This window comes from Lampris incognitus, chromosome 3, assembly GCF_029633865.1.
Source record: "Lampris incognitus isolate fLamInc1 chromosome 3, fLamInc1.hap2, whole genome shotgun sequence".
NCBI classification, from domain to species: Eukaryota; Metazoa; Chordata; class Actinopteri; order Lampriformes; family Lampridae; genus Lampris; species Lampris incognitus.
The window spans coordinates 66,334,773-66,406,861 of record NC_079213.1 but is presented as its reverse complement, the minus strand read 5'-3'; the positions used below and the strand labels follow the sequence as shown (position 1 = coordinate 66,406,861).

Below are 72,089 nucleotides of genomic sequence, written 5' to 3'. Positions count from 1 at the left end.
TTTTTTAGGGACTTGTTCCTTATCTGATGCAAGGGTCTAAAGACAGGATGTTGTGTTGCTGTAAAACCCCTTGAGGCAAATTGTAATTTGTGATACTAGGCTATACAAATAAAATTGACTTGACTTGGTGTGTTTGTGTGTGCGTGTGTGCGTGTATGCGTGCATGTGTGTGTGCACTTCTGTCTGCATATGTGAGTGGGTTGGTTGATCGTTACATGTCTGTGTGTGAGCATGCATATGTTTGTGTGTTTATCTTCTGTATGTGTGCGTGTGTTACGTTTGCTTTTGCTGTGTAAATGGAATGTGGTAATTAATGAACAAGACGGTTCAGAGTTGTTTTTTTTGTGTGTGAGCTCACACATCTGGCTGAACTTGTTTGTGTACTTGAATATTCGGTAAGCGTCTCGTGTGTGTGTGTGTGTGTGTGTGTGTGTGTGTGTGTGTGTGTGTGTGTGTGTGATTGGTTTATGCATGTGTGCGTTGTTTATCCCTGTCATAGCTAACAGAAACAGATCTGATACGACGTTGCGGAGCAGCAATTGATCCACTCTAATAGCAGGGTACAGCTTAAATGTCAGCCGCAAGTCCCCCACCCCCACCCCAGCCCCTCCATCCCATCCATCTTTCCTATACTTTCTTCCTTTCCGCTAATTTCCTTGTTCCTGTCATCCCTCTCCCCCCTTCCCCTTTAACTCTTTTTGCCTTTTACTCACATTACAGCTCCCACTGTACTGTACCACATTCCCTTATTCTTTCTTTCACTTTTGTCTCTCTGCTACCTCTCCCAGTCACTTCCCTCCAGCTCCCCAAATACATCCAGTTACCTTTTCTTATTTCTTTCTTTTTATTTTCAAACTATTTCAGTGTTTTTGAATTTGGACATCGTGCAAACAAATGATCTGCAAGCCTGCATGCAGGTAGGCAGTAGCAACAGCTCAGGGATTCTCTTTACCTTGCACTGGGAGAGACGCTGGACCATTAGCTAACGTAGCTCTATGCTAGCCATGGCTAGTCTGCTGTGGGCATGAATGAATAATAGATGGGGTGTCTCTCCTATATTGATAATGAAAGCAGGCTGCTTCTCGTGCTGAAATGCCACTCGGACACGAGGAGAGCTACGTGAAAGGCAGAGAGCACTGTGTCCTAGTGGTTAGCATTGTTGTCTCACAGCCAGGAGGGTTTGAACCCCAGGCCGTCCCAGGTCCTTTCTGTGTGGAGTTTGCATGTTCTCCCCATGTCTGCGTGGGTTTCCTCCGGATGCTGCGGTCTCCTCCCGCCATCAAAAAGACATGCATGTTAGGGTTAATACTCCTGTCTGTGCCTCGGACCAAGGCAATGGAAAGAAGAACTGGAGTTGGTCCCCGGGTGCTGCACGGCAGCTGCCCACTGCTTCCAGTGTGTGTGTTGGGATGGGTGAAATGCAGAGGATGAATTTCCCCATGGGGACAAATAGATGTTTGAGGGACCGGGAAATATGGAAGCAAACGTAGGGCAGGTGGTGCACAAGGGTTATCTCTTCTATGGAGACTGATAAGGTAGGAGCAGGGTGACGATGGTAAAAGATGATAATCCACTCCTGGCGATTTGAATGAATCTGTTCATCTGTTTAGTTTTCATTTTACTGTCCCTCACATCTGTATAGGCCGAGATGGAGATTAGTGGCTCTTCTCTTCATGACACTTTCTGTCCCCTTCGTCTCGTTCCTCTCCCTTCTTATTGAGCCGTCTTGGTTAATCTTGAACTCCGAAGGCTCCTTTTCCAAAGGTTGCTAGGTAATTTGAGTGTATAGATTTTCAGCTCGTTCCCAGTGGGGGAAGAAATCCCTGACCTTCCAGGGTCAGCAGCACGCTCCGATTCAGTAATCCCCCTCCTAAACCTCCTCCCCCTCCAACATCTCCTGATCAACAGTTCAAGGGATCTGGTGGCTCAGGATGGAGGCTTCCTGATTGGTTGTTGCAGGGCGGTAAAGTGAAAACACCCAATCTCTTGGCTTTTCAATGACAGTAAGTGCGTTTGAAGTAGAGGAACGAATCTTTCACTGATCATCTACACTATGATTTATTATTTCGAGCTGTAGCGCTAGTGGAGGGAAAAATCCTAAGAAGTTTTTTTTTTCTCCTTGTAATAGCATGATGCAAAACAATCCCACATCAGTGCCCGGTCTTCCCTGTTTCAGTAGACTGAAAGCCACGGAGCAAATATAAGACAAGCGTTTCTGCACTGCGAAATATGTTGGGAGTCTGAGAATCAAGTCTGCTCAGGAAGTCGTGATTTATAACCCACCATATGCAGCCAGCCCCCTTCTTCTTCACTTGAGAACCCAAGAGAGGTATTGGTACGCTGTATGGTATTCTTACACAAATAATCATGAGCTAAAAAAAAAAAATACTGTTTCAGAACAATGCCATGGGAGCTGACAGCTGGACAATAGAAGGACGTCAACAGTTGATTTCTGTGCTTTTTTGGGCAATTAGGTTTGTGTGTTTCTTCTGCTGTCCCTGGGCTCCAAAAGACCAGCAAATCAAAAATACAGTGAGACAGAGAACATAATGATGTAGGTTAAAATTACGTATTCACACAGGATTTTCTCACGCACAGACAGAGCCTCTCCCCCTCTCCCCTGTGTTTTTTTCCCCTTCTCTCCACTTCTGTAAAGGGGTGATAACTCCAAACTACTGTGGTTAACCAAGTGCTTAGCGTTCCCATTGTTAAACCTATCTCGTGGATTGGGGGGGGGGGGGGGGGGGGAGAAAGAAAAATCTTCTGCAGATCTGTTTACATGACAGCCAGGCCACATTTAGAGTCACATTCAACTCAACAATGCTCTCAGCTGCAGCCGCGGGTTCTCCATTGGTGCCAAAGGGCTCCGTTAAAACCCATATCTAAACCCCAAATTGTTAGCAGAGAATAAAACGGAGTGAATGAACTCGCAGCGTTATGTCAACGGTACTCTATGTACCCTCTGGAATAATCTTGCAACGGTCTTGTGAAACCCATACAACGAAGTTCCTAAACTAATTTTCTCTCGGGGGTTCGGAGCCAGATGTTGTATGAAACGGTGGGAATAATCCGGTCCCTCATGAATGCATGCACAAACACACCATCACACTGGTTTTAACTGGGGTAGACCAGATTTAATTAGATTCGACTGGGCTGGGTTACTATGTCTCTAGACTGGACTGGATGGGACCAGAGCAGATTATACTAGACGGGACTGGATTTGGAATAATCCAGAATAAGATCAAATTCCCCAAAGAAGGTGTATGTCATACTCTAGTGACACTGAGGCATTGACAGAATGAAGAGAACAATATGGCCCTGGTCACATGCACAGACATGAATACTTTAAGACTAGATGGGGCCAGAGTGTGATAAAACAGATGTTGTATGACATCTGGGGATAATTTGTCCGAAAACACTGACAAACTGTGATGAACACTGAAATGTTTGATAAATGCATGCCTATTTTTTTTTTTGGGGGGGGGGGGACTACTTTGCTGTCCTTAGTGACAATGCTGTTTTATAATCACTGAGACCCTCCTTGAGGAGGTCCAGCAACTATAAACTTCCCAGTCTTGTATACACCGTCCATAATTTTCTCACTCCACCAGTCTGTAACATCTGCACATTGCTGGTCCTGCAGCGTGTCACTGAAGAAAGAGTCGCTCCTGCATCTTATCAGGTTGAAGTTAATCCTCCATCAAAAGCATCCCTTGCTCATTTGCATGACAGAAAAGGTCTAATTGATATTGTTTAATTAGACTAAAAATTCTCTGCAATGACCAGCAGATGGACTGAAAAATGTTGACGGTACACTGCAAAAAATGAAATCTTAACAAGTGAAAATGTCTTGTATTTGGTACAATAAGTCCAATGTTGAGTAGAATTATCTTAAATTATCTTATTCCACTGGCAGATAATTTTGCTTATTTCAAGATTTTTTCCCTGATTTTGGCCAATTTAATCTTGTTTTAAGAAAGCAAGATGAAAATTTATTTAAAACAAGATTAAATTGACCAAAATCAAGAAAAAAAAACTTGAAATAAGCAGTTATCTGCCAGTGGAACAAGATAATTCAAGATCATTCTACTCAATATTGGACTTATTGTACCAAATACAAGATATTCTCACTTGATAAGATTTCATTTTTTGCAGTGTAGTGTACCAGACATCTAGCTAGACCTTCTCAGAATGTAATATCTTTCAAGGTTTTAATTGACTGGGCTCCTTTAAGGCTCCGTTTAAGTCCACAACTAAAATCCAAAAACCAGGGGATTTCAGTTTGTATAGCATATAGGATTGTGTGGTGTGACTATATATTAGTGTGTGTTTGTGTGTGTGTGTGTATGTGTGTGTGTGTGCGCCTGTGTGCTGAGACTTGAGCATTATAATGAACAGTCGGGTCCACGTCCCCGGGCGAGCACAGGGGTAAACATAGCATAGCTGCTTCCTTCTAAGGTATGCTGATAAGAATGTGGGACCGGTGATGTTATTGCCGTTTCTGACTGTTTTTGTATTTTCTGCTGCGGCGAGCAATTTCCACCGCTACTTTCCCACCACTAATGAACCCTTATAGTATGAGGGGCAGCTGCAGACAGTGCATGTAAGTTTATGTGCAGTTTCTGTTAGAGTGAGAAAGTGGGGGTGAGGGGGAGCGATCCCAGTGCATTCATGCACGATGGCTGGGAATGTTTTTTGTTTTTAGCTAGAGCGAGAGTAAGTGTGTAAGAAATCTAACAGTAATGTCAGTCTGGACGTAGGCGATATGAGCGTGTACAGCTGCCACTCCCATTACTGCCTCTCCCCCTCTCTCTGTCTCTCGCCCACCTCCTGTCTCTTGGTCCCCCTCTCCAATCACATTTCCTGTTGCCCTGCCTTCTGTCTCGGCCTGCTGCGTGTCAGTGTGTTACACTAATTCAATCTCCAGTATACAGGCGCTGCACTATAATGACCCATGACATTCAATTAATGCGTTCCCCTCCCGTGGTTGGTTAGGGCAGCAGGCATTTTATGAGGCTCATTTCTAAGCAGGATATTATTATGATACACTTAACAGACCACCAGTAATACATTTACCATGACATCTGATACAGAATGAGAGCCATGAAGAGAAGAGCAGAGCAGGTTTGGCCACAGAATTACTGATATGTTGCCTTCTAGTCCAAGTGTAAATTAATGTTGCATACGTGTGTGTGTGAGATTTTGAAATCCCTTAAAAAGCTGGCTGTCATATACAATTAGATATCATGTGATGTATAAACCCCAGAAATCGAGGGGCGACCAGGTGGCGTAGCGGTCTATTCCGTTGCCTACCAACACGGGGATCGCCGGTTCGAATCCCTGTGTTAACCTCTGGCTTGGTTGGGCGTCCCCACAGACACAATTAGCCGTTTCTGCGTGTGAGAAGCCAGATGTGGGTATGTGTCTTGGTCGCTGCACTAACGCCTCCTCTGGTCAGTCGGGGTTGCTAATCAGGGGGGAATAGCGTGATCCTCCCATGCGCTACGTCCCCCTGGTGAAACTCCTCACTGTCAGCTGAAAAGAAGCGGCTGGCGACCCCGTATGTATTGGAGGAGACATGTGGTAGTCTGCAGCCCTCCCCAGATTAGCAGAAGGGGTACAGCAGTGACCGGGACGGCTCAGAAGAGTGGGGTAATTGGCCGGATACAACTGGGAGAAAAAGGGGAGAAAATAGCATAAAATAAAATAAAAAACTCTCAGAAATCTGAAAAGTGTAATTTTTCAAGGTTTTCATATCAGTCAATCAACCAACCAATCAATCAATCAATCAATCAATCAATCAATCAGACTATCTATAAAGCACATGCTGCGTGGGTCCTTGGGAGTGACTAGAAAAGACCGGAAGAGAAACGAAGAAGTGAGAGCTACGTTCAAGATCAGAGGAATGGGTGAGAAGTTGAGAGAGAGACGATTGAGATGGTTTGGACACGTACAGAGGACGCATGGGTTAGTCTCATATTACGTCACATATCACGTGACGGCAACACATCCGCCATGTTGGAGGACAACGGCTCCAGTCCATAGGCTGCTGTGTTGCTCTCACAGCGCGATGCTAAACGTTTTCTAAACTGCCAGAGTGGACAGAATGTGTTTCCAAGTTTGATTCATGCAGAATAGCTGTCGTGGTTCGATATTTTAGGAAAGAAGGTATTAGACCTGGAAATACCTACCAAAGAAAAAGAGGAAGACAAAAGATGGAGAGACCCCAGAGCGTGATTTTTTTCGTACCCGTTTTCCGGGAACTCTGCCTCTGATTGGCTAGTACTCGTTGCCTCCGTTGATTAGGTTGGTTAAGGTTAGGGTTAGGGTGGGTTTAGGGATGGGGTTAGCCAATCAGAGATAGAGTAGGGGCGGGTCTTCCCGGAATCCAGGTGAACGCTCTCTCAACGAGTACTAGCCAATCAGAGGCAGAGTTTCCGGAAAACGGGTACGAAAAAAATCACGCGAGACCAGATGGAGGGTTAGACTGCGGGAGAGGACTGCGTCAGACAGAAAGCTTATGGAGGGCAAAAATCCACTGTGGCGACCCCTGAAAAACGGGGAACAAGAAAAAGACTATCTATAAAAAAGGGGGGTCCGGGTAGCGTGGCGGTCTATTACGTTGCCTACCAACACGGGGATCGGCGGTTCGAATCCACGTGTTACGTCCGGTTGGTCGGGCGTCCCTACAGACACAGTTGGCCGTGTCTGCGTGTCCTGGTCGCTAACGTGTGGTAGTCTGCAGCCCTCCCCGGACCAGCAGAGGGTGTGGGGCAGCGAAGAAGAGTGGGCCGGATTCAGCTGGGGGAGACAAAGGCGAGAAAAAAAAAGAAAAAGGATCTATAAAGCACATTGTGTACATTAAAATGCAATGCAGGTGACTTTAATTCATGTGATAGTGCACAGATAAAAAGAAGGTGACGATAAAAGAACAAATCAAAGGGAGAACATCTGGCCAAGCAGATGTTCTCAGTAGACAGAAGTCTCTACCATCCGGGCTTAGTGATTCTGCAACCTCTGGGACACGAACCCACTTCATTTGCAGGGAAAACTGAAATGCTGATTCGGGGACTCTTCAAGCAGTTCTGTTTAGGCGGGATTCGAACCCCCCCCCCCCAACATCGGCCATGGTGGGCCAATGAACCTACTCAGTCTCTTGAGATATGTATCACCTCTTAGAAAACACATTTTAGAAAGGATCGATAAAAGAGAAAACGACTAAATGGACGAATAAATGCATAAAAACCAAAAATAAAACAGAGTGGAGAAAATGTAAAAGAATAGAATACAATGACATGGATAGAAATGAAATTGATTATAATAAAACAGACAGAGCCCATCACGATAATGCAGTGAAAGCAAATAGAAAGATGTGTTTTGAGCATGTATTTCAAATGCTGTAGCAGTGGCTTTGCTGCTGTGTGATAATTTGGAGATTGTCTGTGGCTATGAGGGCTCCGCCAGGAACACATCTACGCAGCATCTGCAGACAGGGGCACGTCCATGAATAGATTTATAGCCAAGTAAAAGAATCCTGAAAACCATTCTAGCACTAATTGTGTGATGGAGAAGACGTTTCATAAAATATAAGCGATGTGACATTTATTTTATTTTATTTTTTCTCCAGTAAGTACGTGACTGGTCTTGGGAGTTTTGTTTCGAGCAAGCCTAACAGAAACGTATTGCAATAATCAAGTGTACTAGTAACAAATCCCCAGTATCAGGTGGAGAGAGGAAGTTCTTAAATTCTGAGATATTTTTTTGGTTGATAAAATGTTGTAACGCTCTTTACATGTAGTCTGAAGCTTGGTCCTTAAGATTTACAATTTGACATTTTACTATATGTGTTTACCTTGATCTGCAGGTTTCAACTGCAGTTTAAAGATATTGGGGGGGGGGGTGCCTTAGTAAGCATAAGGGTTTCTACAGGACACTGCAGAAATAGGAAAAAAAGCCAGGCTGTCAATACGAGCTTATTTACTCCTAGTGTCTCATGATGCATGTCAGCAACTGCCCAGCAGCTGTCCCACTTATTGGATTGGTGTTAAGAGATCAAGACATGCCCTTTATGGGGTTATGTGAGTGTGTGAGACGGGGATGGGAAAAGTCACTAACGCAATGCTGACAAGTACACCACACACACACACACACACACACACACACACACACACACACACACACACACACACACACACACACACACACACAGACTGCCTTTCAGCTCAGCAGAATTTACACCCAGTACTACCAATTTTAATTAGGAGAAACTTGATTAGCCCCCATTTCATAGTCACTAAGAATATTCAGTCCTTGTTGAGATTAGGTCCATATATAGTTCACCCGAAACGATACTACAAATTGCTGTATCGAGAGAGAAATGTCTAATTATTTGTAAACGCACATACAATGAGCCACAAATATTCCACGATATGTGACTTGTAAATTGGCATTTAAAGAAATGTGCTATGATTTGTACTATTTGCGAATATATCGTTTGTAATTTGTTAAAAAAAATACTTTGTGGACGCATTTCTCATGAAATGTCATTTGGAAACCTGCAATTCAGCGTGTGAAGTGCTGAATCTGAATTTGTGGCTCGACCAGTACACGCGTTCATCCCCTCTTCCAGTGACGTCATTTTGAGATTCTTTTCGCTCTTTAGCGATCCACATACAAATAATAGGTTGGACGGTTTGGAGACAAAGCAAGAGAGGCGAGATTGAGATGGGTTGGACATGTGTGGAGGAGAGATGCTGGGTATATTGGGAGAAGGATGCTGGATATGGAGCTACCAGGGAAGAGGAAAAGAGGAAGGCCCGAGAGGAGGGTTATGGATGTTGTGAGGGAGGACATGCAGGTGGCTGGTGGGACAGAGGAAGATGCAGAGGACAGGAAGAGATGGAAACGGATGATCCGCTGTGGCGACCCCTAACGGGAGCAGCCGAAAGTAGTAGGAGATACAAATAAAAACAGCTGTTGATCCACACTCAGATGTACGCCCCCTCCCCCCCTTTGACAATGATATCCGCTAGGCGGCAGTGTTATTCTCTGCATTGATGGCTGTAGGGCGCGTAGAATTAAAAACAGACGTCGTATTAGCCACCTAGGCCCATTGCTGTAACGCGTCAACGTCACCGCCATATTGGACCGGGCATGACTAAACAAAGGGGGGGGGGGGCTGCGGTTTTTTTCAGGATAAAAAGCACTATAATGTTTGAATTTCTCAACCGATTTCATTGAGTCGTTTTTATATTCAAGTGTTTATGATCTACGTGGATTACAAAAACGGATTTGTCTCCAGTTACATAGAATCTCAGTAGCTAGGCTATTATCGCTGCTAGACGCCCGAGAGGCGTGTCGATCAAAATTAGGCGATCTTGCCTGGTCCAATATGGTGGCGAAGTTGACAGACGACCCAGCGGCCAATTTGGCGTCTATTCATATCATTATCATTGTTATTATTGTTATTATTATTATTATTATTATTATTATTATTGAATAACTGCATATACAAACAGCTTGACTTTGACATCTTCACAGTACACAAAAGGGAACAGGTGCATAAAAAGGTGCGTCTATTCATATCGATGGTAGCGCATCCGTGCCGCCTGCCCGGGGCCGTGCCTATAGTCCCCGGGTCCTATATTCCCCGGGTCCTATGTTCCCCGATCGGGGAACATAGGACCCTTTCGAAAAAAAAGGGTCCCATATTCCCCGTTTTCCCCTAAAAAGGTCCTATAATCCCCGTTGCAATAGACACCGGGGAACATAGAACCCTCTTTTGGAAAAAGGGTCCTATATTCCCCGCTGTTTCCAGGGGAACATAGGACCTTTTTCCAAATAAAGGGTCCTATATTCCCCGCTATTGCCAATCGAGGAACAAACCGGGGAACTTAGAACCCTTTTTGCAAATTATTTCCTTAACGGGTCCAAAATAATAAAAACTGGGGTCATGGCTGAGATGTAGGCTACGACAATCTATTCCTCCGCTGATTAAATTAGGCCGTATTACCATTGTTGGCTGTTGTATATCGCAGGCCACCTTGAGTGCGTATCCAAATTCGGCCTATAGAGGAGGCTGTAATTTGCTTTATTGTTATTTCTTACCGATATTTACTGCAGTAGGCCTAGTTAGTTGGCTCTCCGGCTCAGCATGGACAGTCGGCAATCAACGCAAGTTTGTCTTGCAGTAGGCCCGCCTACCAGTATAACCTAGCCATTTTCACCTTCGCTCAAAGTTCAATTTGCACAGCACTGGACACTTCAGCCACTTTCTTGTTACTTTGCAGTTCGTTTTCCATATTAAATCACTTGGCAGACTTTCTTTCAAAAAGACTTTAATGATGAAGTTTTTAGGCAGAGAACTTAGACCAGGACTTGGGAATTTAGGACCAGCACAAAGTATCCATCAACGGGGGCCGCCTACCTTACACAATAGGCTAATTGCCTAATAACAATAATATGTACTTCTCAAAAAAATAAAGGCTTGTGGAGGTGCTAAACCAAAAACATGAATCAAGGACGAACATCAAAGGATGTAAGGTAACACTCACCAAATGGTAAAAAAATAACAGAGGCAGCCCTCTATTTCACCATTTTATTGTTTGGCATCAGTCATTAAGGTTTCTGAAGAAGACCACCCGGCCAAGTTATTGACTGATGCCAAACAATGAAATGGTAAAATAGAGAATTGTGTCTTTTTTTTTCATTTGATGAGTGCTACCTTACATCCTTTGATGTTCTTCTTTAATAATAATAATGATAATAATAATAATAGCCTAATTATAAAAGAGGCCTAGTAACAAATAACAATTACAGGCATAATACTATCAATAGTAACACTGATAATAGGCTATTAATAACAAAATGCTTCTAGTAAAAGCTTGGCTGAAAAAGGGTTGGTCTATGGCAGAAGCCCCCCAGAAAAAGGCATGGTCTAAAACAAAAAATCTCCAAGGCCTAACTAGCCTAATGTTAAGGCTTTTTTCTTCTTCAAAAAAGCAAAATGAGTAGTCCTAGCCCATTAGGCTACTCAACAAAGAGGGGCTAAAACCTCTACTCAGCCTATCTGAAAATGTGATGGCTTACAGCCCTCCAATATGATTCCAAATCTCTGTGACCAGCATCCAGTTGACCCTTGAGCCGCAGGAGACGGGCCTCCAACCTCCTCCACTTGGGCTTCCGCCTTGGGGGAGCATCTCCTCGCTCCGCCATCTCCAGCCTTTCCTCTGCCAGGGTTTGCTGGTCCTTAATGTGGCGCAGAAACATCCAAAGGGATGGGTGGCGCACTTGGACCGCATCATTTAGAGTGCGATGATAAGCTACAAAAACAAAAACAAGAGGTTAATCATGTAAACTGTTAAAGAAATGTGAATATGCTGAACATGTTGACAGTGGCTTGATAAACATGAATGCATAATACAGCTTTAGGAGTGTAGGCCTTTGTGTGATGTAGACCTCCAAAAATTATGCTGGATTGTGTTAAACTGATTTTTAAAATGAAAGTTAAATACATAGCCTATGGTGAATTCCACAGCTAATTGATGGAAACAATGTAGATTCATCAAGCTTTAAGAGTATCCAAAGCAATGGTTGACTGTGAGTCCTACACCGATGCTATATTATTTTTTTAAATAATGATACAAATAATCGACTAAAAACAGTATAGCCTAATTTACACAACCATAATCATACAATTGGCCTACGTTATCATAGCCTGCACGCTTCTGTGGTGTCGCATGAAAATGTTAAGCGTGTTATGGGCCACACATCAAAAATAAAGTCTGTTCGCTGATTATTCAATAAATCAGAAAATAAGTCTTAGTCACTTACACTCAACGTGGTTGTTGGTCCTTTGCTCCATGTTGCGTGCATAGACGTTCCACATTGGATGTGGGAAGAGGGCTCCATCGTGGACGTATGTGTTCCTGACATACTGCAGGAAGTCATGCAGCTCTGGATGGTCCCGCTGGACGCGCCTCGTGTCTGGGTGGTGAACGAGCAGGGCGAAGTTGCCTTGAACTGTGTCCAGTGGTAGGTGGCCGAGTGCAATCACCTTGCGGATGACTGCTGCCAACTGAAGGTCATCCCGGAATGCAGTAGTCAGTCCAAGTCTTTGCACCCTCTTCCACAGGGCTTGACTGAAATGGAAGTAGCATCCACTCACTTGTGCCCTTGGAAGTTCTGTTTCCAGCGCATTGATAAGCGCCTGTTCAAAGTCGCATATGACCTTTTGAGGTGCCCAATGGTGCTGCGTAATCCTCCTGGTTTCCCGTTTAATGCAATCGAGCACCTGCCGGTAGTGCCCAATTGTGCGCTGGCCCATCAGCGCATGCACAAGAGGGATAACGAAGCCATGCATGTTTCCAAGTACTGTAAAAACTTGGCTGAAGGGGCGGGGGCACGTTCTGAACGTTGCATCCATATATATGGTTCCACAGCCTCGCAGCTTCCTGATGTTTCCCTCTGTGGCAAACACAGCGATAGCCCACTCGTTGTCTTGGTGCAGGAGGAACTGTTCCCTGTCCCATGTTTCAGCCCATGCACCTTCAATGACGACATCCTCAAGTGTAGCTGGAATCGGGGGCGTGACTGCTGCGCGTGCTCTGGCCATAACAGTCCTTACAGACTGGAATCCTTGTGGTGGTGGTCTGTCGCCGCCACCTTGGATTTGACGTTGCCGATGCTGCAGGACCCTTTGCGCATTATAGATCCTTCTGATTGGGACTGTTGGCTCCCTCGCAACTTCTGCAATCACCCCCTGTCGGAATTCTGCACGGTGCACCATTTCTCCGTCAGGGGGATGCACGTGTTCCCCAACAGCGTGCACAATAATGTTAGCATCCACATCCTCCACTTCAAATCTATTTGTGATCAGTGGCACTCTACAGTTCCACCTCCAGCACCTCCATCTAATGGTGTCTTGATTGGTGCGGTGCTTCTGCTATCTGAAGTTCTCATGTACCAACACTTTGCCCCCTCGATCACCATCCATAACTATCGCCATTGTTTGTCTTCTTGTAGGCTAGTAAGCACATGACAGTGAGTCCACGAGTTATCACCGATAACAACCGATTGTTGCAAATTGTTGCAAGTTGGCGGGCGGTTTAGACATTGGTGAATTTTGATCATGTGGTTTAGAATGCCAGGAAACTTGCGTGCAGATGACCACACATCCACGACAAGTTTTAAATATTTCCAAACTCGAAATCATGTGTGCATTTGGCTATTTATAAATTATTTTTCGAGCAATATGTGTTTTGTGATTCAGCTTTAGCGTTGTTGATTACCCTTTCATTCATATTTTGTCAAAAAGGCGTATTCATTAGCCTAGGCCTATGTCCCGTTATTTCTGTAGCATACAGCATCTTAGAATCTTAAGAGACCGGGCAGATATTGTTATTATTTTGTTATTACCATGCTATATTAGCCTACTTTATAATTATAAATATTTCAATTATCCAATTTTTAGCATTTCTAATATAAGGCTATATTGTTATCATCATCATCATCATCATCATCATCATCATCATCATTATTATTATTATTAGGCTATTATTATTATTATTATTGTCATTATTATTATGTTATTATTATGTTATTATTATTATTATTATCATTACAATTATGATGCTTAAAGGGCCTTACTGAGCAGATGGTTTCTATGTAATATCTGTCAGATGCTTTTCCCAATAAGCTGGTGTGGTTATGATGGGAACGACGGCTTTCTAGCGAACATAGAAGAAGTGGGTTGGAATTGGCCTGTTGTCGATATCAGCTAGCTTTCGCAGGAGTCTATCCCTGGTACAATGCACTAGACCTCTGGGAGGTGGACTGCTGAGGACGGAACACAACACCTATCCTCAGCTACCAGCACTTCTCGCACAATGTGCTACTCATACGCTGAGTTGGCGGCACCCGGGATCGAACTCACAACCTTGCGATCCATAGGCGAGAGCTCTACCGACTGAGCTACGCCCAGGTACAATTGCCCATGGAGCATAGGCTTACTATATTACATTCAGTCACAGACGAGCCAGCTCACCTACTCGGCGAGGCGCATTTTCCTCGATAAGTGACACATTTCACGCATAAATATCAGAGAACTACCGGGGTGGGTTATGCGCCCAAATATAGGCTATAGCCTAATAAGTTGAAATTGGTTTAGTGTCGAAAGTTTCCACATACTTTAGCCAACCTGGACTTTGTGAATTCGTTTTTGTGATATAAAAATAGAAATCGTATGATTCATTGTCTTCTTAATAATCTGCTCTAAATAATGCATTATTGAAAATGCACTTTTTGCGCCAAACAGCGTCAAACCTGCTGACCGGGGAACATAGGACCTTTCTTTATAAAAAGGGTCCTATGTTCCCCGGGTGCCCTAGGGGAACATAGGACCCTTTTTATAAAGAAAGGTCCTATGTTCCCCTGCACATACAAAACGGGGAACATAGGACCCTTTTGGGGAAAAGTGGGGAATATAGGGCCCTCTGTATACAAAAAGGTCCGATATTCCCCGGTCTCATACAAAGCGGGGAACATAGGACCCGGGGACTATAGGACCCGGGGACTATAGGGAGGACCCCGCCTGCCCCATCCGTTCTGCACATGCGTAAGTGGGTCAGCCATTTTGAGGACTAGGTATGGCAACTCCACTTGGACAAACAATTTCTATATGAAACTTGCCCTGACATAACTTCTGTTATGATTTGGCGCTGTATGAATATACAATTGACTTGAATGTATGCAAAATCTTACACAGTGCAATGTACTTGAATGTGTTTGTCTGAGCTGTCTTTTGTTTCTTCCATCGTTGGCATTAATTTGATTTAAAAAAAAACAACAACTGGTAATTCGTTTTTTAAATTAGAGTATAGTTGTTTTTGGCTTTTTTTTACAAGTTACAGTGATATATTTACAAATGGACATCTATTTGTACAAATCGTAGCACACTTATTTAAATCCCAACTTTTACAAGTCACGAGTAAGGAATTTTGTGTTTGTGGATAGCAAAACACATTAAATCATGGAACATTTGTGGATCATGGTATGTGCATTTACAAATAATTTTGAGGCACTTCTTTCTCGATAGTTCTGCACACACTTACACACACACACCATGCCCTGTCACATGTTTTATGTTACCTGATCAAATTGTAATTGTGCATACATACTTGCATGCACAATAATCTACTAAAGTGTTACTGAATAGTTAGTGGACTGAAATTATGGGCCCATGTGTGTTTTATATTGTTTTTTCATTCATATTGCTTAGCTTGAATTAACACACAGCAACGTGCTTTTCTTGTCACACTGACACGTCTAGTAGCAGCACCATCTTTCAGAATGACTACATTTAAAAGAAGAGGCAAAAATTCCTGACAATTACTAGGCTGCACCAAGATCAGCTAGAACCCAATTTGAGGAGACTCATCGGGTTCTGCCGAGTCTCAGAATGTCACCTGTTCTGTCGTCTCTCCCTCCCTCCCTCTTTCTCTTTTTTCCTACTCCTGCTTCCTAGTTGCACTCATACTTTTCACACTCCTCAGTGTATCTTCCCCACTCTCTCTCTCTGTCTCTCTCGCTCTCTCTCCCCCTCTCGCTCTCTCTGGCTCGCTCCTTCACTTTCTCTCTGTTTGGTGAGGAACTAATTAAGGAGGTTTTGTTGCTTGCCCACTGTGTATAATTGCCATCGGGGTCTGCCTGTACTTTACTCGGCAATTACAGGCAGCATTCTTCCCTTCACAAATCGGCTAATTAAGCCTTAAGGACAGTGAGCCGACTATAGTTGCGTTAAGCATTAGCAGGAGTCAGGGATGCCCCTGCTCCCCATACTCCTGGGAAAGGCAAAGGAGGTGGATTCAAGAGTGGTTGCCGTGGTAGCGGTCACATGGTGTCAGATTCTGTATTTTGGTTATCTGTCAGTGTGCATGTGTGTGTGTGTGTGTGTGTGTGCGCGCGTGCATGCATGCATGCTTCATGTGTGTGTGCATGCGTGCATGCTTCATGTGTGTGTGCATGCGTGCTGTGTGTGTGTGTGTTTATCCACTCATCTGACAAATATAGAGCACCTGAATAGATGCTAGTAGATAGGCAGTATTCATTTGCACTCTAAATTCCCTTCACCCTTAAAGCTTATTCTGGGATTGATTGATTGATTGATTGATTGATTGATTGATTGATTGATTGATTGATTGGTTGACTGATTGACTGGTTTATTTTATTGTCCACCTCAGTGGAAATTCCTTTCGCTTCTCCCAAAGTACAGCAAAAATACCTACACCACACAACACACAATTAAAAAAATACAACATGCAATAGCGCAAACGGCCAGGTAGCAGCAAATATGTTGGATAACTAATACCAGAGAGCAAATCTTATAAGCTAACAAGTGTTCCCTGATGCAGTCATTCTGTGTTCAATGCCTGTATGGCATAGGGAATAAAAGAGTGCTTGTATTTGTTCCGGCTGGCCTTTGGGATCCTGAATCGACAGCTCGTTGTGTAGTGGGTGTGAGGTATCTGCATTTATATGTTTAGCCTTCTTGTGTACAGCGTTGTCAAATGCATGGCGAAGTTGTTTTTGTGACTTGCCAATCACTTTCCCTGCAGTGTTAACAATTTTGGAGAGCTTGTTTTTGATCGTAGGGTTAAGGATGGGGTTGCGTCTGTTCCCTGTGACACAGTCCCTGTGTGGACTGTCTTGTCATTTTGATTGATAGTGTTGTGTGTTGCCAGCCGATGTACTGCTTGTCTTGCAGTATGGCCGTGCTCAGTGCCGCACAACAAATTGCTTTAGAGCGAACGAATGTTCATATTGCAAACTAAATATTTTACTGTAGCTACGCAAAGACTGCATTACAGTTCATTAATATAAATGGGCGATAATAAATGTTTTAATGCAGCGTCTCTTGTATTCTTACTCACCAGCTCTGTAAGCGTTGATGGCTATTGGCTATATGATTAACTATTCATGCATTTTTAAACATGACTTTAAAATCGAATATGTATGCTCTAAATTGGCGAAGCCATCATACCATACAGTGTGAGCAGTATGTAGTTTTGGATAAAGTAGAAAATTATTTTCGAGCGTCACAAACCATTTGGTGCAACGTAGACCAGTGAACCCAGTCTTTATGCAGGCATCAAATGTAATGTCAAAACTGACTCTTGGGTTTCAGTATTGCTTTCAAGCCTCTAACAGGGTTTTCTTTTGTGCAGGGAAGGCGTGATGTAGGCATCAGAATATGGTATGACATGCGTCCGGGTGGCGTAGCGGTCTATTCCGTTGCCTACCAACACAGGGATCGCCGGATTGAATCCCTGTGTTAGCTCCGGCTTGGTTGGGCGTCCTTACAGACACAGTTAGCCGTGTCTGCGGGTGGGGAATCGGATGTGGGTACGTGTCCTGGTCACTTCGCTAGCACCTCCTCTGGTAAGTCGGGGTGCCTGTTTCAGGGGGTAGGGGGAACCGGGGGGGAATAGCGGGATCCTCTCATTCGCTACATCCCCCTGGTGAAACTCCTCACTGCCAGGTGAAAAGAAGCGGCTGGCAAGTCCACATGTATCGGAGGAGGCATGTGGTAGTCTGCAGCCCTCCCTGGATTGGCAGAGGCGGTGGAGCAGCAACCAGGATGGCTCGGAAGAGTGGGTTAATTGGCCAAGTAGAATTGTGGGGGGGGGGGGAGAATATGGTATGAAATGAGTGATTAAAGAGGGAACGCTTTAAACGGGAAAGGATTGGCAGGGTATCATCGCAGTAATTATGCTAAAACGGCATAAGTGAAGACATTTGCGGTTTGATTTTAATATGTTGGCTTCGGAAACCACAGTAGTGTTCAAACTCTTCCGTCCACTGTAAAACTGTTTCTTGTAGTCTGTTTACTGCACCAACTCTTTAATAAATAATGAAAAGGTAAATAAGGCTTCCTGAAATTGATGCCCCTCTTAATGTTCGAAATGCAACTTTCATTAAACAGGAACCTCAGGCATTCCCCATCTGCACACGTCCACACAGAATTTATTTTCCCCCACGGTACAAATTTGCATGGAAATTGAATAATTTGTGCTTATTTCCTAAATAGCTTTAGCCTCAGTATTTCACCATAAAGACCTAAATAGTCATTTAGGATGGATTTGAGCTGTGTTTCAGACTCAGCGCTGTGGGGCATGACCAGGTTTATTGTTAATTAGAATTGGATATTTCATTAGTAAACTTTACATAAGCTGTCAAAAGTTTTGACTCTCTTTGCTGAGTTGGTTTCCATCTCAGTTGCCTTCACGCTGCAAGCCTCTTCTTGCAAAAACAAGGTATGCAGCTCTAGTTTCTTGGTCTTTCCAGGCTGGTGCCATTCAGTGACAACTTTCCTGGAAAAAGATGCAACAGTTTTCCTCTCAGCTCAATAGAGTGGTTCCTCTGTTCAGCGTCTTGATAATTTTAAATGGCCTGTAAGGGTGTTGCTTAGCAAAACTACAGTGTAGGATTTAATGTGATGTAAGATTGACATTAAAACCAACTTCAGGTACTTTGATGCAGCAAAGAAGGAAGCCTGTGGATTGAAGATAAAACCCTCCACTAAGTAGCCCACTACAGACTGAAGAGGCCTATCGCGGCCAAAAGGAGCTCTCTGAGAGACTAAAAATGAAATGTTATAACTTCTGTTCCCTGAAGGAGAGGAATTAGGTACCATGGGATATCATGACCTGTGTGGCCAGACTTAGGACATCTCTAAATGGTAAACGGACTGCATTTATATAGCGCTTTTCTAGTCTATCAACCACTCAAAGTGCTTTACAACGTGTGCCGCACATTCACCCATTCACACACATTCATACACTGATGGCGGAGGCTGCCATGCAAGGCGCCAACCTGCTCATTGGGAGCAGTTAGGGGTTCAGTGTCCTGCTCAAGGACACTTCAACGCGCTCTCTGCAGCAGCCAGGAATCGAACCAGCGACCTTTCAGTTACTAGATGACCTGCTCTACCTCCTGAGGCTTGCCGCCCCTTTACGGCAGATGATCTGTGGTGATGTATGTGAGGCCCTGCCTGCACATATAGTATGCATACATCCGTCACCATGGCCATCCCTCAGTTTGATAGCCGCTCTTCACTGAGCCCAGTTGAGCAGTGGGGCAACACTGTAAATTCTAAAAGTTAAGTTTACTTAAAAAAATTAGGAAACCAATTACCTTGGCAAAAGTAAATGAACTTGTGTCAAGTTATGTGAAATGATTTTATGTGAAATGATTTCACATAATTTGACACAATTAAGTTCACTTCCTTACTTTTCCCAAGGTAATCAGTTTCCTAATTTTTTTAAGTAAACTTAACTTTTAGAATCTTTTAGAATTTGCAGTCCCTTTCCTTCAGGGGACAGATTTTATATTCGTAACATTTTGTTCCCTTGCAGTTGATTCAATCAGTATAACTCGTATAATATGGGACATTTATACACACCCTGCAAAGCAGCGACCAAACCGGAGTCAAACCTCCAGCACTCTAGCTTATCATAGACCCAGGAGAATGGACAGAATGAGCCACCAAAGGGGGTGTCACATCCAAATGGTAAAACCAAAAAAAAGTGTTCAGGTGATGACCTGCCTGTCTGCAGCAAAGACGTCATTCACAGATACCCCTTTAAACAAAGCTCGCGATGTTGCCATGCCCCTGGTCAAATGTGCCATCTCCCCGTGAGGCAACGGAAGACCTCTGCTGCTGCAAGCCAGGGACATAGCCTCCACAACTCAGTGAGAGAGCCACTGTTTGAACAGAGCTCTGCCCTTTGCCGGATTAGCAAAACAGACAAACAACTGGTCACATAAACACACACTCTGAGTGTGGTCTATGTAGGTGATTAGCACATGCTCTGGACACAGAATGCAACCTCCTCTGCTCCTCAGATGCAAAAACGGGGATAAAAGCTCAAGAGCTCAAAAGCCATAGAGTTATAGGCTTCAGGGATGATCTTGGGCAAATACCCACGTTTTGGCACAATGTAACCCTGGAGCCATCCAAAGTGAACTGGGTACAAGAGGGATACACAGGTAAAGCATGAAGGTCGCCCACCTACTTTGTGGAGGTCAAAGTGAGAAGCAGTGCAGTCTTGTATGAAAGAAATTTCATATCTGGAGACTCAAATTTGCTCAAATGGGGGACCACACAGCCTCAATCACCAAAGCCAATTCCCACGACGGGACACTGGATTTAACTGCAGGCCTCAGTCGGCGGACTCCCTGTAAAAAACACACGGCAAGAGGTTGGGTGCCTGTCATCATTCCATCAAAGCCAACATAACAGGCAGATATAGCTACCAAATAGGCCTGAATTATGGAAAAGGAGAAACCCTTATCCAGCAGCTCTTGAAGGAGTGCCAAAACATCCACAATAGAGAACTGCAGTAGGAGTACATTTCGGTCCTGATACCACTGTTCGAACACCCACCATTTATAGGTATACACACCTCTATTTGATGATACCGTCACTATTTGGATGGTTACCACCACACTTGGGGGGGGGGGGGCAGAACCTCAGCCTTTAAATTGGACCTCTCAAAAAGTAGTCATGCAGGTACCACAGTTCTGGGTGCGGATGAATCACCTCTCCTCCCACTTGAAAAAGGAGGTCCCTGTGAAGAGGAAGCTGCCAGAGCCTCGCTGCCAGCAGACTGATTATCTCAGCGTACCATGACTTCGTTGGCCACTGAGGGGCCACTAGGATCAGGGACAGATCCTGCTGGTGCACCCTCTCTAGAACAGGCATTTGCACTGGGAGAAATGCATTTACAGGAGGATGTTGAGCCATGTGTGCACTAGCTCATCCATCCCCAGAGAAGTGTTGTAGTCTGCTATGAAAAAGAACAGGAGGCAGTGGGTATTTGCTCCAGAGGCAGAGGTCCACTTCCACCCTGCCGAAATTATACCATATTTGAGCCACCACCAATGGGGGCAATCTCAACTCTCTCACAAGAGGTTCCCCCCTGGAGAGAAGGTCTGCCCCCAGGTTCATGTGGCCTGGGACATGGGTGGCTCTGAGAGACAGAAAATTAACACTACACCACAGCAACAGAGGGTGAGACAGTTATAAGAAGGGAAGTGAATGGGTCCCTCTCTGCTTGTTTATGTGGGGAAACCGTTGTTGCATTGTCTGTCCTAATCAGAAAACGCTGGCCTGTCAGAATTGGATGAAAATGCTTTAGAGCTAGAAAAGTCGCTTGTAGCTCCAGGTGGTTGATGTGAAGCTTGCATTGTACTGACATTCAGACCCCTCTCACTACCGCACCGTCGCACAGAGTCCCCCACCCCCTCAGGGAGACATCTGTGGAGACCACCTGGCAAAAAGATGGCCTCCCTATAGGGGAGGCCTGGCATAGTAAACCAGGTCCCCTCCAAGGGAGCAGAGCAGACATGCATGAAGAGGTTATTGTCAGCCTCCTCTGGAGGTGACGCGGCACATACAGCTGGTGAGATTGAATCTGGCATTGAAACACTCGCATCTTTAACAGACTGAGCCGCACTACAGCGATCATAGATGCCATCATGCCTCCTAGCTGAAACATTTTCCGGAAACGCAGTTTGCGTTCCAACTAGGGGTGTAATGGTACACGTATTCGTACCAAAAATTTTCAGTATGGGTCTTTCGATTAAGCACACATGTACCGAACTAATGCAGCATTGTTTTAACCACTGCACGTGTGGAACCTTTGTGTGTGTGGAATTGAATTTAAAACCTCGAGTTTCCCTCCTATTAACTTTTTCAAAGGGCCGAATGTTGTATGTTTAGCCACCCACTACGCATGCGCACACGCCACAGAGATTGCTGGTAATTTAGCACAGTGCAGCCTCCTCATAGTTATGGCAAATGCAGATAAACCAGAGTGTAGTGCCAACAGATCTGCCCTCTCTGCAAACTCATGTTTGCAGAAAGGCAAACATGAGTTTGCAGAAAGGGCTGAGTTAATTTTTCGGGAAAAAACAACAACATGAAGATACAATGATCTCAGTATAAGCTGGGACTGTTGCACAGTCCTAATGTGAAGTTGAAAGCTGCTAATGTGAATACAAGTACAGTACAATTCAAGCACAATTAATTTTCTAAATGTTGTACTTTAATATATGTTTATTTTATTACATTTTTATTTATTTGGGAGAACATTTATTTTAGTTTACTTTTAAGTATATCTTACATTTTTATTAGTGGATTGAAGCTGGTTGCAGTATTATTATTAATAATAATAATAATAATAATAATAATGAGATAAAAGCCAACAAGCCCAACATCGTTATCAAGGACAGGAAGGAAAAGAGGTGCATGCTCATCAACATGGCAGTACCATCCGAAAAAAACACCCCAGTGAAAGTCACAGAGAAGCTGACCAAGTACAAAGCCCTGGAGATTGAAATCAACAGGATGTGGGGTATTAAGACCGAAACAACACCAATGGTCATCAGAGCTCTAGGACTCATGAAGAAGGGAATGGAAAAGTTCACCAACCGTATCCCAGGCAACATCAACATCCATGCAGTCCAGAAGATCGCCCTACTCGCAACAGCCCACATATTACAACGAGTACTGTCAATCAAGTGACATCTACCCTATAGTGTCTCAGGTCCATAGTTTGGACCTGGCTCTATAGGATGTAAAACAGGAAACATGAAAGAAATAATAATACATTTTATTTGTCGGTGCCTTTCAGAGCACTCAACAACACCTTACAGAACACAGTTAAAAAATAAGAAGCACTGTATCAGACAGCATAGAGTCAAAACAAAGCAGGGTAGACAATAAGTATAAAATCATCATCTGCACAAAACTCAATGAAGCGTGGATCAGACTGTATATGCCAGTTTGAAAAGGTACATCTTGAGATGGGATTTGAAGGTTGAAAGAGAGTCAATGTTGCGAATGTCTTGTGGGAGAGAGTTCCATAGGCAGGGGACAGAATGAATGAAGACTCTAGACCCCATGATAGTCAAGCGGTCCGATGTTGTAGTGAGTTGGAGAGCAGAAGAGGATCTGAGAGTGCGGGAGGACGTGTGGATATGAAGGTGTTCGGAAAGATACAAAGGAGCTAGGTTATTAAGGGCCTTAAAGGTGAGAAGCAGGATCTTGAAGTCAATACGGTGTTTAACAGGGAGCCAATGGAGTTGCTGAAGAGCAGGAGTGCTATGATCTATGGAAGGAGTTCTGATAATGATACGGGCAGCTGAATTCTGGACCAGTTAAAGTTTATGAAGACCAAAGAGGATAGAATTGCAGTAGTAAATACGGGATGTAACCAGGGTGTGAATGAGTATGGCGGTGCTGTTAGATGTAAGTGATGGGTGAAGACAATAAATATTGCGTAGGTGGAAGTATGCAGAACGAGTAATATTGTTGATGTGAGCTTCAAAAGGTAATGTGCTGTCCAAGATGACACCCAGACTCTTAACCCGAGGCAATGGAGGAACTATAGAATTGTCAATAGTCAGAGAAAAACTATCAGGTTTAGCCAAAGTAGATTTAGTACCTACTAGGAGGACCTCGGTTTTATCACTATTAAGTTTGAGGAAGTGGTATGGAAATCAGGATTTAATTTCTAGTAAGCAGTCAGAAAGGGAAGTGGGCGGAAGAGTGGAGGTAGGCTTGATGGATAGATAAAGCTGGGTGTCATCCGTGTAGCAGGGAAATTGAATGCCAAATTTCCTGAAACTGTGGCCAAGAGGTAATAGGTAAATAATAAATAGAAGGGGTCCCAATACAGGGCCTTGGGGAACACCAGTGGTAACCGGAAAGGACAGACTTCTTTTTATTTAAGAAAGACAGAGCCATATTTCCTCCCTCAGCACTGCTGCTGCTTCAACTGTTTATTATGAAGAGGAAACAGGGTGGCACAGGGTGGAACTATAACCGGTAACCTATGGTAATGATTCTTTCTACCCACTGAGAAGCTGTGCATGCGCACCACAGATGGCGGCGAGCTGCTAGTTGACTGACATGCAGCACTGTAGGAGAGGGGTTGTTGCCTTCTGTTGTGCCGGTGGGGAACAGCATCACCTGTGCATCCTGACTTATTTGATTTGTAATGTTTTGAATACAAAATGCACTGCTTATTGAATTCAACCGATGAACATTTACAATATTCACACAGTGAACTGAAGGCACCTTTATTGGGGTACTGGAAAAGTGGCAAACATTGAAAACACTTACTGTGGTCACCTGAGAAATATTTAACGTATCCAAACTTGGACTACAAATTGAGGCAACAAAAAGGGCATTTGTGTGAATGTGGGGGGGGGGGGGTTATGCTTGGGAGATTTTGTTAAGCGAGTAAAATTTGGGACTGGGCCCCTGAACAGAACATGAAGTGTTGTGGTTACACCGCCCCGAGCTGCCTCCCCGGCATGTTCAAGCCACTCCCCCAGCTCGGACGTGCCGGAAACATCCGAGCGCTCGGCTCGCGCTCTGAGGAGACGAGCGCTGCACTGCACCAGGTGTTTGCCATCATCCATCAGGCACACTTGTGGCAATCAGGCAGCCTTCTACAAGAAGCCTCCCAGAACGTCTCTCAGGGCTTCGACGTACTGAACCCTGCGGTAAAGTTCTGACAAGCCCTCCAGCGTTCCTTGCATTCTGTTTATTCCCCAGTGTCTTATCTTCGTGTCTCTGTTTCCTCCCAAGACTCTCCCTCCGCGATTTCCACGGCTCCCCGCATCTCCCTCGTCCCCAGTGACCTTCACGTTTCTCCCCGGACCTCTCCTGCGATCTCCCCCCTTGTCCCTCTATCTGGACCCCTCCTTTCGGACTCGACTTCCCGGATCTCGGACCTGGACTTTCTCGGACAACCCCTCTTGGATCACGGACTGGACTTTCTCGCCAGGTGCACGCACATTTTTTCCACACCTCCTGGTCATTTACATACCGCACCACACATTGGCTAAAAACACTCACACATAGTTATACACGCAAACCACTGGACACCACACATAGTTTATTCACACATCCCACTAACCGAACGCCTTTTTTTCACCATACATTTCCCTCCCACAATAAAACCTCCCTTTGTAGCTTTTGAAGTCATCTCGTGTCTGTCTGTCTTGGGTTTCGCCACACGGGTCAGGTTCTGGTGCGCGAGCATAACAGAACGTCGGAGCCATTATGGACCCAGGCAAACCCAAGGAGCGGACGGTCCCTGTGACGCCCCAGAGCCCCGTTCCCCTAGAGGCAGTAGTAAGAAGTCACAGTTGCCAACTTGCCTCTCTCCGCTCAGAGCTTACTACTGCCTTCATCCGTGTCACCGGAGAGATCAACGATCTTCAGTCCGGCTCCCAGGCCGCGACGAGCGCGTTAGATGCCCTCACCGCGCAGATCGCTGCACTCTCCACAGCGGTCTCCAGGATGAGCGACCACCCTGCCCTGGCCTCGGTCTCTGCCCCCAGCTCGGCCTCCGGTTTCCCCGTTTCTGGTCCCGACGTTCCCCCTCCTCCGAGTCAACCCCCACTGGACCCCCGGTGCGAGCCTAACCTCCCCTGCCCCAAGGCCTTCGGTGGGGAGTTCGAGCTGTGCAGGGGTTTCCTTGGTCAGTGTGAGCTCCTGTTCAAACACCAGCCAGCTAGGTATAGGACAGGAGAGACCAAGGTAGCCCTTGTCATGTCCCTCCTCACCGGCAAAGCCCTCAGCTGGGCCATAGCGGCGGTAGGCCATACCGAGCAGCTCGCCTTGGACTATGGTGCCTTCCGCCGCGAGTTCAATCTGGTGTTCGACCACCCAGCTGACGGGCAGGACGCTGCCGGCCGCCTCCATTCCATCCAACAGGGAGCCAGGTCGGTGGCAGATTGTTCCTTGGAGGTAAGGATACTCGCGGCAGACAGTGGGTGGGATGACACTGCGCTCAAGAGCGCGTACAGGAGGGGGCTGACCGAGCCCATCAAAGATCTCATCGTTCGGGACCGCCCTGCCTCCTTCAACGAGCTTGTCACCCTCGCCCTCCAGATGGACGAATTGCTGCGGGAGCGGCGCCAGGAACGCGCCCCGCGCGCTGGCCCCTCCCATAGACCAACCCCCGTCCGTCCTACCGGTGCCTTCCCTGGGTCAGCATCCCGTGGGCTCTCTTCACCCTCACACTCCCCCTCGCAACCCTGGGTGGCTTCTGGATCCAGGCCGGAGGAGGAGCCCATGCAGTTGGGTCGGTCACGGCTCCCGCTGGAGGTTAGGGAGCAGAGGATGCATGGCCACCTCTGCCTCTACTGCGGGAGGTCGGGCCACTATATCAAGGCCTGCCCGACTCGCCCCAAAAGACCCGGCTCACTAGTGAGGGGTGTCCTAGTGAGCCTGACGACCCTTCCTCAGCCCCAGCCCAAGAAGGAGCACAACCACCTTTTTCCGGTCACTCTCACCTGGGGTAACCACTCACTGTCTGTTGGTGCACTCCTGGATTCGGGGGCGGACGAGTGTTTGATGGACATCTCGCTGGCCCGGCAGGCCGGCATTCCACTCGTCCCCCTAGACACACCCCTCACAGCCCAAGCCCTAGATGGTCGTTCAGTTGGTAAGATCACACACAGCACTGCTTCCCTCACCCTCACTCTTTCGGGTAATCACGTGGAAGCTATCCGTTTCTTGGTTTTGCACGCCCCCACAGCGCCCCTGGTGTTAGGAAGACCGTGGTTGGAACGGCACGATCCCTACATCTCTTGGTCTACTGGGCGGATTTTGGGTTGGAGCGTTGCGTGTCATGCCAACTGCCTTCGCTCCGCCCACTCCCCGTCCAGCGGCCTCAGACCCGTGCCTCCTCCCACGGATCTCACTGGTGTTCCTTCCATTTATCACGATTTAGCCCCTGTATTTAGTAAAGACAGTGCACTTTCCTTCCCCCCTCACCGTCCCTATGATTGTGCCATAGATCTCTTTCCCGGGGCCGCCCTTCCCACCGGTCGGTTGTATAACCTCTCCGTCCCAGAGAAGGAGGCTATGCGCAATTATATCACAGAGTCCCTGGCCTCAGGAATCATAAGGCCCTCGTCTTCCCCGGTGGCGGCGGGCTTCTTTTTTGTGGCAAAGAAGGAGGGCAGCCTGAGGCCTTGCATAGATTATCGAATGTTAAATAATATCACGGTGAAAAATAAATACCCACTCCCCCTTATGAGTTCCACGTTCGAGCCACTCACTCACGCCACGGTGTTCACGAAGCTGGACCTGCGCAGCGCGTACCACCTGGTGCGCATCCGGGAAGGGGATGAATGGAAGACGGCCTTCAACACCCACCTACGGCATTTCGAGTACCTCGTTATGCCCTTCGGCCTCACCAACGCCCCGGCCGTCTTCCAGGCATTGGTCAATGACGTCCTGAACACGTTCGCGGTGGTGTACCTGGATGACATCCTCGTGTTCTCCAGGACTGAGGAGGAACACCACCAGCATGTCCGCCTGGTCCTCCAACGGCTGCTGGAGAACAGGCTCTTCGTGAAAGCCGAGAAGTGCGTGTTCCACTCCGCCATAACATGAAGAACACCTCTTGGGCAGCAATGGATGAGGGACAGCAGTGTCTCCCTGCTGCTGGAGGCCCTCTCCACTCAGTCCCAGAGCTAGGAGGGCTGTGGTTTCTTCCTCCTAGGTGCTGAACTCATCTAGAGGTCTGGTGGCGGACCCTTGCTCCAAGCCAAGTGGTGTGGAGTTTGACTGGGTGGTTGCAGCTTCACTGGCTGGGAGCCCAAACTTGCGGATGGCACTGAACTCAGGGGATCCAGGGAGGAGGCCGTGATATTACTGACTTGGAAGTGCTAGTGGGCTGCTTGGAATTCACATCATGTCTGGGTAGGATGCTGTACAGAGCTTCTGTCTGCTTCTTTCTCATTTCAAATTTTGCCTGGATGGCATCAAGTGACTGCCCATATAAATCCTCAGCGGATACTGGCTCATCCGAATAAACGGCCTTGTCCCAATCCAGCACATCAGAGATGCTGTAGATGCCATTCCTCTGCTCAAGGAGAGCGCTGCACAGTGGGACACACAGAGAATGTAATCTGTGGCAATTCTGACCTCATTGAGAAGAGATGCCCATGGGCCATCGGTGGGCATCTGTGTCCGAAGTGCCAGACACATGGCTTGATATGTTTGAAGCATGGTGATGGAGCTCAGCCTGCTGTAAATTTTCTCCAGCTGCCATGTGGAGAACCTGCAGTGCTTGAGAACCCGAGGGGCGCCCACACAATGGTTATGGGATAAGTTGCAAGGGATGGCTCCATAGGCAGAGGTTGACCAAACCAACCCTTTTGGCTCCATCCAGATCCAAATACTGTCCATAGCTGGACACTTTGATGTGAGTAGACAGTGGTTTGTTCCATTTCGAAGTTACCCCACTACAAAATCCAGTAACATGGGCAGGTAGTGTTTGACTATCATCAGCTCAGGGGGAAGAAAAAATACTGTGAACTGGGACGGTTTCTGAGCTGTTGGCGGGAGGGCCACTCCACCTCCAGTCTCTCAGCTGCACGGTGGTACAGGGAGAAGGCTGAATCATGCTGGCCAACTGACACAGTAGCAGCAGTATACTTACCCAACGATCAGGGCTCTTGTTCATCCTCCGATAAATCCCTGCATTACCAAGCTGATATCCAGCATGTCATCGTTGTCATGGCAATTGGCTAGCTCAAGCCATGGCTGGCTAGTGTTTTTGGAGGGCTCCGGCTCAAACTTAGCATACCATACTCCATGTGATCAGCCCTATTACCAGTGGGGACTTTGACCAAAAGTTCTTCACCATTGGACTCAGACAAAGCCCGGTCCCTCAAATCAGGGGGGTTGTGCCATGTGATGGTAATCTTTCCCAGCACTTTCTCCACAAATATGACCCGCCTCTCCAGGGTTGAAAGCCAGAGTTGGCGACAAAATGCACAGGACTCAGGCTCAGTCAAAGCTCTCCTTGTGTGGACAATCCCCAGAAAGACGGAACAAGCCTCATGCCGGTCCTTTTCATGCAAAAAGAGGCAATACACCGCCGGGGACAGGGATGAACAGAAGACTTGTTCTTTGTCTGTTTAGGTTTGGTGCTCATTCAGAGACACAAAACTTGCCGACAAAACACACCCAAAATTAGCACTCTGTGGGTAGCTAATGGCTAACACCAACAGGGGCTGTTAAGCCAACTTCGAGCTGGCAGTAGCCTATTGAAGTAAAAGAGCTAATTAACTGTAGCTTGCTAGCCTGACTTGACAGGTGTTCTTAGCGAGGTGAAGAGTGTAAGAACTGAGGGATGACCATGGTGACAGATGTATATATGTGCAGGCTGGGCCTCACATATGTGACCACAGATCATCTGCCATAAAGGTGTGAATAGAAGTGTCTTCAGTCTGGCCACGCAAGACATGATATTCCATACTATGCGTTGTACCGAGTGAATCGACTGAACTGTGTCCCAGCCAACAACTTTTCTTTCATGTGGAAAGGTCTACGGATCACAAGAAGAAGAAATGCTTCCCCCATCAAAACACACTCTCTCTCTCTCTCTCTCTCTCTCTCTCTCTCTCTCTCTCTCTCTCTCTCTCTCTCTCTCTCTCTCTCTCTCTCTCTCTCTCTCTCTCTCTCTCTCTCTCTTTCTGTGGACAAACTTTAACTTACCAACAATTTCAGTGAATTCTACTAAATATGTGAAAGGCTGCCCCCATTTGCCTTTTACTAATTAATGGCTACATAACGCCACAGTGAAGTCATTCAACTTCCTGAGAACCACAGCCTCTTAGGTCTTCAAGAGGACACATTGGTTTCATCATCAAATACAGTCGGCAGAGGCTGTATTTCCTCCAATGACTAAACAAGTTCAACTTGCTACAGACAATGATGGTCGGAGTCTGCATAGCTCTACTGAGTATCCTCATCTCCTCCATGACTCTTCCAGCTGGCCATTTACACAAGACTGCCAGACTGCCAGACTTTAGACCTCTTAAAGCATGATGCTAATTTCATGCCCAAGTAAGCGATGCTTGATCCAAGCCCTTTTTGTGTAAAATAATTGTCTTTAACTATTTCCAACATTTATATTGCCTCTTTTCTATTTTTAGACATGCTGCCTTGTGTCTAGATTGTTTCAAATGGATTTTGATTGGTTCTAAATCTGCAATAACAAATCTCTAGCAATTGTTAGCTTAGCATGAGCTGTATTTGCTCCGATGTCTGCCAGCAGTGCTAGTTAACACAAGTAGTGATCCTTCTTGTAGCCCGGTGACCGGTGTTTGTTTGTTTGTTCGTTTGTATTTTACTGGCATCCACACCTTCATTTAAGTACAATAATTCCGGCTTTAACAGAGATCATGTAAATAGAATAAAGCCATATTTGTTAGAATTCTTTTTTTTAATCATTATTCTCAACATTGCATGCTTAAACCACCTTTCACATGATATGACATGTTATAATGCTGTTATAGTATCAGGTTTAATGTTTGTTGTATGTTCAAACTGGCCAATAAAAAGGATACTTACTCTAAGGTGGAGAATATGGAAAGAATGTACTTTCTGTTGTTTGGTACCAGCTCTAGCTGAGTATTACATAGGCCTGCATTACATATCTTTTCTTCTGAGCATTTAAAGTGTGCCTACACTACAGTCTAATTACCACTGAAATATATAGGATGTTAGGGGTCACTATTTTTCCTTGGTAGTACACTTATCTCCTCAGACAACCCCTGCACTCCATGCCTGGCTCATATATAAAGCAATGCTAACAGAGGAGCATTCAAAATTAGCATTAGTTAATAAAATGGTCAAAGCCTGAGTCCTGTTGCAGCCCACATGACATCTTATTAGGCATTGTTCGCTTTGGTTTAAAAAGATTGTTGGAAATATTATTTTGGTAATACTCAACATTTTTGCCAGCTTGTTTTTTTTTTCCCCTCAGGGCTCTGGTATGGTCTAACATAAATACATTTTATCTCCAAAAAGCAAATATTTGTTCTTTTGTTGTATGGAGAGATTGAGTAATGCCAGAGGTGGTGATCATATGTCTCAGTTGTTTAATGAAATCAACTGAAATATTCTAAAACAAATGGGGGAATGAAAAGAAAACATTTTAAATTGTTTTAAACACAAACCATTATTTGTGCATGAGCCCTTAGTCTGGTAGAACTAAAAGACTGCGTCAGACTCTTTTGGAGTGTATTTAATCTCCTCTCATGGTTCTGTGCTTTCACTCTTATAAAAACAGAATTACAAGATAAGAGGAGATTTGAGGTTTTGCAGATCACCAACGACACAAATATTTACTGTCCTTAGGAATTGAGTAGGTTGAATTCTGTCCAGGTGCTGATAATGGGTATTATTTCAGTTTCTCACACAACTCTGATTTATTTTTTGTCCAGGCTGCCAGCTCTACAAATACTGAACACAAGTCCATGACAGTGAACTCCACCTCCAGTGATGGACAAGAAAAGTGGTAAGTATCACCAAGCTTGCAGTAGTGCATTCACAAAAAAATCTTATTAACTCCTTGCTCCTCAAATCAGATCTTATTGTTTTCCCTTCACCTGTGAAGGGTGGTAATAAAGGGTTATAATATGCTATTTCCTCTCTGTTTAAACACAACCAGAGTTTTCCTCCTAAGTAGTTTCCTCCTGATGCTACTTGCCCCTGTGTCATATGCATAAGTTGAAATAGCAAAATAACTGTTTTGCATACTGATGAGTGTGTTTGGTAGAATCACAGCATGATTATTGCATCTCAGTAAGTATTATGGTTTTACATAATGAAGTACCATGTGTGCAGCACAGTACAGCCTGTCTTGCGCAAGTGTATAAATGTGACTCATAATGTTATTAATAATAATCTGGGATCTGGCTTGTCTTCATTAGTAAAGTTTGTTGATTTATGCAATAGAAATGTGACTTGTTCTAATTGCATGTCTGATTGATTGGTTAATTGAAATTTACATTTAATTTTTGATCCTTAATATGACTGGATGATTTTGTTATTATCAGTAGTACTAGTAGTCCGAATAGAAATAGTATTTGCAGTGGTATCGGTAGTGGTAATGATCGGTTGATAGATTTACAATGTTTACCTTTTACAGCAAATGGCTTTTCATCCAAGGACCATGATGGGGGAGTTCAGAAGAAGCAGCTGCCCTACTCAGTGGAGACTCCCTATGGTTTCCACCTGGACCTGGACTTCCTTAAATATGTTGATGATATTGAGAAAGGCCACACCATCAAAAGGGTACATATCCAGCGCAGGGTGAAGGGCCCCAAATTTAGTACTCTGCCCAGAAACTTTAGCCTTCCTGGACATGGGCCTAGGCCTGCCCCCAAGGAAAAGGACACTGCTTGGTCTGGCACTTCCACCCTGGGACCCAAACCAAAATCACGGGTGACAGAAGTCCAGCAGATCTTCGACTTCAAGCCCAGCGATGGGGGAATGTCTAGTCAGAGCAACAAAGGAACAACCAGCCAGGGACCTAGCTATGTTTTAGGGAAGCCCAGAGAGGAAGTTAGCATTGGGGCTCGAGGCTTTGAAGAGAAGCCTCTGGGGCTCCAGGGTCGGCCAAACCTTCTCCGAGCCTCCAGCATGCCCATCACGGTGCAGCACCGGAAAGGCTCAGACTCCAGCAGTCCTGACCGAGTGGTGGGCACACCAGAGAATGGCTCATCAGAGAATGTTTTCCGCGCTTCATCAGATATAACAGACAGACGCAGTGTGCCCCAGGACAGGACAGGGCTGCACCAGCAGATCACAGTGGCGCTGAAACGGGTTAGAGAGCTGGAAGAGCAGGTCAAAACCATTCCAGAACTCAAGGCTCAGATCTGCTCCCTGAGAGAAGAGAGGGAACAACTTCTACTTCAGCTCCAGGCCCAAGCAAAAGCCCAGGCCTCCACTTCATCTTCTATCTCAACCCCAAGGTCTCCAGGAGGGCTGAGTCCAGCTCCAAAAACTCAGCCTGAGGGGGTATTTGAAGCATTAGGCTCTGTGCCATTAGAGGAGAAAATGGAGAAGGAGAAACAAGGAGTACTGGAAAGCATAGGGTCACAGATAGAGAGGGGCAGGTATGAATCTGTAAAGACTTCAAAAGCCCAGAGAGAGGTAGCTAGGCCTTCAGAGCAGGAAGAGGAAAGGCAAATACTGCCAGGGGACAAATCTGATGGACAAACTGTGCCATTAGGGAATCTACTAGAGCATGCAAGGGAAAAATTATCACAGGATGGTACAGCACACAAATTAACAACATTTAAAGTGACAATAAAAGAGGGTGAAGGAGTTAGCAATTCTCAAGGTGCTAATGTAGTGAAAGAAGAAAAGCTGGGACATTATCATATTGGTGGTTATGATGATCTGGCTAGTGTGCAGCAGCTGCAAGGCAAGCTAACAACATTAGAGGCTAAGCTAACCCAAGCTAGCCAAGAGCTAGAGAGAACTAACATGCTTTTGGAAGTACAAACGAGAGAAAACAAGTTAAAAGAGGAAAAGATACTGCAGCTGAGTGAGGGAGTGAGAGTGGAGGTGTGTGCCACAGAGAGGGAAAGCAGAGTGAGGAGAGAGAGCATGGACATGGGGATGGAGACCGAAAGAGTGGACTTCCCAAGCCAAGAGACTGAAACAGAATCCCCTGGTACTATAGATCAGGGAACAGACACAGAGAGGATCTGTATTGAAGTGCATGTACCCAGAGCTGAAAGTGTAGAACAGCCTCAAATAGAGACTGAAAGAGTCGCCACAAATGACCAGGTTATAGAGATGGCAGAAGAGACAGCTGTTGTGTGCCTAGCAAGACCGAGAGCCAACAGCGTGGATCAGGGCACAGAAACCGAGAGAGTTGAAACTCAGGACCAGATGACTGCAACACCAGTGGCAGAAAGGATTAACCAAGTCACAGAGACAGAAGGAGAGATGGTGACGGATCATCCAGTGAGGCCAAGAGCCAGCAGTGTAGACCAGGGAACAGAAACAGAGAGGGTGGATACTATAGACAGGGTAACAGAGACAGAGGCAGCGCAGAGGACAGACCAGCAGACAGAGACAGAGGTGGTGAGAGACAGACAGCAGGACAACAATCCAGCCAGGGCTGTAGAAGCAGAGAGTCAAATTGCAGAAAGTGTGAGCAGTCAAATAACAGAAGACAGAACTATTGCAGTCAATGAGAGATTGCAGAATGAGAATACTTATGAAAGAATTGACGGAGATAATATGGATGGTGAATGTGTGGTCACAAATTATGTCACAGAGACCTCTGGTATAGTTACAGAGAGTGTAGCAAACAAAAATGTAGCTTCAGATAATGTAGCTGACAAAGGACACTTCAGTCAAACTGCTGCAATGAGCAAAACTAGAGAAGCAGAAGCTGAGATTAAACAGATCACTCTGCCCAGTGATTCAGAAAAGAGAGACATTTTGCCGCCATATACTACAGTAACTACAGAGATTGTTGAAGCAGAGCAAACTGCAGTGGAGACTGTCAAGGACCAGCAAACAGTAGCATCTAGTGAGATGGTGTGTTTCCAGACCAAAAAGACTGCAGTCACTGACAATACTGTAGTAGTATCAGAGAATTTAGCTGTGAATTCAGAGGCTCCAGTGAGACCTCAAAGAGGCCGAAAGCCCACTACTGACCAGCCACAGCCTTCCCAACTTGAGCTTCAGGCTCCACCATTGCGTCCTCGTAGGGGATCCAGTGACACTCAGCCTCAGCCATCCGAACTCCAGAAACCAACCCAGCCCAAGGCTCAAGTACCGGCCAAATCTCAACTCCAGGCTCAAAAGTCACCCAAACTTGCTTGTGGGGAGTCAAGTGATGCCCAAATTCAGCAGCATGAACCACAGACATCACTCAATGTCCAAACTCAATCCCAGGCTGGGGCATCTAGTGAGGTGCAGTCACAACTGCAACCACAGTCTTCTTCTACGCAACCTGTACCTCAGACCCAATCACCAAAACCCAGTGAAGCCCAAACCCAGTACCAGACCAAGTCCTCTGCACCTCGGCGGGACTCCAAAGAACTCCCGCTCCCACACAAGGGAGCCAGTGAATCCCAATCCCTTCGTCATGGGTCACGTGAAGCCCAGGTCAGCTCTACTCATCGGGGGTCAAGTGAGACATATCCTCAGTCTCAGGGCCCTCGCAGGGGTTCCAGTGATGCTCCGGCACTACGCAGAGGCTCTGGTGAGTCACAGCCCCTTCGCAAAGGCTCCAGTGATTCAACCCATCATCGTGGCATAACTGAAACTCAGGCCCCACGTCGGGACGTGGGTGAAGCCCAACCTACTCGTAGAGGTTCCAGTGAGTCCCCAACCTCGCCTGCGGCCCTAGGTCAAGTTGTAAACCGCATTACAGGGCTTCTGGGGGAGCAGTGGGCACAGCTGGGGAGCAGTTCTGGAGCTCAGCAGGCAGCTGGCCAACAGGAGATCTCCAGCACGCAAAAACAGACTCCAGGAAAAAGAGCAGGGGCAGGGAAAGGGGCATCAGCCAAGCCTGCAGGTAAAGCAGCCTCAGCAGCAACAACAGGAAAACCAGCAGGGAAACCTGGCCCTTCCAAGATGAGCTCTATTCAGAGTCAGCTGGTCAGCTCCCTCAGTGTCCTCTCTGCTTTCTATTCTCCTGGGCAGAAGGCTGCTGCAGCAAACAAACAGCAGGAACAAGGTAGGGTCTGCAGCTCATTTAGAGTCCTATTGGCATCCCTCTTATACACCTCCATAAATGTCTCCATACATTATTGCTGAACTCGCAAAGAAACAATTTAGACTTTGAGTTTTGATTTCGATCTTAAAGGTTGAACTAAACATGAATTTGTTTATTTCATGATCATTTTTCATTTCAGTATGTCACTCCATGACATGAGAGTCAGCACCAATTTCACAGTGTATTTTTGCTGAGAACCACATGCCTCACGTAGAGAAAATAGGCTTGGCGGCACGCGTGAGCTGCCACACAGCCCGCGTTGCTCACGCAGGCTGTATGGCAGCTCGAACCTTTTAACACGGGCACTGAAATGAAAAGCAAGAGGTTCCAGGCAGTGTGGGTGTGGCCTGGGCCTCAGTCTTACACTCAGGCAAATTCAGCTAATGGTTCACACACTAGTCACAATCAAACCCTGACCACAAGGCAGTCTATCTAAGACGGACTGCTTCTGGCTAATTGCAGCTGTAGGTGTTTCTCTCCACTGCCCCAGCCTCCACCTACATTAGTTAAATTCTGTTTTGTGGAGATGCTCTCTACTGTAAATAAGGGGTTGGTTTATTGTTTTATTTTTCAGCTCTACCGAGTGTACCATATCAATGTAAGGATATGCTTCCACTTGGTTCTGCTCTGCATACAGCCGTGGGTGGGGGTTACTGTTTGTGCTCTGTGAAGCATCCTTGCTTGGATTTCTGTGTGGGGGGAGTATTTAAAACTGAATTCAACTTTACAATGGAAGTCTTTCATGATAGTAGGAACACGGACATGATGCAACAGAATGCAAAATACCCCTCAGCAAATAAAATGGCTGTAACTTCATCTCAGTTGGACTGCCTAATTAAATTGTCAAAGAAAAAAGGACCGTCGGGGAAAATCTCGGTTACTCTTCAAAGTTCTTTATCGCGTGGTTTTCTTTTGATACTTTCGAATTGCAAAATTGTTTCGATTTCCATTATAATTTCTTATCAATATGCGAAAAGGGGGCTGACATGTGCTTCTCAGTCAGTCTGGTATCTCATGTCCATCTGGTTTGCTGGCGTGATACGAAGTGATGTGGTTGGATGGAGTCAGAAGTGTCTACCCCAACTGTAGTATTCAACACTGGTATCTTAACTGCAATACAAACATTTTTTTAAAAAAAATTGTACGGCTCCAGAAATCAATTTGCTATGCCACCTTTGAAACCATGCCAATGTTCACCGCGGCCCACGTTTGTTTTCTTCATGGCGTGGCTCCGTGGAGTCCATCTCATCGTCAAACATTTTCATCGTTCAGCCCGTCTTGGCACAAGCTTCAATACTGTAGCGTGTGGACAAAAACATAAGCTAATATACAGACCGTGATGAGAACTACAGTGCCCAGCATGCTGTGTACGTAAGAGGAGGGGCACGCAACCATATGTTTTAGCGCGGTTCTGTACTGGGGCATTCTGGGGATTGTCCGGGTCGGGGACTGGAAGCAGATGGCTGAATAAAGCACGTTATTAATCGCGACTCCCTTGCCTGTCGTTTATGCACATGACATGGTATCAGAAGATCTTCGAATCCACTTACCTCTATAATCGGGAACGGAGTTGGCAAAATTTAATCCCCCCGAGGCATTTGATTTCACGCAACCGGCGGCATGGCCGATTTGGATTCAGAGGTTTTCCCGGTTTCGACTAGCAACCAAGCTAAATGGGGAGGACGGTGAGATCCAAGTCAATTCCTTGATATACGCACTGGGGAAAGATGCAGAAGCTATTTTTAATTCATTTACGTTCGAAGAGGCTTCTCACGCTAACGATTATGACAGGGTGGTCAGTAAACTCAACGAGCATTTCGTACCACGGAGAAATGTAATCCACAAACGTGCATGTTTTCACCAGCGCTCGCAGAGAGCTGGAGAGACTGTCGAGGCCTTTGTGAGGAGTTTATATGAGTTGGCAGAACACTGCGAGTTCGGGGCATTAAAGGAAGTGCATATTCGTGATAGAGTTGTGATCGGAGTTGCTGACCGAGACGTGTCACAGAAGTTGCAGATGGAAGATGAGCTCACGCTAGGAAAAGCGGTGCAAATGGCCCGTCAGTTTGAACTGGTTAAACAGCAAAATGCGGAAGGAATTACAGCTGAACTGAATGCAGTTAGCAAAGCACAGGGCGCCAATACCAACCGCGACCGCAGTAACGCTAGCAACCACTACAATAAGGGCAACGGAAACGCACAGCGGCCCAAAACAGCCTGCCCCCAATGTAATCGCGCGCACGGGCAGCAGCAGGAATGCCCTGCACGCAACAGGCGTTGCAGGAAATGCGACAAGCTGGGACATTTTGCTGCCGTATGCAAAACCAGAGACGTGAGGGAGATCGTTTACCAGGATGATGCGTTTGAGGGCGAAGCGGAAAGTGAAAGCCGCCCCTACTTCCTCGGTTGCATAGAGGGGATGGATTTTGAGAAAAAGTGGCAAGTGGAGTTACCGATCTGCGGCAAGTTGGTTAATTTTAAAATCGATACGGGGGCGGACATCACTACCATGTCACAGACTGCATATAGGTCACTGCCTGAACGGCCACAGCTGGTTAAAACATCAATCGACCTGAGAAGCCCAGGAAGCACTGCAGTGTGCGGGGAAATTTGTGGCATGCATGGAGAGATGGGGGAAGATGCACAAAATTGGGATTTTTGTGATAAAAGGGCCAAATGCCAACAATTTATTAGTCGCAGAGCTGCATGTGAAATGGGCCTAGTTTTTAGAACAGATCAGGTTAGCGAAGATGTTTTCGGGGACATTGGATTGCTTAATTGTGAACCTGTCATGATTGAGCTTAAGCCCAATATACAGCCTTATGCCTTCAGCATGCCACGCAGGGTCCCTTTCCCTCTCATGCCAAAGGTGGACGACGAGCTGCAACGCATGCAGTCCTTGGGGATCATCACAGAAGTGACCGAGCCCATAGAGTGGTGCGCACCCATGGTGCCCGTAGTCAAAAAGAACGGCAAGATACGGATCTGTGTGGACCTAAAGCGGTTAAACCAGGCTGTTAAGCGCGAGTGGTTTATGCTTCCCACGCTGGAGGACATTATGCCCAAGTTAGCAGGGGCAGGGGTTTTTACAACGCTAGACGCATCGTCTGGCTTCTGGCAAATTCCGCTAGATCCCAGATGTGTAAAACTAACCACTTTCATTACTCCCAGAGGCCGGTTCTGTTTCCAGCGGCTCCCGTTCGGCATCACATCGGCACCAGAGATCTTCCAGAGGGAAATGTGCATTCTGCTGAGAGACCACAAGGGCACGGTCGTCGTCATGGATGACATACTCGTGTACGGCAAGGACCAGGATGAGCACGATAGAAACTTGGAGGCGGTACTGCAGACAATCAAAACATCGGGGCTGAAGCCCAACCGGGAGAAATGCCGCTTCAGCAGGAGTGAGTTGCAATATTTCGGGCACATCATCAGCAAAGACGGCATCAAACCAGATCCAGGCAAGGTGAAGGCCATCTCAGACATGCACAGCCCCGATAATGTCCCTTAGGTGAGACAGTGGCTGGGTATGGTAAATTATCTGGGGAGGTTTCTACCCGAACTGTCATCAGTGCTACACCCGGTGAGTGAGCTGCTGAAGAAAGACGCAGAGTGGCAGTGGGGGGAGCCCCAACAGCAAGCCTTCACCAAGGTAAAAGCAATGTTGTCTTCCACTCCTGCCCTGGCATACTAGGATGTAGCAAGGCCCACCATTGTGAGCGCGGACGCTAGTAGTTACGGGCTGAGGGCAGCACTGTTGCAGGTTCAGGGGGACAAAGTTCAGCCTGTTGCCTTCTGCTCCAGAACTCTCACAGATGCAGAGAAGAGATACTCTCAGTTAGAGAAGGAATGCCTTGCAGGGGTGTGGGCCTGTGAGCGGTTTTCCCGTTATCTGTTAGGCTTAGCTGAGTTTAGCTTACAGACAGACCACAAGCCCCTGGCCCCCCTCATTAATGTATATGATCTGGACAAAGTGCCACCGAGATGCCAGCGGCTTCTAATTCGTCTAATGCGTTTTAACCCAAGAGCAGTGTATGTTCCGGGTTCACAGCTGGTGGTGGCCGACGTCCTTTCCAGGAACCCACTCCAGGACGGCCGCGGGGCAGACACAGACGGGGATATGCGTGCGCATGTCGAAGCTGTGATCGAAACCAAACCGGTGTCGAGCACGAAGCTGGACATGTTAAAGCAAGCCACGCGTCAGGACGACACAATGCAGAGGGTGATCGGGTACACCAGAGAGGGATGGCCGAGGCACGTGCCCTTTTATCTGCATGGCTACCACGCTGCGAGGGCATCGCTGTCCGAGGCAGACGGGCTGCTCCTGTACCAAGACAGGATTGTAATTCCCCCCCGCGTATCAGGAAGACATCCTACACAGGATTCACGAAGGGCACCAAGGCCTTACAAAGTGTCGTGAAAGAGCCAGGATGTCTGTCTGATGGCCCAGCATCGGATCGGACATTTACCGGAAAGTTACACAGTGCACATTCTGCCAAATAAATAAGCCCTCACAGTACAAAGAGCCCCTACGTACAACACCACTGCCGCCCGGCCCATGGCACAAGATTGGGGCAGACCTTTGCGAGCAGTATGGAAAAAACTACCTGGTAGTGGTTGATTATTATTCCAGGGACATTGAGATCGCCCAGCTACGGACCACCTCCAGTCTACAGGTGATTGAGCAGCTGAAAGGTATGTTCGCATGATGGGGCGTCCCTGGGGAACTCATTAGTGACAATGCCACACAGTTTACATCAGCCGAATTTAGGCAGTTTTGTAGGAACTATGATTTCCGCCACACAACCTGCAGCCCCCACTTCCCCCAGGCAAATGGAGCTGCCGAAAGGGCCGTCGGGACGGCCAAAAGAATTTTGCGGCAGCCTGACCCTTACCTAGCGCTGATGTGCTACCGCGCCACACCAATTACTGCCACAGGTGCGAGCCCCGCGCAGCTCATGACCGGCCACCAGATCCGGACCAACATGCCTGTGCTGGAGAGGAAACTCCAGCCACAGCTCTTCGACCACAAGGAGGTGGAGAAGAATGACAGAAGGGCAAAAAGAGGCTTATAAGTTTTTCTTCGACAGGAGACACTCTGCACGCGCCCTAACCGAACTGCACTCAGGTGAGAGGGTACAAGTCAAACTAGACGGGCAAAAAGGGTGGAACATGCCCGCAGTCATGGTGAATCCCTCAGGGGAACCACGCTCCTACACGGTGCGTACGGAAGACGGGGCTGTCTTCAGACGGAACCGCAGGCACCTGCAATCCGTGCCTGCCCCTGCAACTGTTGCAACCCAACCAGCCAGAGACAGCAATGACTTGCAGCAGGAACAACTCAGCCCACCGGTCGCCACCTCATCGGGCACTCCCATGGAGCCGGACGTGCCAGCAAGGCCCTCTGGGTTCACCATCACCTCCAGTGGCAGAGTTGTAAAACCCCCAAAGCGGTATGATGTTTAGATACTGAGTGAGCAATGGGGCAGAATAATTCCCACACTCAGTCGAAGGGCTGGGCAGTCTACCCCACCCTTCAGGTTAATTTTTGAATTTTGAAGTGCATGTCTTCATTGTTAGCTGGTTATGCTGTTAATTAGCAAATTGCTAATATGGTATTGCTGTTGCTATGTTTTATAATCTAGCAATGTTATTGTTTCCATTGGAACATACACTCACCAGCCACTTTATTAGGCACACCTGTCCAACTTCTCGTTAACGCAAATTTCTAATCAGCCAATCACATGGCAGCAACTCAATGCATTTAGGCATGTAGACATGGTCAAGACGATCTGCTGCAGTTCAAACTGAGCATCAGAATGGGGAAGAAAGGTGATTTAAGTGACTTTGAACATGGCATGGGTGTTGGTGCCAGGCGGGCTGGTCTGAGTATTTCAGAAACTGCTGATCTACTGGGATTTTCACACACAACCATCTCTAGGGTTTACAGAGAATGGTCCGAAAAAGAGAAAATATCCAGTGAGCGGCAGTTCTTTGGGCGAAAATGCCTTGTTGATGCCAGAGGTCAGAGGAGAATGGCCAGACTGGTTCGAGCTGACAGAAAGGCAACAGTAACTCAAATAACCACTCATTACAACCGAGGTATGCAGAAGAGCATCTCTGAATGCACAACACGTCGAACCTTGAGGCAGATGGGCTACAGCAGCAGAAGACCACACCGGGTGCCACTCCTGTCAGCTAAGAACAGGAAACTGAGGCTACAATTCGCACAGGCTCACCAAAATTGGACAATAGAAGACTGGAAAAACGTTGCCTGGTCTGATGAGTCTCGATTTCTGCTGTGACATTCGGATGGTAGGGTCAGAATTTGGCGTCAACAACATGAAAGCATGGATCCATCCTGCCTTGTATCAACGGTTCATGCTGGTGGTGGTGGTGTAATGGTGTGGGGGATATTTTCTTGGCACACTTTGGGCCCCTTAGTACCAATTGAGCATCGTGTCAACGTCACAGCCTACCTGAGTATTGTTGCTAACCATGTCCATCCCTTTATGACCACAGTGTTCCCATCTTCTGATGGCTACTTCCAGCAGGGTAACGTGCCATGTCATAAAGCTCGAATCATCTCAGACTGGTTTCTTGAACATGGAAATGAGTTCACTGTACTCAAATGGCTTCCACAGTCACCAGATCTCAATCCAATAGAGCACCTTGGGATGTGGTGGACCGGGAGATTCGCATCATGGATGTGCAGCCGACAAATCTGCAGCAACTGCGTGATGCTATCATGTCAATATGGACCAAACTCTGAGGAATGTTTCCAGTACCTTGTTGAATCTATGCCACGAAGGATTAAGGCAGTTCTGAAGGCAAAAGGGGGTCCAACCCGGTACTAGCAAGGTGTACCTAATAAAGTGGCCAGTGAGTGTACATGTTCTTTAAAAGGAGGGAGATGTGATGAGAACTACAGTGCCCAGCATGCTGTGTACGTAAGAGGAGGGGCACGCAACCATATGTTTTAGCGCGGTTCTGTACTGGGGCATTCTGGGGATTTTCCGGGTCGGGGACTGGAAGCAGACGGCTGAATAAAGCACGTTATTAATCGCGACTCCCTTGCCTGTCGTTTATGCACATGACACAGACCATCTGTATATATTGTACCGAATTCGGGGGACAACGCAACCACAGGAGCTGCCGGGAAGCGAACCTGAATCGCCCGCACCGCAGGAGACATCGCTAACCGCTCGACTAAAGGTTTAGACCCACCAGGCAGTGGCCAGCGTGTCTACTTATCCATGCACGTTACAATATCTTAGCGTTCATGGCGTTTTCACCAATCACCCAGCTAACACGACACTTTTTTCTAAATTTATTTCTAGTTTTTCCCCTTATCCCACCCGATTAACCCAACGGCACATGTCCGGAACTCTTGTCGAATAACTCCCCTGGCTCACGTTTCCACAGGAAGGAGATAGTCGTAACACCAGCTTCCTTCGAACTCGTGTCGGCTGCTCTCGCTAGTTTACACGCTGAAGCCTCGCATGGATTGCATCACCTTCAGGCAGCGCCACGGAGGTCCGCCATTTTGTCTGCAGCCAGATGCATCTCGGCAGCAAAGGAGACGTAGGGAGAATGCGTTCGGTCGCTTGGCTGCAGGCGCCCGGATAGGCCAGAGGGGTCGCTGGAGAACGACGAGTCCCCGAACACTACACCGAGCTACACCCACTATCCCTCGGGTAAGGGGTGGCCTAATGAATGCCTTACCCCGTGGACGCTCTGGCCGGGACCGGGTACGGCGAGTCTGGGAAACACCCTTTTTTTTATCTTGTTTTGGTTTCTACTTCACAGTGGCGCCCCCAGAAATTTTTCATAGGGGTGGCCAAATGGGGCCACTGAAAATCTTGGGGTGGTACACCAAAACCAAAAGCCATGACTGAATTTCGGGAATTCTATAACGCTGTTGTAGTATACTGTATAGGCTAGTTGAAAACTGTCAATATGAGAGTTAAGAAAAATATACAGTATTGATTTAAATGAACAGCACCTAATGTAAAATATCAGATAGAAGCATATTATGCATAATCAGAAGCATATTCTGCATATGCGATTCGTGGCTGGGGGGGCCAGGGATAGTATCAGGGTGGCCGTGGCCACCCCTTGAGGGCGCTACTGAGCGTCCATACGTTGTTGTATGACGGTATGTAGCGTGGAGCAGCGACACAAGACGGGGGGGGGGGTGAATCGGTACAGGCCACAAGCAAAACTCAAATAAAATGTTGTGATTGTGTGGAATGCAGTGTAGATAGATAGTGTCCGGCCCCACATTTATTTTATGTTATGGCGGTGCTTGTGAAATATGTGTCATTGTCAGCCGCTGCTATACTTTCCTCTCCTGCGTGCTCTGGCTAATCTAAAACAGTTGGAGCTGTTTTAAGATGTTGATCTATTAGCTTTGAAATTTCATAGCCAGCCTGCTTTACAATCACTTAACGTTAAGTAATGATATTGTGACAGCCAAAGGCTTCCTATTACATTAGCGTCGCCCAGTGTAAAGCCTCCTGCTTTTCTTTTTTTTTAAAGCCCTGGGTTACTTTAGATTAATTTGAGGAGTCATTTTAATTTGTTCACGTCACATCTTTGGATCCCGGTTTCTGTTAGGAACAGCACTTCTTTTTGGGGTGGGTCTGGCTCTGGTGGACGGCATCTCTGTCATGATGATGATAAGAAGCCTGTGGTCCTGGCAGCACAGCTCTCTATGCACATCTGATTTACATCATATCAAAGACCCGTTTCACTGACATGGATCGGTCCGGGCCCCTGGCAACTTAAATACTTACTGCATGATGGAAGTAGAGATGAAACGGCACACTGAGCACAGACAAAAAAATAAAATCACATGGTTGGCTGGCCGCCGAGTCAAATATGTATTTCTCATTTTACACATAATAACTACTCACTGATAAACACTTAAACGCATGCACACACACACACACACACACACACACACACACACACACACACACACACACACACTCACCTGCAGCCTGACTTGCAGGTTCACGTGTTTAACGTGCTCATCGTGTGTGTTTCTTCTACTTCAGATGGTGTTGGAGCTTCAGTGCAGAGTCTTTCTGCTGTCACGTTCAGTTTATGCTCAGACTTCATGTGAAGTTCACTGGTGAAGTAGGATGTAAGAGGGTGCTAGCGTGCTTCTCAGTTGATGTGTTGGGGGCGGGGGTGGCATTTGCCCAGGGACATACCGTATGTAATTCTCGCTGGTCTTTATATTTCCCGTCTATGATTCTCACAATTTCAGTGCGGTTGCTTACTACGTGTTTGACTTTTGAGATTCCCAGTCTGGTTTCCATTACCTCTGCATCACAAAAGTATCCCACTACTGCATATACGTATATACGTATATATATATATATATATATATATATATATATATATATATAGACACACACACACACACACACAGAACCCACCTCCATCACATGAAAAACCCAAACTGTGCCGTTTTTCAGTTAAAACCAGTCACTCCCGGGGCGTCCAGGTGGCGTGGTGGTCTATCCTGTTGCCTACCAAAACAGGGATCACCGGTTCGAATCCCCATGTTACCTCCATCTTGGTCGGGCGTCCCTACAGACACAATTGGCCGTGTCTGCAGGTGGGAAGCCGGATGTGGGTGTGTGTCCTGGTTGCTGCCCTAGCGCCTCCTCTGGTTAGTCGGGGCGCCTGTTCGGGGGGGGGGATAATGTGGTCCTCCCACACGCTACGTCCCCCTGGTGAAACTCCTCACTGTCAGGTGAAAAGAAGCGGCTGGCTACTCCACATGTATCGGAGGAGGCATGTGGTAGTCTGCAGCCCTCCCCGGATCAGCAGAGGGGGTGGAGCAGCGACCGGGACGGCTCGGAAGAGTGGGGTGATTTGCCTGTATTCAAGTGGGGAGAAAAAAAGGAAACCCCCCCCCCCCCCAAAAAAAAATTAGTCACTCCCGAAGTAGGGATCAGAGATTGAAATAGCAATTCTTATCTTAACTTTTTTTCCCAGCAGTTGTCATCTCAGCACCCACAGCAAAAAAAGCACCACAATGTTATGCAGGGTTATCTCTAAAAATGAAATTCTTCCTCGGTGGTTGGTGGTTAACACGGTGGTTTACATCTTCTCAGCTGGTGGTGTGCAGTCTTAAGATGTATGTTCTTGGCATATAGTTGTGAGAGCCCCTGCGTGGTGTCGGCTGTGGTGCAGGAAACAGAGATCGCTACACAGGGCTCAGAGCCCAATGGTGGGTCGATACAAAAATAGGCCCTGTAGGGGTTAAGCTTCTACAATGTCAATATGGCTCATAATGTGATGTTTTGTTCCCCGGCTTGGCAGGTCTAAAATGGCCTTGCCCTGCATTGCAGTGGTAATCACAACTCTCGGTCTGTCCAGTTGCTTTTCACAACATGCAGCCGCCAGCATACTTGGGGTGTCCTACGTTTGTCTCTGTGCAATACAGTCATTACAATCATATCTATAATTGTATATCAATAGAGTACAGAAAATAGAAAAATAGAAAGGCCAGTAGGCTGTGAAACTCTCCCTGAGGCAGTGTATCCACTCTAAACACATTGCTTATATTTTATTTTTATTATCATTAAAGATTTTTGCCTCCGTGTGAACCATTAATTATTGTACTTTTATAAAAAATGTTTATTTTTCTCCCCAATTGTACTTGGCCAATAACCCTATTTTCCGAGCCGACCCGGTCACTGCTCCACCCCCTCTGCTGATCCGGGGAGGGCTGCAGACTACCACATGCCTCCTCCGATACACGTGGAGTCGCCAGCCGCTTCTTTTCACCTGACAGTGAGGAGTTTCATCAGGGGGACACAGCACGTGTGAGGATCACGCTATTCCCCCCAGCCCCCCCCCCCGAACAGGCGCCCAAACACGGATTCGATCTGGCAATCCCCACTGGTAGGCAACGGAATAGACCGCCACGCCACCCGGACGCCCTATATTTTATTTTCAACGTCATTAAAGATTTTTGCCGCCGTGTGAACTGTTACTCATTGTACTTTTGTAATTTTAAGGTTGTGCTAATCCATAAACTTGATTGCCTAAGTACGGTGGTTACTGGTCAGGTGACAGGAAACCCGTCTTAATACCCATTCGCTTCAGAAACTCCGTCAGCGGGATCTTTTCGAGACTGTGAAGCAGATGCCGTGACTATGAAACTTTTTTGCCGTCATCGCTAACCTGTTATTTTCTTACTGTTTGTCATTTGTCGAGGGATAATTAATAACTCGTTTTCATTTTACTTTGTCACTTTTATTAAAATAGGATCGCCTTCTCAAATGTCTGGTATTGTGTACTCACGCTGGCCTCATTAGGGTCTCTGTATGGAATGTGCAGATGGGGGCCCCGGGAGCCCTGTTTTGTGCCAACACAGGGTTTCCACACCATTAGATGAGCTCTGCTGGTTTGTAATTGCATCCAGCAGTCTTGCAATGTCTTCCAGACCCAAAGAAATATTCAGATAAATACACATATGGGTGCAAAACAATAGTCACCCACATAGTACAGTAGAGACCGACCAGGCTAAATAACATCCTGCACACGGCGCTTGCACACACGAAGTGTGCATGCCCACATACACATACACACATAGGCAGAAATACAAGTGTAAAGAGCACAACTATACAAATACCCCCCCCCCCCCAACTGCACAGTTAGGAGCCACAGTCATCGGTTCTCATGCAAGATCATTATTTTTACTTTTAACATCCTTTTAACTTTCTCCCTTATTTGAATTTACCAGAGGTGATGGAGAGAAACGGACGCCATATTCACCAAATCACCAAAATTTTGTTCCTGTGCGTGCATTGAATGTTCAATGCCACATTTATGATGTATGTACATATGTCTCAAATTTGTATGGTCAAATAAATTACAGATTGGGCTTTAAAGTCTGTATTAGTGTTTCTGTGTTAGATAGATTTGCATTACTCTTATTCCTGCACTAAGGTTTGATAGGAGTGCAAAAGGGGGACCGACAAAAGGGAAATTATGTTATTGCCCATTGGGTTCATCTGAGCCACCAAGAAAAGTCAATAATGTATTTCAGTACACTATATTTTAAAATCACCTACTACTACTACTACTACTCCTATTACTTTCGGCTGCTCCCGTTAGGGGTCGCCACAGCGGATCATCCATTTCCATCTCTTCCTGTCCTCTGCATCTTCCTCTGTCACACCAGCCACCTGCCTGTCCTCCCTCACCACATCCATAAACCTCCTCTCTGGCCTTCCTCTTTTCCTCTTCCCTGGCAGCTCCATATTCAGCATCCTTCTCCCAGTATACCCAACAGCTCTCCTCCACACATGTCCAAGCCATCTCAGTCTATATAATCCACATCCTAAAATAGCCAAAGTATGATTATTCAGTATGTGTGTGTACGCCCGTTATATTTGGTAAAGCCATAATAAGACCTGTATGTATGAACAGCTGTTTCATGAGGAGCGTTTTTGTGCTGAATATTTCCATGCACACTCCAACATCATGTAGGCAGACTTCTAGTGCTGTGGAGGGTGGAGGTTTGTTGGTTTTACGGTTTAGCTCCTTCCCCAAAAACACGCATGAGCAAATATTTATCAAGAAAGGGAGTAAGTCGATGTTGGCGCTTCAGCGTGATTGCAGATAGAAAGTTGAGAAGACAGCAGTGCAGTAAGACTTAGGAAAGGATAGAGGAAATGATTTTTTTCCCCCAGCGCTGCTTGTAGTATCAGGTGCACCGCAAGTACTGCAAATGTTTGATATGTAAAACTTGTTCTAAGGAAACATTTGTTTTTCTGATCATGCCGGGACACATTTACTGACTACTTTTACATGCCCAATACAATCCTGCAACAGTGCACGCCTGCACGATGTAAACAGATGGGGAGGAAGAGTCAGAAAATGTAATGTAGGGCGCCTGGGTGGCATAGCGGTCTAGTGCGTTGTCTACAAACATCGGGGATTTGGGTTCGAATCCCTGTGTTACCGCCGACTCGGTCAGGTGCCCCTACAGACACAATTGGCTGTGGTCTGTCGGGGCGCCTGTTCGGGGGGGGGGGTGAACTGGGAGGAGTAGTGTGATCCTCCCACGCGCTATATCCCCCCTTGCGAAACTCCTCACTGTCAGGTAAAAAGCGGCTGGCGACTCCACATGTATCGGAGGCATGTGGTAGTCTGCAGCCCTCCCTGGATCAGCAGAGGAGGTGGAGCAGCGACCGGGACGGCTTGGAAGAGTGGGGTAATTGGCCGGGGAAAAAAAAGCCAAAACAAATTTATATACATATAAAATCCAGTGAGTCAAGTAAATTCTTTATGAGACAGTATTTATATATATATATATATATATACACACACACACACACACACACACATAAAATCCAGTGAGTCAAATTCTTTATGATCTGATATGATCTTTATGATATATATATATATATATATATATATATATATAATGTAGACTGTGGTTTTGAAAATGCAGCCTCAACAGATGATTAAGCTGGGCATGGACTGCCAAAGTTGTGCTCTTTGTAACATCAAATCCTCATTGCTGAATCCCCCAAAACTGCAAAATGTGTGTTCTTATCAGTAGCACGCTTGACCACGAAAGTGTGTTCAACCGGTCTTTAAACCTCAACTGCTTATTGCTCGAAATGTTAAAATGTGTTTGATAAAAATGGACATGCACAGGCTAACAGACAGACAGGCAAAAATACACATTCACTTTCTGTAGGAAGCAGATTTTTTTTTTTTGGTCTTTCTATCTCTCTGTTCAGCTCCAACTTCTCTTCCATCTCTTCCAGGTCTCAAATCCATTATGAAGAAGAACAGTGTTGCTGACAAACAGAGGAATGGGGGAGCCAAGAAAAACCTGAAATTTGTGGGAGTGAACGGAGGGTAAAATCTTATTCTGTATCCTCATGTGTATGTGTGTGTGTGTGTGTGTGTGTGTGTGTGTGTGTGTGTGTGTGTGTGTGTGTGTGTGTGTGTGTATTTGATTGTGTGTGGGTATAAGGGCCCACTACCCTATAATATTAACACAAGATAATTTAACATTTTTTCTAATGAAGAAATAATCGTGGCCATCCATGCTAGGACTCCAAAAGTCATGAAATATTCAGACATAAACAGATATAATGGTACAAACATGACATAAGAACCCAGAAATGAAGTGATTGCAGCTGTGAGGTTCACTCATCTTTGCAGGCACTTCATTTGACATAAATTCCTTAGATTTAAAAAACAATAAGTTTTGTGGGTTTTTGTTTTAGTTTTTTGTCCATAAATTTTCCCTCAGATCTAAGTGTTGAGAATTTGCACAACCCCGCAATTCCCCCCGGGACTTCAATATGGTCTGTGTTCATGATTACTCATGTTGGTTCCCATTTGTCGGCTCACACCAAAGTCATAGTCTACTTAACTTTGAATTTTCTCATTTCCAAATGTAAATACTTGATTCATTTGCCTCCGCTGAAAAACATCTGTCTCAAGTTTCTGTCTCAATAGTTTGGAGAATGCTGCAGAATGCAGGTACAGTTGCATAATGCTGAATAAAACCCACTTGTTGACTTGAGTAAACGGAGAGTGACTTCACCTCTGCCTTACAGACACACTGAACTGATTCTGACCCCACTCGTATTCCCTGGGTTCGCTTGTGTTGTGTTACAGTATGTGATGTGGTTGCATATTTTTCACACGATTTGTGTGTGTGTGTGTGTGTGTGTGTGTGTGTGTGTGTGTGTGTGTGTGTGTGTGTGTGTGTGTGTGTGTGTGTGTGTGTGTGTGTGTGTGTGTGTGTATGAAGGTGTAAATAACCAGATGGTGGTGGGTGAAAGAACAAAGGCTTGTCTCAAGGCAGAGGCATTATTCAGTGTGGCTCACCCAACACACCTCAGCTGCCTGCTGTCACACTAAGCATACACACTCATATGCCAAAACATTATGACCACTTGACTAACATGTGTGCCACCAAAACAGCGCCGACCCGCTAAGGCATGGACACTACAAGACCCCCGAAGGTGTCCTGTGGTATCTGACACTAAAACATTAGCAGCAGATCCTTCAAGTCCTGTAAGTTGCGAGGTGGAGCCACCGTGGATCTGAGGTGTCGGTCCAGCACATCCCACAGATGCTCAATCGGCTTGAGGTCTGGAGAATCTGCAGGCCAGGGCAACACTTTGAACACTTCACCGTGTTCCTCAAACCATTCCTGAACAATGTGTGCAGTGTGGCAGGGTGCATTACCCGGTTGAAAGAGGCCACTGTCTTCATGAAGGGGTGGATTGCAATGATGTTTAAGTAGGTGGCACATGTCAAATTGACGTCCACATGAATGGCTGGACCCAGGGTTTCCCAGCAGAACATTGCCCAGAGCATCACACTGCCTCCATTGGCTTGTTGTTTCCCCACAGTGCCTCCTGGTGCCATCACTTCCCTAGGTAAACTGTGCACATGTTAACAGTCGTCCATGTGATCTAAAAGAAAATGGTACTCATCAGACCAGGCGACCTTCTTCCATTGCCCCATGGTCCAGTTCCGATGCTTGCGTGCCCATTCTAGGCGCTTTCGGCAGTGGACAGGGGTCATCATGGGCACTCTGACCGGTCTATGGCTGCCCAGCCCCATACACAGCAGGGTGTTCTGACACATTCCTGCTGTAACCATCATTAAAATTTTCTGTGACTTGCACCGCAGTAGACCTTCTGTCAGTTCAGACCAGATAGGATAGCCTTCATCGTCCTTGCGCATCGATGTGCCTTGGCTTCCCAACACCTTGTCAATGGTTTGTGGTTTGTCCCTCCTCGGACCACTCTTGGTAGGTACTCACCACTGGTGACCAGGAACAGCCCACAAGCCTTGCTGTTTCAGAGATGCTCTGACCCAGTAGTCTGGCCTAACAATTTGGCTCTTGTCAAAGTCGCTCAGGTCTTTACTCCTGCCCATTTCTCCTGCATCCAACACACTGACTTCAAGAACTGATTGTCCGCTTATCATCTAATCTGCCCAGACCTTGACATGTGCAGTTGTGTGGAGATAATCAACGTCATTCGAAGCCCCCGTGAGTGGTCATAATGTTTTGGCTCATCGGTTTATCTTCTAAGCTGGGCTGAGTCTCCAATCAAAGCAACAGCAGCCAAACAGATTGTCAGCCTATTCTCTCTGTCTCCGTGATGCCGTGAAGGGAAATTCCGCAACAACTTCTGTTTAATGTCAGAGTTTTTCCATGTATTGCAATGGCAAGCCTTTTTTTTTTTTTAGAAACATAGTGGATGGTCTTTTTTTTTGTTCTTCTCTGAGAGGAAGTATGCTGAAAAAGATACATAAACTTCTTGTACCATGGCATGCCAGGATTCATCCTTCTGTTTTCACTCCTTATCCTGGGGTTCTGCCAGGCACACTGGAGAAGCTCATTCAGCATCTGGATTTAGGGGTATAAGATCCCATAAAATGCATGCCCTTCCTCCGCATTTTTCATGTAGAATAAATGTGTGTGTGTGTGTGTGTGTGTGTGTGTGTGTGTGTGTGTGTGTGTGTGTGTGTGTGTGTGTGTGTGGGGAGGTATGCGAGTGCAGTGCAATTCCAAAACCCTTGTGATGAGTAAGTAATCCAGTCCTTTTTTGAGCGTTTAAGTTTCAACCCGACGCGACAGCTTTTAAGCTTTTTTTCCTGCTCTGCCCAAATCAAGCACATTGTGTCTTGCCTTGGGTCCTTGGGCATAAATTAGTTTTCTAGTCATGTGAGGACCTAACAGAAAAAAAGACTTGAAGTCCATTCTTAGTCCCAATTCAGAGTTGGGAGTCACTGGCCTAGAGCAATAAGAATAAAACCACTGCTGAAAAGTTATTATTTTTTTGTCTTGACTTACAAAACAGCTCCAGTGGAATTAATTTCGCCAGCCAGTTTAATTTAGCATCATTCTCACTTACAAGTCAAGTCAAGTCAAGTTTATTTATATAACACATTTAAAACAACCACAGTTGAACCAAAGTGCTGCACAAGCTTTAAATACAATATAAGATAAGCGACACATATGCATATAAAAATATATGTAAAGAAGACATAATAAAATAAAGAATAAAAAATGTAAACAATAAAACATAAGACTAAAAGTATAGTCCCACAATAAAATCACGGTGTCAAGCTCAACTTGAATTGAATGCCAGCAAGAAGAGGTAGGTCTTTAACCAAGATTTAAAAGTCTCTAGGGTCTGAGCAGATCTTATGTGTACTGGTAAGTTGTTCCAGAGATCAGTGGCAGCTACAGCAAAGGCTCCATCGCCCCTATTCTTAAGCCTGGGTCTCGGAACATGTAAGAGCATCTGGTTTGTTAACCTGAGTGCTCTGACTGGTGTATGATGATGAATTAGTTCAGATAAATAAGAAGGTGCCTGCCCATTTAAAGACTTAAAAACAAGTAATAAAATCTTAAACTGTATCCTAAAACAGACAGGAAGCCAATGAAGGGAGGCCAGTACAGGCGTTATGTGATCATGTCGTTTCTTTCCTGTCAGAAGGCGAGCAGCTGCATTTTGTACAAGCTGCTGGCAACGAAGTGACGACTGAGCTAAGCCAACATACAATGAGTTACAATAATCCAAACGAGAGGTAATAAATGCATGAGTTACCCTTTCAAGATAATTTGGAGGGTGATAGGCCTTTACTTTTCCCAGAAGTCGTAATTGAAAAAAACTTGTTTTGACTACTGAGCTTTACCAAAGTCAAAAGAGCTGTCAAAAATCACACCAAGATTCCTAACAGAAGAGTGACTGTAGGAAGCTAAAGGACCAAGAGCATTATCATAACTATCCAGAAGATCAGGTTGTCCATATACAATAATTTCAGTCTTATCTTGATTTAGTTTCAGAAAATTTAATTCCATCCATGTTTTGACACCCTTTAAACAACTCAGCAAAGCCTGTATAGAATCTCTACTGTTTGTTTTTATAGGCGGATAGATTTGCAAATCATCAGCAAAACAATGAAAAGACATATCATGTTTTTTAAAAATGGACCCCAAGGGCAGCATATACAATGAGAAGAGAATGGGGCCGAAAATGGAGCCTTGGGGGACCCCACAGTTAAGTGGGGCCGCAGCTGAAGAGAATTTGTCTATATGGACAGAAAAGCTTTTATTTGACAGGTAAGACTTGAACTATTCTAGGGCAGTACCTTTAATGCCTACACATAGCTCAAGACGTGATAAAAGAATATTATGGTCAACCATGTCGAAGGCAGCAGTCAGGTCCATAAGCACCAGAACAGCAGAGTTCCCAGAGTCCACAGTGAAAAGAAGATCATTAAAAATTCTTAAAAGGGCTGTTTCAGTGCTGTGACATGATTTGAAACCAGACTGGAACTTTTCACAAATGACATTAATTTCTAGGTGCGTTTGTAATTATACATAAACTGCTTTCTTTAAGACTTCTGAAAGAAAAGGCAGCTTAGAAATTGGCCTAAAATGAGAAAGAACAGAGGGATCAAGATTGCTCTTTTTGATGAGGGGCTGTACTACAGCATGTTTGAAAGCAGCAGGAACACAGCCTGAGGGAAAAGATGTGTTTATCAAATTTACAATACAAATCACACAGAAGAGTTTTCCATTCATACAGCCTCCCCTGCAAGTACAAACAGGTAGAACATTATTTTATGGCACTTCAGCTTTAATTAATGTCTTTTTAGTTTTAAGTATGTAGCATAAAATAGTGAGAGCTATATGGAAAATAAAAGAAGGAGGACATATGGCAACAAAAGGCTCATCTCATGGTGTCCTGGTGGCATGGCGGTCTTTTCCTTTGCCTACCAACATGGGGCTCTCTGGTTCGAATCCCTGTGTTACCTCTCTGGCTTGGTCGGGTGTCCCTATGGCCGTGTCTGTGGGTGGGGAGCCGGATATGGGTATGTGTCCTGGTCGCTGCACTAGCACCTCCTCTGGTCGGTCGGGATGCCTGTTCGGGGGGGGGGGGGAGTAGCGTGATCCTCCCACACGCTACGTTCCCCCTGGTGAAACTCCTCACTGTCAGGTGAAAAGAAGCGGCTGGCAACTCCACATGTATTGGAGGAGGCATGTGGTAGTCTGCAGCCCTCCCCGGATTGGCAGGGGGGGGCACCAACCGGGACGGCTCGGAAGAGTGGGGTAATTGGCCAAGTACAACTGAGGAGAAAAGGGGGGAACCTCCCCCCCCACACAAAAAAAGAAATATGGCAACAATAGACTCATCTCATGAGACAAAAACACATTGCAGGCACCCTCGCTCATTCAGCACTACAAATGCAATATGTTCATTCAGGGCTGAATTTTTAAACTTTGATCTGGTACATCTCATGGCGCTGCTCATGAGGTCCGCAATACTGTGGTGTGCACTATAATCTAATTTCATCTTGGATTTTGTCCACAAATTAAGTACTCTGTTTGGACTGCAGATCTTTTATGTTTCTCAAGCAAAGATGCTGGTGGCATGTGTACGTCCTTGGTATACCCGATGTCATCATTTTTCCTTTGCTAATGACGAATGATAATTGGCAGTTAGTACCATGCTGTGCTCTCTAATGGATGTTGTTTGATCAAACTTTATAGGGTGGCCTGTGTCTATTCTATCACGCGTAAAATTGTGTATTGATGGTTGCAGGAAATGTATGGTGATGCATATCTGATGGCTGGTTTACAGCCTCCACCAGGAAGCAGGATGTTATTTATCTTTCTTGTTTATGGATGGTTTAAGTATGCCCTCTTTATCCCTCCGAACACACACACGCACACACACACACACACACACACACACACACACACACACACACACACACACACACAGGTTCCGGTCATATAGGTTCTCATTGCTCTCTGCCAAGCTCCTCTGGAATCTCGGGAATGTTGTGGCCCCTGAGTACTTCATACTGTGTGTGTGTGTGTGTGTGTGTGTGTATTGTGCGTGCACATGTGTGTGTGTGTGTGTGTGTGTACGGCCACAAATAATTTCAAAGGTTTGGCTTTCAACTAGAGACCTTTTTGATTATAGGTCCAACAGAGGCTCCCTTATGATATCCTCCAGTAACCACAAACACATACACCTACACACACACACCTACACACACACACACACACACACACACACACACACACACACACACACACACACACACACACACACACACACACACACACACACACTGCATCAGTAACCTCTGCGTAGCTGTAATTAATCTTCACTAAACAAGGTTCAGGTTCTGTCCAGGGCTGGGTTTGTGTGTGTTTTGGGTGTGCACAAACATGGATGTGTATTTGAGGAAATGTTTGTCTGTGCTGGGGGTGTTTTTGATGTACGGCCAAAGCTATATTCGACAAAAAAAAAGACTTTCATGTGGCATGTTTGTGCTATAGTGGTTAATGTCCTATTCCTGTATTGCCGTAGCCTTGACACCCATGACCCATGGATCCATCAGTGCTTTCTTAGGACCCTCAGCAACTGAAGCTCCTCCCCGCTGCAGCATGTACAAACCTGTGTCAGTAGTTCAGGATTATAAAATACAAAGTAAAAATATTTCTATGTTTAAGTAATTTATGTTGAGGTTTAGGAAGGTTAAATATGGGGTTAGGATTAGAAGTAGGCATGTAGAGATTAAGGAGAGGAAATAAGTCTTGGCAAATACAACATCTTCCCAAAAACAGCACATAGGAGTGTGTGTGTGTGTGTGTGTGTGTGTGTGTGTGTGTGTGTGTGTGTTTAAATACTCATATCATTTATATTTCTTCTCTCCCAGCTACGAGACCACATCCAGTGAGGAATCTAGTGGCGATGAGAAGACCAGGGCAGAGGACCAGGAGGAGGAGGACGAGGAAGATAAGGACAGCTCAAAGCCAGAGGAAGAGCAGAGCAAGGAGCCTCCACCAGCAGAGGAGGCCCAAGAGGGCTTGGAGACCCAGTGGGATGTTGCAGAGACCCTGGCCCAGCATGGCAGTGCTGTGGCTCGGCAGCAGGAGGACGGAGGAGGTCCACAGGACCCAGAGCCTAGCCAATTTCTGGAATTCCAGGAAGAGACAGCCACAGGGTAAGGCAGGCAAGGAATAAAGAGCCCCGTGCTAGACATCGGTGATGTTTCCCAGGTTTCTGAGGCATGGTGGAGGTCAGCCAGAGAACAATCCAAGGCTTTGTCTATATTCATTTGCAGCCTTGGTGCCATGCATGATGCACCTGGTGAATGATGCTTCACTATAGGAGTTGCACACACAAACACACCTATTCACTCCCCATTCTCCCACGTAACCAGGCTTTTAGGCCCCCCCCCAAAAAAAAAACGAAAACAAAAACAAAAAAACTTAAATGGCCAGCAGCACACAGTCACTCATCTCAGGTATGGGGTCAAGACTGGGGCCAAAAAGAGCAGATATTAGATGGGGCTTATTAGAGAAGGAAGGACTTAGTATATTAAAAGATCACTCAGCGCCTGTTTTATCAATTGTGTGTGTGTTTGTGTGCATGAGCTCACGCAGCTATGTTTGTAGCCTGTCATCCAGAATACCTTGCTTCAACACCCTCCGCACAAAGAAATCTGTATTACCATGTGTGTGTTGATGTGTGAGTGTGCATGCACGCCTTTGCCTGATGTGTGTGTTTGTGTGTTCCATGTGAGGAAATGATAACATGTGTCTGTGTGTGCAACATGTGTGTTACATAGTGGCTGACATACTAGCAAAGACAGGCAGCATAGTGCAGACTGTGAGGTATGGTGTAAGTGTGATGGATGACTGTACATGTACACAGTGTGCATATTTTTTGGCTGTGAATCATTGTTCTATGTAACCGTAAAGGTCTATATCTGTCATGACTGTGCCAAACGGTGACTGATTAGTGTAAAAGTTATGGCAGGACACAGAGCATCTTGTGTTTTCATCCTAGGCAGAATGTACACAGCAACAGAAGTATCTGACCTAAGCTACATGTGATGGCATTCCTAACTCAAACCTGATAGGGCAAAAAAAAAAAAACTGGAAAAGGAAGATGTGCGTTGTATTAAATCAGAATTTGATTCCCCTGTGTGGATACATTATCTTCAAGGCTCAGCATTTTCACTTTTTATTTTTCAAAGCCATCCAGCATGCCGAATTTCGCCACAAGAGGTCACTGTTACATAACCTCACACAAACAGGATCAACTTTTGGATCCGTGGAAACATAAGGTCAGGGTGAAAATCAGTTTAAACCGATCTGCTCCTTTTAAAAAATCTGGGTATTTTTTGGTGAAAATCACTAAAAACCGAAAACGCTGAGCCTTGATTATCTTGCTACCTTCAATTTTGCATGCACTGGGATATCCTTAGTCTGTTGACAGACAGACACAGACACACAAATACAAGCAAAGAAGACAATCCAAAGGTGAGAGGATGCTGCATCCATGCTGTTAAGCTTGTCATGTGATATATGTATCCAGGGGGCAGGTAGACCAAGGCTTCATGGATGCTTGCCTTTACGTAAGAGACCGCATGGAAGAGGTTTCATCCCCGGATAAAGAAATGGTGAGGATTTCTTCTGTCTGTTGAACTGACCCCCTCAAGGTGTTTGATATATGAATCCCCGCACCCTATTACCTGTTCTGTGAACAGAATAGAAGAAGTAGGGGCGTCCGGGTGGCGTAGCGGTCTATTCCGTTGCCTATCAACATGGGGATCGGCAGTTCGAACCCCCGTGTTACTTCTGGCTTGGTCGGGCGGCCCTACAAGACACAATTGGCCGTGTCTACGGGTGGGAAGCCAGATGTGGGTATGTGTCCTGGACGCTTCACTGGCACCTCCTCTGGTCGGTCAGGGTGCCTGTTGGGGGGAGAGGGAACGGGGGGGGGGGGGGAATAGCATGATCCTCCCATGCGCTATGTCCCCCTGGTGAAAAGAAGCGGCTGGCGACTCCACGTGCATCGGAGGAGGCATGTGGTAGTCTGCAGCCCTCCCCGGATCAGCAGAGGAGGTGGAGCAGCGACCGGGATGGCTCGGAAGAGAGTGGGGTAATTGGCCAAGTACAATTGGGGAGAAAAATGGGGAAAAATCCCAAAAATAAAAAAAAGAATAAATATTTAGAGGACATGCTGTGATTTAGAGTGGTTACCAGTGTGTGTGTGTGTGTGTGTGTGTGTGTGTGTGTGTGTGTGTGTGTGTGTGTGTGTGTGTGTGTGTGTGTCTTCTATAAAGCTGATTAGTGGTATAAAATGATGCTTTTGAGTTACGAAGAATGCTTCACACCATGCTGATGGTATTTCAGATTGCCGCTTCCCAAGTACGTAGTCAGGAAGTATATAAGTGTATATAGGAGTTTGAAAATACCACATGCTTTACGTTTGTGGAAGTAAAATTTGTATGCACGGCTTAATGAAAAATGCTGCCACTGAAAGCCATACCTCTCACCCCCCCCCCCCCCACACACACAGCGTCAGGTTCTGCTGGCGCTCTATCAGGAGTGGTTCAGAGTGTCCAGTCAGAAAGACTCGCTGGCCGACACGGTCACGCTGTACCTGCGGCAGGTGAGCATGGTCACGCCCTCTCTCCTGCCATACGTCGTTAACTTGACAGACGGCAATGGGAACACGGCGCTCCACTACAGCGTGTCGCACTCCAACTTCTCTGTGGTCAAACTGCTCCTGGATACAGGTGACGCACCGGCTAGGCTCATGAACGTCACCGTTAACACCAGCACACATACACACATTGGACAAGTTAAGTCAAGTCAAGTCAAGTCAGTTTTATTTGTATAGCCCAGACAGTTCTTAAACTGCTTCTTTAAATGACCTTAAACCTGCAGTCAAGATAAACGGACAGGTTGATATTCATTGACACAGCCAAAAGCTTTTCTTGTATCTGATTTATATTACTCAGTAAAAGACTATTTATATCTCTGTGCATGTGTCTGTGTGTGTGTGTTTACAGGTCTATGTGAGACAGACAATGTGAACAAGGCCGGCTACACTGCAGTGATGCTGGCTGCACTGACAGCTGCAGATAGTCCTGATGACCTGGAGGTGGCACAACAGCTGTTGACACAGGGTGACGTCAATGCGCGCTCCAGCCAGGTACTGGTACATATACGTATGCTTGTGCACAGATGCATCCGCACCCATATATTACATATACGCTCTCTCTTTTTTTGGGGGGGGGGGAGTTCTCCCCAATTATATTTGGCGGGGGGGTTCTCCCCAATTATATTTGGCCAATTACCCTATTTTCCAAGCTGTGCCGGTCGCTGCTCCACCCTCTGCTGATCCGGGGAGGGCTGCAGACTACCACATGCCTCCTCCCATACATGTGGAGTCGCCAAGCCGCTTCTTTTCACCTGACAGTGAGGAGTTTCGCCAGGGGGAACGTAGCACGTCGGAGGATCACGCTATCCCCCCCCCAGTTCCCCCTCCCCCCTTGAACAGGTGCCCCAACCAGCCAGAGGAGGCGCTAGTGCAGCGACTAGGACACATACCCACATCCGGCTTCCCACCCGCAGACACGGCCAATTGTGTCTGCAGGGACTCCCAACCAACCCAGAAGTAACACGGGGATTCGAAGCGGCGATCCCCGTGTTGGTAGGCAACAGAATAGACCGCTACACTACCCGGACACCCCGACACATATACACTCTCTTAAACAAATATTCGCATACACATACATCTGTGTAAAAAAAGGACTGTCAGGTAGGGAGGACAGAAAATCCAAGTTGGTTAAATTGGTCTATGGACAACTTAGCTAGTCGCCAATAAATTAGCCTACACATTTGCTTTGTATATTGCATTGTCTCTTATGCCTTTACTTTCCTAGGTCTGTCTTTCCTAAGTCCGTTCTAAGCCCTTCTCACTTTTTCTCTTCTTTTTCTGTTTGCCACCGTCTCGTCCTCTGTCCTTACCTTGCTCATTATCTCTCCACTTGACTCCCTCCCTCCCTTTTTCCCGTATCTCTCTGCATCTCAAACCCGCCCACTCACTTTCCCTCCCCCCATCTCTCTCTTTCTGTTCTCTCTCTCCCTTTCCTTCTATAGGCAGGGCAGACGGCGCTCATGCTTGCGGTGAGCCACGGCCGCGTTGCCATGGTGAAACTGCTGCTTACCTGCGGCTCGGATGTAAATGCTCAGGACAGGGATGGTTCCACGGCCCTAATGTGTGCCTGTGAGCACGGGCACACACGCATCGTTCGTCAACTGCTGGAGACTGGCTGCTGTGACACCAGCTTCATCGATAAGGTATAACGGGTTTTCTTAGACGAGCTGAGCTCTGTGCAGTGCTCGTGTGCATTTTATGTAACTAAATGTGCATGTATAGTGTTGAGTTGAAAAGTAACTCAGGACCGGCAGTTGACCAAAGCAACACTCAAGGCTTGGTTGACAGTTTTTCTGGAGTTTGTCAGTCTGTTGGTGAAATGTTGGTTATCTCATATTTCCATGACCACCTTTAAAATCTAATGCCCATAATTATCTTATTAGCATTAGTTTGTAGTTGGGGTGGCATGGTGGCCCGGTGGTTAGCACTGTTGCCTCACAGCAAGAAGCTTGTGGCTTTGAAACCCAGGCCGTCCCAGGTCCTTTCTGTGTGGAGTTTGCATGTTCTCCCCGTGTCTGCGTGGGTTTCCTGCGGGTGCTCCGGTTTCCTGCCACCATCAAAAAGACATGTATGTTGGGGTTAATACTCCTGTCTGTGCCCCCGAGCAAGGCAATGGAAAGACGAACTGGAGTTGGTCCCCAGGCGCTGCAGCTGCCCACTGTTCCTATATATAATAGGATGGGTAACATGCAGAGAACTATTGTTTTTTTAAGGATTATTATTATTGTTGTTGTTTCCGTAAAATTCTTCCCTAAAAGTGTCTGGGCAGCAAAAACCATACGTTGCACAGACACCAAACTTGGTACATAGGTTCCAGACCTGTTAACGAGCTTACAGAAGAGATATCATCTCGACATACCTATAGGGGGCGCTACAATAAACAAATTTACGTTTTGGGTCATATCTCGGGCTCTGTATGGAATTTCTGAGAAATTATTGTTTCCTCTAATCCCTTGGAAGCTCCCTAATCTAACACACCCATTCCCGCCAATTTCCGCCTGCCAGAATTTTCCGCCATTTTCAAAAAACAGAAAGTGAAAATAAAATGAACTAGTCTGAGGCTGTTCATCCGGTTCGCATGAAATATGGTATGCGCCATCTCCACACAATGCTAACTGTACCTAAATAATGTTTAATCCGGGTAAGGTACGTATATGCACATAGCCCAATATTAGAGTTAGAGCATGCAGTATGCTCAATATCTTATCAGTGCACGTACGCCACATACTGCCCAGGATGGTTTTGGTCCTAGAACAACTTCAAACTCACACAACACTGTCTCCCTCTGGATAACAGCGGTAACTACAATGTCTCTTATTTGAAAGTGATGTTTTCTTTCTGCTTCTCCCCAGGATGGCCAGACGGCTCTGTCGGTAGCCACAGGGGCCTCCCACAATGAAATAGTCGACCTTCTAAAAGCCCACACTGAGGCAGCAGCCTCCGACCCTCCCTCTTCCACATGCCTCCTCTGAACGGGACCAACCCCAGTAGCTGTTTCTAACCCCCCAAGGAGTATTGACCTCCTTCCACGATACCTCCCTGTCCAACCTGGAGGGCAAAGGCTTAAATTAATCCTACTGCCAAAGCTGCCTCCAGATCCCCCCCCCCCCCTTTCTCTTCATGGATGTAGTGGCAGTTGACAAAATGGATATATTCTATTGCTGAAGATGGTTGTAGGTCTGCTGTGACCCCACCTCATATATGTGTCAGCAATAATTGAGCTGACAGGTGGATATACTTCGTATGCCCAGAGAAATATTTGGACATACTCGATACACCCGTAGAATATGTTGATGTCCCTTATACTGTCAACTATCGGAGTTCACATACTGTAAAGGCCTTGTTTTTTTAGCAGGGACTGTAAAAACTGAGATTCAAAGAAAATACAGTCAAATGCTCCGTCCACATCTTTGCCAACATTCCCAGTCCATGTTTATGACCCTGCTGGGTCGGCTACGCCAGCTGACAGACGGTTCTAGGGGGAGGGACTTGTAGCAATTAAAAGGCTTTGCCGTGGCGATGAAAGTGATTAACAAGATATGAGGTAGAGGCATAAGGGGTTATGGGTAGAAGGATGGATTGGCAAGTAGATGGAGAAAAAGGATGAATGAATAGCTGCTTTTTATTAACGACAAGCCCTTTGGGCAAAATCTTAAGCACACAATCTACCTTCCAATATTATCACACTATAGAAAAATTATGTACGACATAGCTCCTTTTATTCATTTTTATATCATTGATTTCATTCTTTTTATATTTGGACATGAAATACAAATTAAATCATAGTCTATGTAGAATTTTATTCTAACAGATTATTAAATACACACACAAACTATATTTTCTACTGCACTTTGTTTTACTGTTTGTTTTTTCAGAATAATAATATTATATTACCAATGCCCTACTGAAGCCTTTGAAAAAAAGTCAAGATTCAAGGCACTATTTGAGTTTATTATTGATGCCCATGGATTTTTGATAAAACAGTCATAAAATATTTTATATAAGTAGCTGATCATCTGAAAAATATTAGGCTTACTTGAAGATACATACATACTATATGTGTGTGTGTGTGTGTGTGTGTGTGTGTGTGTGTGTGTGTGTGTGTGTGTGTGTGTGTGTGTGTGTGTGTGTGTGTGTGTGTGTGTGTGTGTGTGAAAATAGCCAGCCCATATGAGTACTGAAGTCTCCAATAGGAAGGCTGCACTGCACAGAACATGCTGCATGCCAATATAACACAGTATCTCCCACTCCTCGCTGGCCGATCACAATACACAACAGCATGTGTATGTGTGTTTTCTGTCACTCTCACTCTATCTTTCTATCACTCTTGAGTTCTTGCTGGAACATAAAAAGGTTTAAAAGTGAATTTAGAACACTTTAGTGGCAAAACTCTGAGGATGTAAATCAAGTTATCCTTCTAGGAATGACGCACTTGCTTTTACCACGAGGTACAGCAGTCTAAAGACCTGCTCGTAAAACTGCGGTGTGTAATAATCAGGACATTGTTGTTTCACATAAAGCCTATAGAGAAAATGCAGCCTGGAACAGCCATGAAAAAGAAACACATTTCAGTTCAACCTTATTGTCATTCCATTCTGCATAAGTGTGTAGTGGGGGAAAAAGATATGAATAAAAGGTTAAAATGAAAATAGCATGAACAGTATGATTCACAACAGTGAAATGTAATATTAACAGTAGTAGTATGAAATTACTGGTACTAAGAATATATGTATGCCACAACACTAACACATCTGAGGTTTGTGACCCTTGTGCAACCTTGGTCTTCTCTCTCCTTCCCTGTCTTCCAGTTCAGATGTAATGTATGTCTCATCCATCTGCTTGTTAAAAATGCAATGCAGTCATTTATGCAACTGCTTCAAAATGCACAGTGAATGGCACGCTGCCTGTGAAACATTCCAGAAATCATGTAGCAAGACAAACTATGTATGTTTGCATGGCTCACAAGGCCCCCTGAAAGCCGAATATGGGGTGCTGTTTAGGAAAAAAATAATAAATTTAGTGTGTCTATATATTTATCTGATTGGTGTGTGTGTGTATATATATATATATATATATATATATATATATATATATGTTTGCTATTTACACATCTATTGGTTAGATTGCCTGATATATTTGTTTCATTTGCTCATGTATTGATTTGCTGTACATTTGTATTGGTTTGTCATTCGCACACGTGTTGGTTGTTTGCACACCTATTGGTTTGAGTGTCTCATATTGGTTTCATCCACTCATGTATTGGTTTTATGTGCTTATGTATTGGTTAATCGTTTACATTTGTATTGGTTTCCTACTTACACACCTGTTGGTTCGAGTGTAATTTATATTGGTTTGATGTGCGTATTAGTTTATCATTTACGACTGCATTTGTTTGACATGATGCATGTAATGGTTTGCTATTCATGTATATAGGCAGCTTAATTTCACTGATAGTTTTATTTTGATGTATATACACTACCGTTCAAAAGTTTGGGATCACCCAAACAATTTTGTGTTTTCCATGAAAAGTCACACTTATTCACCACCATATGTTGTGAAATGAATAGAAAATAGAGTCAAGACATTGACAAGGTTAGAAATAATGATTTGTATTTGAAATAAGATTTTTTTTACATCAAACTTTGCTTTCGTCAAAGAATCCTCCATTTGCAGCAATTACAGCATTGCAGACCTTTGGCATTCTAGCTGTTAATTTGTTGAGGTAATCTGGAGAAATTGCACCCCACGCTTCCAGAAGCAGCTCCACAAGTTGGATTGGTTGGATGGGCACTTCTTTGAGCAGATTGAGTTTCTGGAGCATCACATTTGTGGGGTCAATTAAACGCTCAAAATGGCCAGAAAAAGAGAACTTTCATCTGAAACTCGACAGTCTATTCTTGTTCTTAGAAATGAAGGCTATTCCATGCGATAAATTGCTAAGAAATTGAAGATTTCCTACACCGGTGTGTACTACTCCCTTCAGAGGACAGCACAAACAGGCTCTAACCAGAGTAGAAAAAGAAGTGGGAGGCCGCGTTGCACAACTGAGCAAGAAGATAAGTACATTAGAGTCTCTAGTTTGAGAAACAGACGCCTCACAGGTCCCCAACTGGCATCTTCATTAAATAGTACCTGTTAGAGCCTGTTTGTGCTGTCCTCTGAAGGGAGTAGTACACACCGGTGTAGGAAATCTTCAATTTCTTAGCAATTTCTCGCATGGAATAGCCTTCATTTCTAAGAACAAGAATAGACTGTCGAGTTTCAGATGAAAGTTCTCTTTTTCTGGCCATTTTGAGCGTTTAATTGACCCCACAAATGTGATGCTCCAGAAACTCAATCTGCTCAAAGAAGTGCCCATCCAACCAATCCAACTTGTGGGAGCTGCTTCTGGAAGCGTGGGGTGCAATTTCTCCAGATTACCTCAACAAATTAACAGCTAGAATGCCAAAGGTCTGCAATGCTGTAATTGCTGCAAATGGAGGATTCTTTGACGAAAGCAAAGTTTGATGTAAAAAAAATCTTATTTCAAATACAAATCATTATTTCTAACCTTGTCAATGTCTTGACTCTATTTTCTATTCATTTCACAACATATGGTGGTGAATAAGTGTGACTTTTCATGGAAAACACGAAATTGTTTGGGTGATCCCAAACTTTTGAACGGTAGTGTATGTATAGAAATTTTAAAAAAGTCTAGTATTAAAATACTAAAAATATTATTTTCCCATTATATAATTTTCACAACTGAATTGTATAGTACTTTAGATTTTTTTTGTTTTAAAATAATTATCAGGCACATGATTTTCACTGTGTAAGAAAGGACCCCACGTTGGCGCCTTTAGAGGCAGTGATACTTGACAGTAACGTTAGGACTGCAGGAAAAATTGTTTTTATATTGGAGAATTTGGACTTTGTGATCAAATATCTTCCTTTTTGTTTGGCAAGTCACATGGTTAAAATAATGATTTATTCTAAATCAGCTGACGTTTGCAAGAGTGTTTGATGTCTCACTTGCACTGACATGTTGAGTTTTAACATGTTAGTTTTCATTGTTGGTAAGGGGGGATATGTCTGGCTGCCCGTAGCTAAGGGACAGAATGTTAACTACAGAAGAAGGGACAACATGAAAAAAGAGGAAGGGCAAAACGGCAAAAGTGAAATTCCATCACCTACACACGAAACTTAATGCCTGACAGTGGTTTTTTTTTCAGTTTTGGTTTGCTTTCTTAGTAAATGTATAGTAAGGCACCCAATTCATCATGCATCCTATTATAAGGCACCCAATCATCATGTATCCTATTATGAGAAAAAGAACAAAGGTACACTAGATACAGCCATGAAACAACTTTTGTATTACTCAAAATATTCCATTCTGTTGGACACTGTCACTATTTTTTCCCCAGTTGTTGCTTGTGGCATTATTATGTGTATAGGGCATCTAATGAATAACATAGCCTATTACGAGAAAAAGAGTACGCAACCATGACAGATACAGCCATGCAACAACTTTGGTATTGCTCAAAATACCCCCTTCTCTTGGATACGGTCACTAGTTTTCTCATTTTTGCTTGTGACATTATTACATGTGTATAAGGCACCCAGCTCTTTATAAATCCTATTAAAAACGTTTGCTAACACAGCAACTTTTCCTAAACTCAGTGTATCAGCGCAAGTGGGACATCAGACATGCTTGCAGGTGTCAGCTGATTTAGAATATATCATTATTTAACCCCATGACTTCCCGAAAAAGAAACAAAAACAAAACTGAACGGACTGTGTAGTTAATGTTGTTTTTTTTGTGCTTTGTTTTCTGGTGGTGTTTTTGGAAATTTGGACATGTTTTTATCTTTTGTGTTGCACATGTTTCTTTTGTGTCAGGTACACGATAGAAATGACAATGAATTGTTCTTGAGTCTTGATAGTCCGAATGTCCAATACAAAAAAAACTTTACCACAGTCCCAACATGAGTAAGTTCAATACAAAAAAAAAAAGAAGAAAACTCAGCACACAATTAGCTTGTTAGTAGTAGTGAGTAGTTGCTGAATTCTAAGCAGCAAACTAGCTAAGCTACATACCTGTTGCACGGTGGTCCTCTTCGATTGAAGTTTGGCTTCCAAACAGAGGCTGGTGCGGTGGTTCCGATGCCTGCTGATTGTGTTGCAGATCGTCGAACAGGAAGTCAGACACCTGTTCGCTCGATCGAACAGGTGTCTGACTTCCTGTTCTGATTGTCGATTCATGGCGTCTGCTAGCGTCTCCAGTAAGGTGTCGTCAGCTGAAATAGACGTAAATTCCCTTGCTCCCTCCATGCCAACGTTCACTGAACAAGGAACTGGGAGGGTTATTTAATCCACAACACGACTACAATACCTGGAGCTCCTCCTTCCGGGATTCATAATAACGCTAAAGGCGCCAGCGTGGGGTCCTTGCGTACACGGTGAAAATCATGTGCCTGATAACTATTTTAAAACAACAAATATATAAAGTACTATAAAATGCAGTTGTGAAAATGATACAATGAGAAAATAATATTTTTAATATTTTAATGCGGCCTGTACAGGGTGTCTCCCGGCCTGCCGCCCAATGACTGCTGGGATAGGCTCCAGCATCCCCGCCACCCTGAGAGCAGGATATGCAGTTTGGATAATGGATGGATGGATTTTTTAAAAATTTGTATACATGTATACACTGAAAAAAAACTATAAGTGAAATTAAGCTGCCTTCATCATGCCGGACTGTAATGGAAAACCGATATAAGCACGAATAACAAACCCAACACATGCGTCAAAGCCAAACCAATGCAAACAAAAACGACAAACCAATACGTCAGCACATTAGACCAATATAAATGACACTCAAACCAACAGTGTAAGTAGCAAACCAATGCAAACGTAAATGACTAACCGATACAAAAACCAATACATGACTGAATGAAACCAATATAGTAGACAGCCAAACCAATAGGTGTGAAAACAAGCCAAGACAAATGAACATGACAAATCAATATATGCATCAATAACAAAGCAATACATTGTACATCAAACCAATACATGAGCAAATGAAATCAAAACATGAGACAAACTAACCAACAGATGTGGAAATAGCAAACCAATATATATGACACTCAAACCAATAAGTGCGTAAACAACAAACCAATACAAACCAAAATGACAAACCAATACATTAGCACATCAAACCAATACATGAGTGAATAAAACCAATGTGATACAATCAAACCGATATTATATAATATATATTCCAATCAAACCAGTAGACAGACACACTAAATTGATTATATTGTTTCCTAAACGGCACCCCATACATGCCAAAACAGTGAGATACAGACAACTAAGACTTAAACAGACAATCTGGTTTTTTTTTTCATGAGTCTATTTTATGTTGCTGGGTTTAGCCTGCAATTAAAAGACGTTGAATACAAATGTCTTATCATATTCAGAAAGAGTGATATTGTACCATCTCGCCAAAAAAATAAATAAATAGGTAATCTGTTAATTAAACACACTTCTGTTATGGCAGTCTGAGCAAGGAGGAGCAATATCATTGGAAAACTACTCTGTCAAAAGGTGACACATCGTTAGAAGTGGTCTGAGATTGCTTAAAGTTCATCTCCAATGACCTCATCAACAGTCCGAACAATCTCTTTCATAGCTTGTGAGCAAATTATTGGTTGATAAATAGTATTAATATTTCAATACCGTTCATAATGCATCTCCTCAATGTCAAATCCGTCATCATTTGGATGAGGAAAGTGACTCTCTTTTTGATATTTTTCATTTAAAGGATTCAAGTGGTTGGGAGTCACTGGAGGTGGGATATATATACTACCACTCATTGTAAAAGCTGCCATACATACTGTCTGTGATAGTGTGACCTTTCTATACAGTCAGAACTTAAATCTCTTCCTCCTGAGGTCCGACAACTGAGTTTCAAATCATCATCATGTAGTTATGTATTTGTCCTGACGGAGAATCTGAGCCTCTTAGCACGAATCACAACCACCAGAAGGCAATCTTATGTCTTCCTTGCCTGAGATTTGCTTTATTAATGACGGCATAGATAAGCTTCTCTGCTCTCCTGACTCTTTCTTTTGGGGAAAGTTGTGAATTTGAATTGTGGACATTTGCTTCAATCCAAACACTAACTTAGTGGCGATGCAGTTTGATGTTGTGCTGCCTTGCAAACCACACGGATCCCATAAAGTCACGCTATGTTGTGAAAACTGATTTGACCAGTGATTTTCAAACCAGAAGTCCCCAAATTCCCTAAAATGGACATAGTGTGTGTCATGACATGGGATTGCATTTGACTGACCCGGAGATGCACGTTTATTATTGGGCTTACACACAGGAACGAAATAGGTTCACTGCCTATTATGAAATCATTTTTATTTATCAACTTGCAATGGAACAGAGATTCTCTTGGCAATAAGGATCTAAAAGAAAGAAAGAAAAAAGAAAGACTTCCAACCCTATGTGGCTTAACTTATTTTTTTAATGACTGTCTGAATAGGGGGAAAGCAAGCGTATTCTGTTGTATCTGCCAGTTTAAATGGTGATGCAATTATCAGGTCTGTGTCGCTGAAAGTTAAAACTGTTGTGCCTGTATATTCAGTCTTAAGAGTAAATTTCACCCTCATCTTTAATCCTGTGACCCAGACTTACTGGGGCTTCACTGGCAGCACAACAAAAATCCATCAAAACTGGGTCACATAAAGCTCAAACATGTCCTTTTTTCCCCACCGTCTGTTCCTGTAAATACAGCCAAATATGTGTACATACAGTATTGTGAAGATTATATACCAAGTATTGTCTAACAGTTTGATCTAAAACAATATTTAGTATTTATTCAAAGTGCTATATTTTTTACCATATACAATATATATGTATGCATGGACAAATATTTCAATGATTTTGTCGGATGTGAATTTGTGGATCCAACAGTGGATGATGGATAATTATGCTGAGTGAGTCCAGATTATGTGACAATTTTGCAACCTACTGGTTGGTTGGATGGTTCATGTTTGTCCGTTAAAGGATGCGGGTGTGAACTGAGTCTTGTGACCTTGAAAAGCCTATTAACCAGGGATCAGCTTCCTCGTTCTGTTTTTATATTAACCTTAACCATTATTGGAGGTCTTGAGAAGCAACCTCAACACCTGCTTAGGCTATAGGGGCCTTGTTTGAGTACATGTCAGTCTGTAAATGACAGAGTCAAATGTAAACAACTGTACTTGTATGTAATATTCCTTGTACAATGGGCTTGTATGTTACAAAACCAGAGAATTATGTCTGAATAAAGGATTATGACATTTTAAACCCAGAATGTTGCCCTGCTGTTTTCATTTTTGTCCCAAGGTTAAACATCAACTGGTACAAAACTGAAATACTGTTGGTCTGTTCAGCAGTCCGAATACTACACACTGTGGTCGTTCACTTCCCTTTGCTGAAAGAAATTGATTATTTTTTTTTGGAACAGAGAAATTCAGCCGTATCTAAATAAATTACTTTCTCAGGGTCGCCATGAATCAAGCAGTTTGATTTTGATGCATCTCTGAGAACATGAATACAGACCTGATTTTTCATGTCTCCTACCAATTTCAACACCACAAACAACATTAATTTTCCAACACATGGGTATTTACTCATGAATAATACTTCCGTTTTAGTACAAATTATTTATTTTCCAGCCAAACCCTTGACTAAATGTACATATTAAAAGATTGATCCCGTTCAGAAAATGATAGAAGGCAAACAGCATGACAAATTTTGCCAGTTTAACAGGGGCTGGACATATTCAATTCAATTCAAAACTTTATTGCAGACTCGGGGTCTATAACAGACAAAGACAAATAGGTAAAAGACAATCCCTAGACAATACACAGAGTAAACACAATACAATTACATAAATGGAACAAGTCAGTGTGTTAAAAGAAGGCAGCTATACCAGTGGTCCCACGGCCGGGATTGGTAGCGTGTGGCACTGAATCTTATATTAGTCAAACTCTTGATGATTACATTATCAGAGTCATTAAGCCGGCAAATACATTTATACATAAGATTTCTTAGAAGAGCCTGGAAGGTACTGACTCCTGCAGCCACAAACATTTCACTTGCACTACACCATCTAGGTATTTTTAGTAGTATTCTCATGGCATCATTATAATCCACTCGAAGCCTCTGTAAGCTTGCTTTTTCACAGTTTGACCACAGGGGGCAGTATAGAGTGCTGTACAATATGCTCTGGACAGAGACATCTTCACACTAACTGAACACATACCAAACTTGCGTGACAGAGTGTTTGCTTGTGCATACATCATGCGGCATTGCCTATAAATATCATCATCGTCTGTCATTTGTTCAGTTATATAGTGCCCAAGATATTTCACCTTATTACATACCCCAAGATTATTATCAGACCATTTAAAATCAGGAAATTTTAGATGATTGACCTCTTTGGTTCTGCAGATCATGACAACACTCTTACTAGCATTGTATTTGATATCATGCTGCACACCATACACAGAACATATATCAAGGAGCTGCTGGAGACCAGCGCTACAGGGACTAAGGAGGACAAGGTCATCTGCATACATAATATGGATCACCAAGGTATTACTAGTCATGCACCCAGTGTTACAGGCTTTCAGCTGCTTGGACAAATCATCAATATATAAACTGTAGAGAGCCGGAGACAGAAGTCCCCCTTGTCTAACACCATTGCTGACCCCAAATGGGGCTGAAACACTATTACCCCATTTCACTTGCATAGTCTGGTGGGCACACCAATAAGCCAGGATTCTCACAATGTATTTAGGGATTCCTCTTTGACTCAATTTAACAAACAACTTTCTATGATTAACACGATTAAAAGCTTTAG

At 45.0% G+C, this 72,089-nt stretch overlaps 1 protein-coding gene across 1 annotated transcript; it reads left to right on the top strand.

The window, feature by feature from the left end:
• The first annotated feature begins 31,384 nt into the window (after positions 1–31,384).
• Positions 31,385–62,235, top strand: kank4 (KN motif and ankyrin repeat domains 4). Its single transcript, XM_056276770.1, has 10 exons — positions 31,385–31,400; positions 32,034–33,206; positions 33,252–35,591; positions 49,439–49,532; positions 56,391–56,678; positions 58,058–58,142; positions 59,045–59,264; positions 59,541–59,683; positions 60,634–60,834; positions 62,044–62,235. Exons 1-10 carry the CDS (start codon positions 31,385–31,387, stop codon positions 62,161–62,163), a joined length of 4,680 nt encoding a protein of 1,559 aa, XP_056132745.1. The 3' UTR covers positions 62,164–62,235.
• The last annotated feature ends 9,854 nt before the right edge of the window (positions 62,236–72,089 follow it).

Excerpts from the sequence above, each read along its gene's own strand:
- kank4 (XM_056276770.1), top strand. Across the intron at positions 56,679-58,057 it reads CAGGAAGAGACAGCCACAGG|GGGGCAGGTAGACCAAGGCT; the intron begins GTAAGGCAGGCA and ends ATATGTATCCAG. Across the intron at positions 60,835-62,043 it reads ACACCAGCTTCATCGATAAG|GATGGCCAGACGGCTCTGTC; the intron begins GTATAACGGGTT and ends GCTTCTCCCCAG.